We start from the raw sequence: 68,806 nt of genomic DNA, 5'->3' as shown, positions 1-68,806 counted from the left end.
CCTGGGAGAGTCAGAGCTCATCAGCTTCATCCCCCAGGAACCGGGTTGGTGCACCCAGCCGAAAGGGCTCTGTGGATGCTGCCCCGGCCGGGAGCAAGCTGGAGGAGGCCATTGAGTCCCTCCCTCCGAGAACCCCACTACCCTGGAGAGAGGCCTCTCTGTGTGTGTTAGGAGCCCCAGCTGAGGGTCTGGAGTCTGCAGACCCCACGTTCCTTGGGGCATCGTGCCCCCTCCTGGGCATCGCGCTCTTTCCCTCTGTGTTATCCTTGGAGCCTGCCGGCCGTGGGCTCACCGGGGGCTGGGGTGGGCCTCTGCTGGGTACACAAACACGGGTCCGCCATCCAGGGGCTTCTGAACAAGGGGAGCCCTCAGCAGAACTCCATAAGGTTTCCAAAAACAAGACTGCCGCCCCTCCCACTACCCTCCCCAATACAACATTCCTCCCTCCTGCTGGCAGCTGCTAATTTATGCTAATCAGATGTATGCAAACCCCAAGTCCCCAGGGGGCCCAGGGGGGCAGGGAGGGTCCAGATGGCTGGAAGGAGGCTGAGGAGGAGGCTGAGGCTGGTGTGCCCCTGGCTGCCCAGTCCCTGCCCTCACCAGGGCCCCTGGAGCAGCCCCGTTCCCCTGAACCCCTGATGGGCTGGAGGGGCCAGACCTTGTCTTTGGTGCCAGGGACCCTGGGGAAGGTCAAGGGGATGGGGGCCTGGGGGTATGTAAGCTATCTGGCTGGGAAAGGGCCAGGTCCCTGAGAAGCAGTATTTCATTATTTCATTGACTTCTCCCCTGACAGCTCCCCACTACGCCTCAGGGGCCACTGTGGCTGTGAGGAGATGGGAGCCGGGAGGGGTGACAACCTTGGGGTCAGGTGACCTGGGGCTGAACTCCTGGATTGGCCCCTTAATACTGGGCAACCTTGAGCTGGTCGCTAATAATCTTCTGTGCCTCAGTCCTCCCATCTGTAAAGTGGGGATGATACCAGGGCTCCCTTCTGAGTGTCGGGGGTTGAATGCGATGTTGCACGTGGCAGGTGGGAGCTCAGCGGCATTGGCCGTGACCATCAGCAAACCGCGAGTGGAGCTGGGAGCGGCTCCGTCGGTCTGACTCGGAGGCCCCAGGCTCTCTCCTCAGAAGATTCCCAAGGCCAGACCCTTTCGCTCCGAGGCCCAAGTGCAGGGTGCTGGAGGGCGGTGCCGGGGCCCCTGGGGGCCGCTCTTGGCTTCTGCAGCCCCTGGGTGGGCAGTCTCAGGTCATGGAAAGGGCCCACCCCTCGGGGAGGCTCAAGCCCTGGCTTTGCCCCTTTCTTACCGTGTGACCCGAGGGTGGCCTTTTGCTGTGAAACGCGACCTGTGCCTCGAGTGCTCTGTTATCTGCCAGGCGGGTGCTGGGGGACAGCCGTCTCCACCTCTGCCTTTGCCTGCCCTGCTCCTGCCGTGCCCGTACCTTTCTCAGCCTCCCCTCTTTCCTGGGCGCAAACTGCACCTGCGTGGCCCCCTCAAGGCCCGTCTCCGACGACTCATGCTGGGATTCCCTTTCTTTGAACTTTTGCGGCCCCCTCCCTCTACTCACCTATTCAGCATTCACACCCCCCCCCCCCCCCCCCCCCCCCCCCCCCCCCCCGCCCAGCTGCCGTCTTCGGTGTTCATCTGCACTCAGCACAGTGCCTGACCCACACAAGCACTGGACAAGCCTCACCTCTGCTCTTAGGGTTTTAGTTTTCCTACTCTGGCCTCAGTTTCCCCAGCTGTACAAAGCTAGCAGTGGGGCCTCTGGACAGTCTGTGGAGTTGGCGGCTGGGTCGACCATCTCTGGGCGTATCGTGACCTCTGGCTGTGTGAGGGAGCCCAGATACCGGGGGGCTGGCTTCCTCGGGCTTCTGGAACCATCAGAACCACAGCCATCAGGTGATTCTGGGTGGCCCTTCCGGAGGCCCGGACTTGCAGCCAAGAAGAATTAATTTAAATTTTCCATGGGGGCACTGGCTCCCAGCCCTGGCCACGTGAGTTATTTTGGGACACCTGGCCACTGCTCCTTGGGCCTCATCCAAATAAACTGCCCCAACCAGCGAGGCCTGGAAATCCCCCTCCTGCCCTCGTGAACCACTCCGCTCGGCTCCGTGGCTGGTCGGTGGCTGGAATCTGGCGTATGCCCTGGGTTCCCTAAACCCGGGCTGGGTGGAGCCGGCTCAGGATCCTGAAGTGTCCTGATCTGGTCATGCCAGTGTGGTCTCGGGACCAGGCGGGGGCATCCTGAACCGAAGTAAATTAAACATAAAAATAAAATAACATAAACAAACTCAGTGTCACCTGTTGGTGGGGCCTCCACGGTGCGTGACCGGGCATTCGATTGAGCCTGAGACCAGGAAGAAAACCGTTTTCCTGTCCGCTGATGACAAACACACACACAGCCCGTGGGCCGGGGCAAAACGAGTCTGTAATTTTCCCGCTGGAGTGCTTTAGCTCTTTTTTCTTTTGAATTTTTTTTAATGTTTATTTCTTTTTGAGAGACAGAGAGACGGAGCGTGAGCGGGGGAGGGGCAGGGAGAGGGAGACGCCGAATCCGAAGCAGGCTCCAGGCTCTGAGCTGTCGGCACATAGCCTGACATTGGCCTTGAACCCGCGAACCATGAGATCATGATCTGAGCTGAAGTCGGTCGCTTAACCGACTGAGCCACGCGGGCGCCCCATGGAGTGCGTTAGCTCTGAACGAAGTTGGCTAAGTTGAGCGTCCAGGTGTCCAGGGGCCCCTCTCCCTCTTTGCTGCCACTTTGCTCCCCCAGTCAGGGGCTCAGTACGCTGCTGCTAGCTCTCTCTGAGTCCTGCCCAGAGACCGGTGTTCCCAGCTCCCCTGGGCGGGCCTGAGAAGGTGCCACCTGCCTCCCCCGAGCAGGCCTCCGTCCTTATACATCTTGTAGTAAGTAAAGGCTTTCTCAGGGGGGGTCCCTCACACGGGACAGCTTTGATGATTCGCAGGGCTGCGAGATCCCCCAAGCCCGGCTCCGGCAGTGAGACGGGGAAGGGACGAGGCTCGGAGGTGAGGCCGGACCTCCTTGTCTCTCTGTTCGAGCAGTTGCAGCGACAGCAGCCATCATTTCCCTTTACATCTAGTGTGTGCCTGGTGGCACGCAATCTGCATAATCTTCCTGTGCCCACGACCCCCTGTGGGGGAGGTTCTAGTCACGGATGTGCTGGGAAAGAGAGTTTCTGGAAAACAAAACCAGCGGCCACAGCATCACTAACCGCTAGTGTCTGCCAATTTCCTCGGTGTCCGTGTGACCGCCAGGGTGGCAGATCAGGTCGCTGTGAGGGCCGTCGGGAACGCTCGGCCCAGCTGGCCCCGCAGGGGGGCGGAGGCCTGCTCCAACGGGGCCGCTGCTCTGCTCGCTTGCTCACGAACGTGTGCTGGGGAGCACTTGGGATGTGCAAACACAGATGTGTGAGGAGAGCAGCTTTCTTTTTACCTCCTGAGGTCTTCACCCCCCGAGTCATGAAAACGTCATCCTCTAGCCATTCTTGGCCCCCTGGCCCTGTCCCGGGGTTTTGCTTATGGCCGGGGGGTTCGCCGGGGACACTGGTGGGGAGGGACACATTAGACCCCGATGTTGTCGTCTTCTGGCTTCCCTTGCGTTGTCCCTGTTCTTGTCCAGTCTTGCTGAATCCTCCCTCATTCCTGATCACAAAGTCCCTTTCAGAGCCACTGGCTCCCTGGGGCCACGTAGGTGCTGGGCATGTGTGGCCATGGGGACAGGGACGGGCATTGCACAGCACCTGCCCGTCTGAGGGGAGAGCTCTCTGGGCGCCCTCCGAGAGGCGGGGCTCTGGCTGCCGCATCTGCCCCCAGGAAGGGCCACGACCTTGGCTCCTGTGCCAGGCGGCACCTCCACTCTCACCACATCCCGGGGCCTCCCTCTGTCTTGGGTCCAGAGCCATCTGGACAACTCAGACTGCAGAGGAGGGCTCTCGGGGACCCCCGGCCTCCCAGCTCTGTCCACTGCTCCTTGCGTCCTTCCTCTGGAGCTTGGAGATCCACCTGGCCTCAAGGGCAGGAGGACGCCTCCGGCTCATCACGTGGGCTCCCACATTTTCTACACTATGGCAGGGTCTGGACTTTGGAAACTCAGAAGGCAGGGAACTGGAAATATTCCTTATTTTGGCAGCATGGTTGCCCCCAGCTGTGGGGACTGGGGGGTGGGGGGAGGAAGGGAGGGGGGATGGGGGGAGGGGACCCTGGGAGTTCTGGGGAGAGAGGCACTGGTGGGCATTTCGACATGTTATCCTGCCACGTGCTGACACCAAAACAAGCACAGAGAGGTTAAGTGACCTGGCCCAGGTTGTCCAGCGGGTCAGAGGCTGGAGTGGCCGAGCCCAAGTCCCCTCCCAGCTGCAGAGGAAGCCACTAGTGAGAGCATAGGAGGGACTGAGCTTGTCTCTTGGACCAGATGGGGGCTGGAGGGCCAGACACGGGAACAGACTCACTTAAGAGAGTGCGCAGGTCAAGGCGGGTGAGGGCTGGCGCTCAGGGCTCCTGTGTCTGTCTTTCGTCGGCCCCAGGGGACCAGTTGCTGCCCAGAATCCCAGGGGAGGCCTCAGAAAGCCTGAGCAGGGACAGAGAAACGCACAAAGAAGGGAGCCGCTGGTGCCTGGTTGCCCCACTTGCTGTGTGGCCTCAGGCAACGCTGTGCCCTCTCTGGATGTCCATATCTCTCATTTGCTGGAGGAGGTAGGAGGACCTGGCCTCTTTCAAGGCAGTTTGTTTCTCTTCCTGGCCTCTTCTGGGTATCTGGGCTTGAAACAGATTCATGAGTCGCCGCCCTCCCCCCCTGCCACGCCCCCCAAACACAACACTGATAAAATCCCCTGGATATGCTGACCGGGGTCAGCCTGCCCTTCTCCACTGTCATGTTACTCTTCCCCCATTTCATGATGAGAAAGCATTTTGCAGGGAGGGACTTTGAGTCCATGTAAATTGTCCGTTCCTCATCAAACTTTTTTTTTTAAATTAATTTACTTATTTTGAGAGAGAGAGAGAGAGACAGAGAGAGAGAACCAGCGGGTGAAGGGCAGAGAGAGAGGGGGATCGGGATCCAGAGGATCCGAAGCAGGCTCCAGGCCCTGAGCTGTCAGCACAGAGTCCGACGTGGGGCTCGAACCCACAAACCGTGGGATCATGACCTGAACCGAAGTCAGATGCTTAACCGACTGAGCCACCCAGGCGCCCCCCTCATCAAACTTTCAATTCATTTGTTCACTTATTCATATCAGTACCGACTTACAGCTACCTGTTTTGTTCAGGGGATGACAGTGGATTACTGTTATTTTTTATTTTCCTGCCCCAAAGGGGTTGGAGAGGCCTTTCATGCTGCCTCCTGTGTCCCCATCCTTCTTGAATACTTCCTACCTTTCTGGCACCAAAAGACCTTCTGTTCTTTTCTTTCTTTCTTTCTTTTATTTAAAATTTTTTTTAATGCTTATTTATTTTTGAGAGAGAGAGAGAGAGAGAGAGAGAGAGAGTGAGCAAGCGGGGAGGGGCAGAGAGAGAGGGAGACACAGAATCCCAAGCAGGCTCCAGGCTCTGAGCCGTCAGCACAGAGGCTGACGTGGGGCTCGAACCCACAGTCCGTGAGATCATGACCTGAGCCGAAGTTGGACGCCCAACTGACTGAGCCACCCAGGCGCCCCCAAATGACCTTCTTTATCTTGTTCTGTCTCTGGCCCAACACTGGCGTCAGCCGTTTCTTCAAGGAAGGGCCTAACTTTCCCATGTGATTCCCAAACGAGGCAGAATGTGCAGTTATCGTGCCGTGTGCGTGCATGTTAGGTGTGCACTCAGAGTTTATTTATGAAACACAGCATTCAAAAAAACCCAGGTGTTTTATAACGGTATCTGGGCAGTCCTTATTTTTGAAAAACACACTAGAAGCTTTCAAAGCTGGGTGGGTGGGGGTCATGGGATCGTGCCCTGGGCCTCTCAGTGGTTTCTGCTTCGCCTCCTGGCCCATGGGGCACGCGTCCTCCACCCGGCCCCTCCCGCCTCGGCCAGCACAGCCAGAGCCTAGAGGGGCGCGGGCAAGGCTGGGGGTCCCGCCAGAGCAAACACAGCCCCTGCGTGTGGCCAAAGGAAACAGCCCTGGGTCAATATTAGCTCGTGCGGAACGGGCCCAAGGAACGTGTCGTTTGTCCCCTGTGGTCTCTGGGAGGGAGGAGGAGAGGTGGACCCAGTTGCTCCCAGAAGCCCAGGATGTCACTGGTCCAACCTCCTTCTGTGTGGATGGGGAAGCTGAGGCCTGGAGGTGGCAGGGACTTGCCTTGGGTCACAGCGTGAGTTGCGGGACCGGCCAGCAGAAGAACACTCATTTCTCCATTCTTTTCCTTTGGGGGTTTCGGCTTCTTCCCCCGGGGCTTTGGGGAGGGGACAGGAGGTAGGTCAGCGAGCACTGCGGTGGGAGTCAGGAATCCCGAGTTCTAGTCCCCACGCTGCGTGCTCCACGGTGGGGCTCCGGGATGTCCGCTGCCTTCCCTGTGATCTCAGAGCTCCCCTCTCCCAGCACACTGACCTCCAGTGCCTCCACGCTGCTCGTTCAGGTCCTCAAACTCAGGTGTTCAGGGGCCAGGTGCCGAAGGTGAGCGTGCGACGCGAGCAGCTTGCAAGGTGCCGGGCGAGGCGAGGGCTGTGCAGACTGGAGGCGTGTGCTCTGCGAGAAGGCCAAGTGCAGCAGCCACAGGAAGCACGGGGTTGGTAGGCTCCTCCAACTGTTTTCCCCGAGCGGCTGGCATGGGGCAGAAGGACAGACCCCTGCTTTCTGTCCCAGTGGAGATGGCGGCGGCCTGGCTGGGGCTGCGGCATCCCAGGCCCAGGGGAAACCCCGCTGCGGGCTTTGCAAGGCTCAATTGAGATGCGACCCGAGGAGCGAGGAGTGGGCCTAGCCGGGCCCGGGAGCGGCTTGGCCCTGTTCTGGCCTTTGCGTGGGGCCGGCTGTGGGGACATACACAAAGCCCGCCCACCTCCTGCCTTGTCCGTGGGCCTCCTGTCTCCCAGCTCTGGCCACCTCCCCCATCCACGCTCCTGCCACAGGAGAGCCACGGACTGGCAACCACTGTCTGTACCCTGGCCCAGCCGCCCCCACCCCCTGCAACCCTCAAAGAAGCCAAGAACAAGCCAGCATTTGAGCCCCAGCCCTACTGTGTACTGGCCGTAGGATCCTGGGCAAACTAACCTCCCGAAGCTTCATTTTTCTCATCTGTAAAATGGGAATCCAGTGTTGCTGGATCACTGGGTTGTTGTGAGGACTGGCCAAGTAAGGTAAGCCCGTGTGCTACGAAGCAGGGGCTCGGTTGCACACCCTTCCTCTCTCGCTTGGCTCCCAGATTGCCTCCTGCCTCCTCCTGGAGGTCTCTCTTGACTGCCACAGCCCGGGCTCAATTCCAACCTCTAGACTCAAAGGAGGAATAGTTTGGCAGTGGGACAGAGACGGGGGAGCAGGAAAGGAGCTTGGCAAGCGTCTAGAACACCTTCTCCTTCTGAAGCTCAGAGAAGAGGAGGGAGTTGGGTCGGGTGGCACAGTGACCTAGGGGCAGAGACGGTTCTGGAGGTCTCTACTGTTCCTCCTTGTGCAATCTCTCTGCTTTTTCCGTTTAACGTCCTGCCACATATAACCATTGAAGGTCCATGGGGGAAGTTCGTCTTATTTCATGAATGAGCAAACGGAGGCACAGACTAAGTCAGGACAGAAAGCCAGTAAAATAGAAGTGGCCCCCGGCACAGTGCTCTTCCCAGTATAGCGCATGGCCTCCTGTGGTCTGTACTCCTTCCCTTCCAGTAGCCCAGGCAGCCTGTGGACAAGCATTATGGACACCCGCTCTGCACCTTGCCTGGTTCAGCCTCCACTCCAGAGTAATACACAACAGGAAGAAGAGACGGCATCATCAGGGCCTGAAAAATGTTACCAAACCCAGGGCACACAAGTAATTCAAAAGAGGAAATGACACAGAAACAACGGCAAAAAAACCCAAACAAACAAAAAAAACAAACAAAAAAACCCAGGTAGGAATATGTTTATAACCTGACATTTTAACAGATACTGTCACTTACAATATCAACACATTCGAGGCTCCTTTAAAAATGGTGACAAAACTCACCAGCAAGCCAAAAGATAAACTGTGTCAAAATGCTTGCAACGTCTATTACTGACCAGAGATTAACTTCCTGAATACGTAAAGAGTGCCTTCAAATCAATAAGAAACAGACTCCCCGACTAACGGAAGAAAATGGGCTAAGGATCCAGCCAGTTTACAGAAAAGGAAGCGCAAATGGCTCCGAAACACGTGAGAATATTCTTTACCTGTGAAATGAACCACAAAGCAAGCCATGTTTTCATCTCTCACATCGGTAAAGATTAGAAGTTTGATAACTCACTGTGTTAGTGAGGATGTGGGAAACGGGGGCTCTCTTACGTCACGGGTGGGAACATATATTAGTACGGCCTCTGTGAAGACCACTTTGTCCATTTTGATCAAAACTGGCACACTCATACTCTTTAGCCGAGTAATTCGGCTTTTAGGGACTTGTCTCACACATGTATTCGAACAGTGTGAAATTGATGCACATACGAGGATACATATTGCTGTAGTGTTTGTGATTTGCAAAAGATTGGAGACCAGTCTCCCATCCACTGGACGTCCATGAAAGGTTCTCTAGTCGTGAGACAGTCACTCGAAGGAGGACGATGCAGCCATAATCCGGACTGGGAACGCTCTTCGTGTGCTTATATGGAACAAGCTCCAAACGTATTTTTCGGTGAAAAACTCATGGTGCAGAACGTGTTTAAGGAAGATAGGCTGCCATTCTCGGTAATGGTATGTGTGTGGCATAGTAATCTCTGGAAAGAAACATCAGAAACTGGGTAATAATGTTGCCCTGGGGGGGGGGATGAATACTTATTTTTCATTTTATAGTCTTTCGTAGACTTTAAGTGTGGTGCCACGTACCTTTGTTAGCTGTTCAAAATCGATTACAAAACTGAATGGCGAGGGTTTTGCTTTCCCCGTAGGGAGAGGGGTTGACAGGATACTCTCAGGCGTCGTTGGACGGGAAACGAAGAAGAGGAGAAGGTCTCCACCCTGCGTGCATCTCAACATTTCTTTTGAGTCCTGAGCAGCATCGGGTGGTCCCGTGGTGTGGAAAGTATACAGGATTTCAAGCCTGAACGTACTCCTAGCAAACCGATTCACCGCAGGAATCCCCAGTTTCTTAGTCTGTAAAATGGGGAGAAGAACAGCGCCTTCAGGGGGTTCAATGAGACGACGCATGTGAAAAGCCAACCCTCCGGAGGTGCTCTGCCAGGCTGCCCCCTCAGCGCTGCCCTCTGTCATCCCTGGGAACCCCCTCGGGGGCAGACCCCGGCCCCCTCTCCCCCTCTCCCCCGCCTCCCCAGCAGGAGCAGCTTAGCAAAACAGCTGGGGGGGTGGGGTGGAAAATGTCAACATCAGATTAGCCCCATGGGAAATAGCACACTTGTCCAACCACAAACACCCCCACGTTTCCCTCCAGGGTAGTGGGGTTTTAGGCGAATGGGGTGGAGCTGAGGCTGGTGAAGCCGGTGACGTCTCTAGGCCTTGTACCCCTCCCCAGCCCTCTTGGCCCAGGTACCTTTGGGGGGCGGGGACAACATGGTCGGGGCTCTGGGCCTCATAGCTGCCCCACTCTGATGGATCCAGAAGACCTCAGAGAAGGTTTTGGCTTTACTGGGGTGGCGTGGACAGAGCAACGGCCTCTGATTAGCGGCTGCCAGAGAATGGATCCTACGGGCTATGGGGAGCCGCTGAATGTTCTTGAGCCAAACAGGGCTTGTTCCGAATCAGCCTTTAAGAAGTATGGTTGGCAGGGGGGACGGCAATGGATCGGGGGAAGAATAGATGCCCCACTGATGTCCAATCCAACATCCCCATCGTTATCTTGATCTTTATAATAATTCTGCAAGAAAGGCGGACTATTGTTACACCCGTTTTACAGATGGGCAAACTAAGAGAGGTGGTGAGGCTGGCCTCACAGCTTGCTAGGGGCAAAGATGGGGAGTGAACCTGGGTGTGCCCCCTTCCAGGGTCTACGGACTTCCCCTGCACCTGACACCCCTCTCATTGAGGGGACAGCTTTTTTTAGATCACAGGTGCATCTGCATTATGCCTTTGACTAAGAAGTGGTATTGTTACCCGTCCCTGTGCTGCTCTTACTAATGTCATGACTGTGACTGGCCTTTTTCTTCCCCAGTTGGGTTTTGGCTGGAGTCGCTGGGGCTGCTGCCTGTGGCCCCGGCCTGGCCCAGGCTGGAGGAGCCCCGAAGGGGCAGGAGGCCCCCACTCTGACTCTTATGAGGGGCTGAGATCTGGCGGGCAATAGGAGCGCCCTGCAGCCAGCGCCTTTGTGTGGCTCGCTGCTCTGTCCCCAAGGCCTAGCTCAGAGCTTTGCAGATGGTGGGCACGCAATACGGGCTTGTTGAATGGATAAATGAGTGATGCGGTCGCCTGGCAGATTCACACAGCTGCTCTGTTCCCTAGAGGGAGACCTCCAGCAGGCCTGGATTCCCTTGACCTTCAGGCCGGTGTGGGTGCAGCCACAGGATCTGAACAGGTGCCTCTTATTAGGGCAGCCTCACGAGCACAGCGCCGGACTTTTGGCTTCTGGGCAGATTCTGTGGGAGGTGGTGTGGCCTTCGGGACACGCAGGGGTCCTCAGTGGTCTCCTCATTTGTCCAGTGTTTTTAATTGTTGAAGAACACACACACACACACACACACACACACTCACACAAATGCATATATATGTGTATATATCACTCCACATATATGTATATATACATATACACGCAAGGCTGTGTTGGGGGTGGTGAGGCTCAGTAGCTGACCCGGGCAGGTGGCTAGCGGCCACTGGGGGGGGGTGAGCAGAGCAGGGGCGGTGGCCCCTGGGGGAACAGCAGAGTCCAGTGGGGCTGCCTCATCACCGCCCGGCTTGCCCACCTGCCCAGGGCCGTGCCCAGTGTTGGCAGGGAGAAGCCTCGGCCGCAGTTGGCCTCTTCAGCCCGCAGCCGGCTGGGGACCGAGCTTTCAGCAGTTGCTTGAGATTTATTGGCGGCCCTTAAAGGGCTGCAGTCAGGAGGCTTGGGCCCGCCGACCGGGGCCCCCCGGCTCTTTAGTCAGTGCCAAGGAATCTGAGGCCACGCAGTCAGGCTGGAGGGTGTCCAGGCGCCGGGTACAGCTGCTCCGAGTAGATGACCTGCCTGGCCCCGGGGCCTGGCCAAGGGGCGCCAGGCCTCAGACAGTGTGGCGTGGGACGCCTCCTTGGTGTTACGGACGGGGAGTCGGGGTGGATTGAGAGATGACCATTCCAGGTCCCACGGCGAGTCTGTTCTCCAGTTAAGACGGGAAGCCAGGCCGGTGCAGGCCGCAGAGCGAAGTGTTTACTTGCTGAAATGGCCTTGTTTCTTGCTGAAATGGTACTTGCTGAAATGGCCGGTCCTTGTTTGTCCCCGCCCCCCCCCCCCCCAGAACGTTCACCCCGTGAGAGCAGGGACCATGTCTGTCTCGTCCCCTGCTGCGTTCCAGAGCACCTAACACAAGCCTCTTGTTGAATGGATATTCATGGATATCAAATGAAAAAGACCTGGGTAGGGTTTCTGTTTCTCATGTCACAAGGTGCCCAGAGGAAGAGGGCTCCGGGCCGGTGCAGAGACTTTGTGATGCGCTCAGGACTCCGGGCTCTGTCTCTCTCCGCCAGTATCCTTAGGGTATGGCTCTTGTCTTCATGCTTCCAAAATAGCTGCTGCTCCCCCACGCAGGAATGCCTGCATTCCTAGCGGTGATAGGGGAGTTCGGACAAAGGGTAGAAGGGCAGGCATTTGTGGAACCTGTCCCTTTCTGATCAGGGTAACCATAGATTTCCCAGAAGTCCCTTAATAGTACATTGGCCAGAACCTGAAATAGTAGTTCTCTGCCTTTCTTTTTCTTTAAGCCTCTTCCAGGGCCTGTCGCTTTTGTTGTTTGGTTGTTGTTGTTTTTATTTGGTTACGTAAAAATCCCCTATCTGGGGGAAATGCCCCAGTGAGATCATTCTTAACTGTGGTCTCAATGGCAGGTGTGCACGTTAGCACCAACTTTTTAGGGACCTGGATCTAGGAGGTTCTTTCCAAGGGTGTGGTTAACAGCTGCGTGGAGGGAGGTGCTGGTATTCAGCTGGAGGGCACTGGCGTGGCCCTTCATACTGTTTACATCCGGTGCCTTTTCTGACTGTGGTGCCATCACCTTGGGGCCCGCAGCCCAGGGGAGCCCACGGCAGCAATGACAGAGCAGTACAGGTTGTGATTATGCCCCTGGGTGCAGCCAGTGACCTTTGATCTCCTTGGCTGAGAACAGCCTCCTCGACCCAGTGTTGGCCAGACCACCTCAGGGGCTCCGCCTGTCCACGGGACGACGGCCTGGTCACGGGCTTGTGTGCGTTCCTTGCCAGGATGACCCTCTGAGGTCGAGGTCTGGCTCCCTTCTGCAGGGCAGGGGTGTGTTGGGGGGGTACCCCGAGGCTGCGTGTGCAGGCCCCGGGCCCCTGGCCGGCAGGCGGGTTTGGGCGGAAAGAGAGGGGAAAGAGTACTGCGTGTTTTCTCACATTTTCCAGGCCACCGGCCTTGGCCCTGCAGGTCCCAGCTCCAAATCTCAAAAGTGGGAGTGGGGTGGTGAGGGCAGCCAGGGGGGAATTATAGGCTGGTGGTCGGGTAGGAAGCTTGTCCCTTGGCCCCGGGTGAGCTGCAGAGGGCACGCAGGAGCCCTCTGGGGAAGAGAGCCCCGGAACTACCCTGGGCCGCACCACTCATCTCCTAAGCAGCTGTCCCCAGGCAGGGGACACACTCTGGTTTGGCCGCTGACCAGCTGCGTGCACCAGCCACTGCCCCCTCCGGGCCTGCCAGGGGCCGATCGATTGACGCCTCTTTGCCGCCTTCCTCTCCAGGCTGGGGCTGGGGGACGCTCAGCTGAGTGACTCGCTGGGAAAGGGCTTAGCTAATGCCAGGAAGAATCCTGGCGACAATCCTATCAAAGTAGCTCCCGCTGTTGAGTCGTGACTAGGAGCCAGGCCCTCCTGAACACTGCGGGTTAACTGAGAGGGCAAGACTCCCCAGCTCTTTGTTTGAATAAGAAACCTGGAGGAGTCGTGGCGGGTTTTATTTTTACCGCCAGGCCTGTGGGTGAAGAGGGAAGTCCCAGTGATGTTCTGGCCCAACAAAGAAAGCTCACAAGCAACTCTGCCTTTGAGGAAACCGAGAAGTCTGTTGAAATATATACTAAAAGAACATCAGGCGGGACAAGCAGCTGGAGGTACGGATGCTTTGGGGACACAAGGTGACCAGCTAGGAGATGGGAGTCCCCGAAGATCCCTTGTCAGAAGTGACACTCAGGAGGTTGGCGTCGTGGCAGGTGCATCCCCGCCGGGCTGCTGCTATGGAAATCTGGAACACCTTCTTCTCCTTCTCTGGGCTTCGGAAGGTCACAAGTTTGCAAGGTTTCCACCAGTTTACGGTGAGGTTAGGAAGAAGCCTGGAGAAGCCCAAACCTTGTCGTTTGTCATGGAAAAGGGCCGAAGAGGCGTAAGGGGCACATGCCGGGTTGCCGCCCGCCTGGGCATTTCCTTAGGTCGTTTTCACAAACAGCAAGATGGGCGTTATCGTTATAGGACATGTGGCAAAAGGAAATCGAGGCTCAGGGAAGCCCGTGACTTGCCCAAGGTCCACAGCGAGGAGGCCAAGGGCTGCATGTGTGAGGATGGGGACTGTGGCTTCCGTGGAGTGTTGGAGGGGCCCAGGGCCCAGCGTGGACACTACCGAGGGGCAGCATGTCTTTCCTGTCACTGCTGTAACAAATCACAGGGTAAACAACACAAAGTTATTCCCTTACCATATTCTGGAGGACAGAAGTCCAACATGGCTCTCATCGGGCTAAAATCAGAAGAGGGCATCAGCGGTCAGCGGGGTGCATTCCCTTTGGACAGGGAAAAGTCTGTGCCCCTTTCCAGCTTCTAGAAGCAGCCTGTGTTCCTTCGCTGTCGGCTCCTTTCTCCATCTTCGGAGTCAGCACTTCTGCATGTTCCAATCTCTACCTGAAAAAGGTTTATTTATTTATTTTGAGTGAGAGAGAGAGAGAGAGAGAGAGAGAGCGTGCGGGGGGAGGGGCAGAGAGGGAGGGAGAGAGAATCCCCAGCGGGCTCTGCGCTGTTAGAGCAGAGCCCCGTGTGGGGCTCCAACTCGTGAACCGTGAAATCATGAACTGAGAGGAAATCAAGAGTCTGACGCTTAACCGACTGAGCCACCCAGGTGTCCCTTGTGCTTACATTTTTGATGGTGAGCGCGAGACACTTTGATGATTCTGTTTTGCTTACCTGGGGCCTCTCACCTGGATATTCCAAGACAACCTTCCCAGCTCGGGTCTTAGTCACCCCTGCAAAGTCCCTTTCACCGTGGGATTAAATCTCTAAATCCAGGGATTGAGCTCTGGGTATCTTTAGTCTGCTTACCTCAGTGGCCTTGGCCGAGAGGTCTGATATTTTGCAGAACAAGCATCCCTCTCTCAGGAGGTTTGGAGGGGATGGAAATAAAGAGGAATGGGCTTCCACCCCGTGGGGGAGAGACTGAGTCTCCCCCTCCCACCAAGGGCCCGGCAGGTGGTGGGGGCAGCAAGGAGCTCACGATCAATCAGAACTCCATCGGTTTGGGAAGGGAGGTGGTGCCCCGGACCCAGGAGCAGACGGACCAGAATTCGAGTCCCAACCTTGCCTCTTCTCAGCAGCCCTGCGGGTGGGGGCGGGCGTGGGGAGCAGGCATGTCCCGGAAGGGAGGAAACAGACAGACGTGTTTGCACGTGATCTCATTTCGTCTTCTCCAAGGTAGAGCCTCTGCCCTCTGGTTCGCGGACGCGGAAACAACAACTCAGAGAGAGATCAAACGCCTTGTCTGAGATCACACAGCTACCGTGAGATTTCCCTCGGCCCAGAATTCCCAAACCGGGGATGCCCATCCTGCTCCGTGGCTGTTTGCCACATCTGCCTGCCTCCTGGCCAGCGGCGGGCTTGATGGTTTTCTTTAAGCCGACCCACCGCTTTTTTATTTAAAGGCGTCTGTTTTAAAAAGAGGCTTTCTATTACTCTCACAAATGGAAAGTCACAAAACTCATGGGCGAGTTATGTGTATTTTTATAATGCACATTAAAAGGAATTTATCACCGTAAAAATGAAAAGTGTTCATCCGCGTACCGTGCGAAATGGTCTCACACACCGGCGGTGGGTTCTGGCACTCTCTCTGGGAACGGGCTCTACACCTGCCTTAGTTTCATCAAATCATGATGTTATTAATGGCTATCATTTGCTAGGGCATTAAATTTTCAAGTGGTTTCCCAGCACAATGAAATCCTGGCTCCCCAGCTCGGCCTCGGGGCCCTTCTGGCCCTTGCTTTCTTTATCTCCTGCCACTCTGGTCCTGCCGCTCTTGGGCAAAGCAGGACTTTTCTCTCTGTGTTGTCTCTGTGGCCGGCAGGTGCCGGGAATTGAACCCGGGAGCCTCGGAGCCCACGCACGTAACCAAGTACCCCGCACCACCCTTCCGTGACGTCTGATCCAGCAAGGCCGGTGACGCCAGCTAAACAAGCTTGAAAGTAAAGTAGGGGAGGGACTGGCTGGGTCACCCAGGAACCCCAAGCTTGCAGAGCCCCCTTGGTCTGACAGGCAAACAGAGAAAGGTTTGATCAAGTCTACCAGCCAAGTTTTGTGAGTCTTGCCCTGGGGAGCAACTCTTGCCCGGGGGGTAGGAGCAGAGAGACCTTTTATAACCTCTCCCGGGGCGGAAATGATGAGCAGCTGTGGTGGCCAATCCGAACTCCAGGACCTCATGCGAGGGTGGGGCTTCATGGCAGGTGCCCAGGAGCTCTCCAGGGGAACTATGCATTGCAAGTGAGCTCGGCATCAGCACAGAGCAGAATTCTGGCAGGGATTTCCCAAGTGCCTCGTATGCCCTTCCTTTACTGCAATAGGGATCACTTGTCGCCTGAGAAGGGCGTAGAGACGCTACCTTGCCGGCGAAGCTTGCTAATAGTCACGCTTTATTAATTCCAACTCCTCCCAAGAGTGAGGGGGAGAAAAATCCCTGATGGCATGTGAGCCTCGGGGTCCCTGTGGGCCACGGAGAGAGGCTTGACTGAGGGCTTCCCAGATTGCCACGAAGCATAAAGGAGCCAGCTATGGGGAGAGCCCAGCCCAGGGCCAGACGTGTGACTGAGGGCTTTGCTCAGTAATCATTCTGTCCTGGTTCAGACAGAGCTCAGGAAGGACACGTTCTGAGGCTGGACGTAGAGTGAAGAGAACACCAGCTCCAAGGGGCCACCTCTCGGAGCAGCCGGCTCCCCTTCATCCCAGTTCCTCCGTGGGCTGGCCGCGTGACCTTGGACAAGTCGCTCCCCCTCTCTGGGCCCCCGTTTCTTCATCTGTAAACTAGGGCTGGTAATGCGACCTCCCTCAAAGGACAGAGGTGAGCATGAGAGCAACTCATCCAGGAGCACGCTATGCGGTAGCTACGTTTGCAGCCAGGCCGACCTGGGTTTGAATCGCGCCACCAGCACTGACTGCTGTGCGATTTGGGGTGGTTGCCTTGACCTCTCTGGCCCTGTGTTCCTCTGTCTACAAAATGGTAACGCTGCCTTCCACGAGCGATGGGGAGTGTCCAGTAAGCGGGGCATGAGTCTGCTCCAACCCCAGCTCTACCGAACGGTACGTATGGAGGTGCAAGGACCTGCCCTCCCCTGGAGGCCCCTCCCCAGCCCCCCGGGGCTGGCAAAGGGCCAGCTGTGGTGCTGGAGGCAGCCTGTAGCCCTTCCCAGCCGCCCCGCCCCAGTGGTGACGACCCGGCCCCTGCCTGTCTGAGGGGCAGGAAGGAAGTGAAGAGGGTAGCTGGCGGCTTCCTCTTTTCTGCCCTGCTCCAGGCGCTGGGCTCTCTCCCTCAGTGCCTAGGAGCAGGGGACGGCAGCACCATGGCCCCCCGCACGGCTGCCGTCCGCCAGACCTGCTGCTGCTTCAATGTCCGCATTGCCACCACCGCCCTGGCCATCTACCATGTGGTGAGTGGGCGGGTGGGCGCGGGGAGGCTGTGTGTGTGTGTGTGTGTGTGTGCGTGTGCAAGAGAGAGGGCCCCAATCTACTGACCCCCTCGGGTGGGAGGACCGCTGCCCACCACCTCTCCGCGGGAGCCCGGCCAGATCCCTTCCCTGCTTTGGGCCTCAGGTTCCCCTTTTTCAAGCTGGGAAGCAGGGGGGGGGGCCCTGCAGCAGCTGGCAGAGTGGAGCAGTGGTGGGAGGAGGGTCTTCATGCTGAGCGAATGGAACTCACGTTGTCTCTGAGGCTCAGTTTCTGCCTCTGTAAAATGGGACAAAAGAACAGCCTCAAGGTTCAAAGGCAGCAGCAGCCGGCAAAGTGCGTCGGGAGCCAGGCATCTCGGGAGAAATGTGGGCTGGGGCTGTTGCCAGGGGATGGGGTCGGGCCCCAGGCACAGCCTGACTCTTCCTGTGGGGGGTCCTGGGCCGCCGGGGGGATGAAGGTGGGACCCTCTCCTTTGTGCTCCGGGCGGGGAGGGAGGGGGCTGAATCCTCTTGGTTTACAACCCACCAAACCACCAAAGAAGATCTGAGATCTGGTGCTACGGGGTGGGGTGGCTTGCCTGGCCCGCACTGAGGGGGAGCAGCCCAGCAGTTCCCCTTTGGAAGCTGGTGTGCAAACCGCCCCCCCCCCCCCCCCCCCCCCCCGGCGTGGAGCCTTTGTCTTTTCGCTCGGAGCGACTGTGGGCAAGCCACAGCCCCTTGGGGCCAGCGGCTCCCCGCTCTGTCTCGGTGGGTGAAGCTTGGGGTCTCTGTTCACTCCTGCCCGGACCCCGTCTACCCCACCGCACGACTCTGAGCCACACCCAGCTCCCCCAGACCCAGGCGCCTTCCTCCTTAGGGTGACTCAGGGCCTGTGGTTAACAGTTCTCTCATGAGCCTAGAAGGGCTTCCTCAAAATTAGCCTAAATCCGGCATTCTGTTGTGGTGGGCTGCTGGAAACTGCTGAAGTCTGGCTGCATCTGCTTCCTGTCTTGGGCAGGACAGGCAGGGCTGTGGCGAGAGCCCGGCCTTCAGAGGGGCGGGGCTCCTCAGCGGATCAGTGCACAGCTAGCTTCGGGGTCCACTCCTGGGTGCAAATTCTCGCCTCCCCGCTTCCGAGCTGTGCCGCTGGGGACCGCCGACTTAACCTCTCTGGGCCCCGGTTTCCTCATTGAAAACAGTGATACCTCTCTGGCTGTGAGGGTCGGGGTGCCTGGCGCACAGCAGTGTTGTGAGCAGTGCCTCCGACACGGTGTGCTGCCGGGCACTTGGAGTGATGCCGGTTTGGGGCGCTTCTCAGAGGTTGCCTTGCCCAGCTCCCGCCGGCGTGAGAGTGATCCTGGGAGAAGCGAATGGCGCCTTGGTTGTCCCCACGTGAAATCCTTAGGGCCTCTCCAAGCTCGGACTGGGCAGCGTTCTCCGAAGGACGGTGATTGGCCCCCGCGGCGTCCCTGTGGGGGAGAAGGCCCCCGGGTCCGTACCCCAGCTCTGCCACTGACTGGTTGTGTGACCTCGGACGAGTTTCTCTCTCGGGCCTCCGTGTCCCCTTTAGAAAATGAGGGGTGGGGATGTGGACTGGCGCAGAGGTTTCAGACTCCAGCCTCTTGACGGGCCGGACAGGTCGCGTAAGTGAGCGTAGTGGGGCGGGCGGACCTGCGGTGACCTCGGTCTCTGCTTCTGCTGAGTGTTGCCACACAGGAATGCGGGCCCCAGCAGCCGCTCTTCTGACATTCAGAGAAGCAGGAAACACGGCCTTTTATGCCCCATGTTGTGGCGTTCCCATGTTGGCGACCGGCTCGAGGTGAAAAAGAAATCCCTGTGCGGGCGGGACCGCGTCCACATGCAGGCTGCTTGGGCCTGGCCTCTGTCCTGAAGGCCCCAGGCTTCGCGACTCTCGAGAGTTCTTCTTGACCATGCTGCGTGAGGTCCTCACCAGGACGTGGTGAAGCGACATCAGTGCCTGCCCGCAGAGCTGGAGAAAGTGTGGGCGAGTGACCAGGGAAGCCTCCTTGGAGGAGGTGCCATTAGGGGAGGCGTAGCGTATGGGGGGTGGTGAGGCACAGGTGTGCAAAGTGCACAGGCTGAGGGGTGGTGGCTTGTGTAGGGGACACTTACACAGCCCAGGCTGGAGGCTTTGGCTTGGGGTGCAGGTGGTGGTAGGGGCTCCGAGTGACAAGCTGAGGACTCTGGGAGTTCGGGGTAGGGTGCTGTTGATATTTGGGGCTGGAGAATTCTTTGTCGTACGTTGCGGGACGTTTCACGGCATCCTTGGCCTCTATCTACAAGGTGCCGGTAGCCTCCCCCCACCTGCCCAGTTGTGACAACCCAAAATCCCTCCAGACGTTACCAAATGTCTCCCGGGTGCTAACTCACTCCCAGTGTCTGTAATGTGAACCACGGGGAGCCATGGGATGTTCTAGAACATAAAGCATGAGAACAGAGGAGAAGCCAGGAAGCTGTACCGGGCAGTGCTGTCTGGGGTCCTTGGTTGGTTCCAATGGGGGGATCGTCCTCTGCTCCTTCCCAGAAAGGGCAGGGGGGCTGGGGGCTTTCTTGTGACTGAGCAACTGGGGGGACAGGTATACAGTCCTGGCCTCTAACATCTGGATGGAAAAAGGGAAGCTATTGCCCAGATGTGTTGATTGCCCAGATTGTCGTCACCTGGAGCCAGTCATGGGTGACAACATTAAGAGCTATTCATAGACTCGGCCTCTCTGGGGAGGCTTAAATTGGGTCTTTGGCCCCGGCTTGTCTGCAACCCAAAGCCTGTCTTAAATCAATGGTAAGAGGAAAGGATCCCCGGAAGGCCCTTTTGCTCAGAAATCTCTCCCTCCCTGACTTCTCCCCTCCAAGGCACCTGGAATCCCATTAGGAACGCACTGCCCGGACGAAAAAGCTTACGCCCGCTGTGGTTGCAAAACCTTGTAGCACCAGGCCGGGGAGGGAGGGAGGCCGGAGCTGGCTGTCTCTGGGCTGCCAGGGTTGTGAAAGCTCTAATTGTTTCTACACTCCCGTATTTTTCGTGTCCGGTACAATGCACACGTATGACTTTTTAAAGTAAACTTAATTTTAGAACAGTTTTCGATTTACAGAAATGTCACAGACATAGTACAGAGTTCCGTACGCCCTGCACCTGTTTTCCCCTAGTGTTAGCACCTTATGCGATGGCTCGTCTGTCACAGTTGATGGGTCGCCTTCGACGCACTAACGTCCACACTCTATTCAGATTTTCTCAGCTTTTCCCTAACATCTTTTTTTTTTTTTTTTTTCCCCCTGTCTCAGGATCCCATCCAGGATACCGTGTCACATTTAGTCCTTATGTCCCTTAGGTTCCTCTTGGCTGGGACGGTTTCTCAGATGGTCCCTGTGTTTGGTGACCTTGACAGTTTTGAGGCGTGCTGGGCGTACGTTTTGTCAAATATGCATCAAATGGGACTTGTCTGAGGGTTTTCTCTTGGTGAGGCTTGGGTCAGGTGTTTTTGGGAAGAAGACCACAGGGGTAAGGGGCCATCGTCAGCACATCATATCAAAGGTATGGACTCCTGACGTGTCTTAGCACTGTTGACGGTGACCTTGGTCACCTGGCGGCAGTCGTGATCGTCAGGTTTCTCCCCACTGCCCCCACTCCTCCCCCCTGCCCCGCCTTTCATACTCTCCTTTGGGGGAGAAAGTCACTTAAAGAATGGGAAGTTATTTCTTGAGGGCGTTTGGAATTTCTCATGGGAGATTCGTCTGTTTTCCTCATGTGTTAATAATACGAAACGGTTTACTTATTTATAGCAGTAGAAACTCACGGATATTTATTTTGTACTTTGGGTTATCATCCAATGCTACTGTATTTATTTGGTTGCTCAAGTATATTGCTTTTTAAATTGGCAAAAAAGGGGCGCCTGGGTGGCTCAGTCGGTTGAGCGGCCGACTTCAGCTCAGGTCACGATCTCGCGGTCCGTGAGTTCGAGCCCCGCGTCGGGCTCTGGGCTGATGGCTCGGAGCCTGGAGCCTGCTTCCGATTCTGTGTCTCCCTCTCTCTCTGCCCCTCCCCCATTCATGCTCTGTCTCTCTCTGTCTCAAAAATAAATAAAAAAAACGAAAACAAACAAACAAAAAAACCCGATAAATTGGCAAAAAAAAGTAAAGCCATCTTACTATTTGAAGGAGCCTGTCCTTAATGAAGATACGTTCTCCAACATGCCTTCTTTTTATGTGCCGAGCTCCAGACCAGGGTCTGGACCTCTAGGGGCTCCAGGCCCAAGGACGACTGTGACAATGCCTTTGCTGGATGACGGTGCTGACTGTTCTGGGGGCACAGATGAGGGGCCTTATCCCAGTCCCGGAACAGATGGGGGAGGGGAGATTCAGGGGTGGCTTCTTGGAGGAGGCTGGCGTGCTAGGGATGAGCAGGCCCGAGCTTGGGGGTGCTGGGGAGAAGAGTGCAGACCAGGTCGAGAGAGCAGCTTGAGCAAAGCCTTGGGGGTGGGAGAGACCATGTGATGTCTGGAACACGGGGAAGCTCGTGAAGCTGGGGTTTAGGGAGGGATGGCTGTGAGGTGTGGTGGGGGGAGGCTGGGCCGAGTTCCTCTTTTCTTGCAGGCTTCATAGCCAAAAGGAGGGATCTCTGCTTGGTCCAGTCCTCTCCTTTTATAGATGAGAAAAGCAGAGGTCCAGGAAGGTTCCTGGTTTGTTCCAGGTCACAGGAAGGGAGCCAGTCTCCTCACCCAGTCTTCTCCTCTTACCCATTTCTTCTTTATGGTCCAGCTCACGGGAAGCTTCCTCCGCCAGGAAGCCCTCCTGACTTGTCTTTCTCAGATCCCCCAGGGGCTCTCCTTTCCGCTCCGTTTTGGGATTGAAAATCATAGAGCCGTCTCCTAACTTACGGGGTGACCTGGCGCAGGCAGGCACTTCGCCGTCTGGGGCCTCAGTTTCCTCATCTCCTAAATGGGGTCAGTAGCCCCGGCCTCAAGGGCGACTGCTTTGGGGCATTGAGCTGATGCGGCCCCATTTGAGGGAGGGGCTGCCGGCTGGTGCCCAGAGTGGGCTGGGGGAGCAGACTGCATCTTTGAAAGCTCGTCTGTCTGGGGCCTAAAAATAGGCCCCAACTGCCAGGTGGGGAAAGTCCCTGATGAAAGTCTGTTAGAACCTCCGCCTTCACGCCTGGTGCCCCCATGTGGGGCAGAAAGGCCTTGGTCTGTGCCCTGCAGCTCTGTGCCCTTCCTAGAGGTGTGAAGAGGCCGGTGGGGGTGGGGCGGGGGTGGCCCAGGGGCCCCGTTGGAACTGAGCTCTGTTCCTCATCTCGGGGATGTGCACCCCACCTGCTAACTTATAAAATGCTGGAGGCCCACACAGCTGCTCGAGGGGGCCGTCAGACCCACTGGACCCATGGGGGGCTGCACGCAGGGCGCCCCCTGGGAGGCAAAGTTAAGCGTTTCCTGTGTCACCAGACCTGGAGGGCTGGGCGATGGAACTTTTTTACCCCGTGAGGGGGGCGAAGACAGGCCAGACCCCAGGCTGGGCTTTGTCCTCTTCCCTACTTCTTGGTTCTCAGGCCCCAGGGAAGGGCAGGAAGGGGCTTCTGGGCATGGGGTGTGGGTGGTGGTCCCAGTCTTCAGGAATCACCTGGATTGGAAGGACCCACTGCTGTCAGAGGGCCGCAGCCAAGGGAGGCACCAGCTGGGAGGAGGGCGTCCACCCCACTCGGACTGGGCCCCATGACTGGAGGGCCGGGTCTGGGTGGGGTGACATCTTCTCAGTCACCCAGGAGGTGAGGCTTCTATTTTGAGGTCCTGGGACCAGAGCCTCGCTCTGTGCTCACTGCAAAGCTTGTGCTGGTCTCCTGTGAGGAAGGGGCCCACGGAACGCCCAATGAGGCCGAAGGCTGAGCGAGAGGCTGCATAGGCGAAGGTTCTGGCTCCCTGCCCTGCCAGTCCTCGGCCCTACTACGGACCAGACCCTCCCTCCTCTCCCCCAGCCTCAGATTCCCCCCCTGTCAAGTGGGGGCCGGTGGCCCAGAAGTGTGGGGTCATTCCGGGACTCACAGGAAACCAGGTGGAGACATGCTTAGCCCCTGACGAGCGCCCCACAAATGGCAGCTAACGCTGGAGCCCCCGTTGGGCAGGAGAGGAAACAGGCTTGGAGGGGCCAGTCGACTTTGCAGCCTGTGGCAGATGAAGGACGAGAGCCCGGGGGTCCTGCTCACGGCCCAGACTGTGGTGGTGGGGGGGCCGGCTTCTTGGTAGTGACAGGGGAGGGGTCAACTGTAAGATCTGGGGGGGGGCTCGTTCGTAGAAACTCAGAGCCCACGTGTAAAGACACAGTCTCGATTTTCCCTGCAAAATGGGGAGAAAATGAGAAAAACAGAACTTGCCTCACAAGGCTGAAGTGAGGATAAGGGGCAGGTCTGGAAGGGCCGAGGGCAGAGGGCAGAGGGCAAAGGGAAGGTCTTGCTGGGCTGTTACATGTGGAGGGCAGGGGGTCCCTGAGGATAGAACGCTGGCCCTCCCAGAAAGCCCGGGCCGGAGCAAGACGCTCCCCACGGAGCGCTCCCATCTTGGCGATCCTTATGCTACAATGTGATAAACCGAGGCACGTGCTGTCCGAATCATGTTCTGTGAGCTCCCCGCCTTTGGACAAGCTGTCCTTTCTGCCTGGAGTGGTCTTTCTCGGGCTTCTGCCAGTCCCAAAGTCACGGCCCCTGGAAAATCACCTGTTCCCTCATGTCTCCGACACCCCCCACACCAGCCTAGCCGCACGGCAGCTACCGTTTCCTGGGGGCTTACTGGGTGCCTGGCACGGATGGCCCCCAAGTTACGATCCCCAAGAGAACTTCTTAGTTTCCTGAATGGGGCTCACCCACTTTTGGTCTTGTCCTTCCCTCTGCCTGGAACACCCTTCCCACTGCCCTTTGGGAGAAAATGTCTTTAAGACGTACTGCTTCTCAGAAGCCTTCCTGGAGCCCCCAGTCCCGGACCCTGAACCCCCAATAGTCATCCCCATCCCAGGGTGGCTCCTCACCCCCAGCTCCTGGGCCCCGTGGCTCCTGTCTTCGGGCCTGGGGGCCCGGAAGCCTGATTTATCTTTGTAATCCTCAGAGCATGACACATAGTAGGTACCAGCTAATCGCTCTTTGATTTGGCTTTTGCCAACCTTTTATTGGTGTATAACTTACATAACTATCACAAGTGCACATCTTGAACTTGTACGAGGTGAACACTCCCGTGTCACCTCCACCCACATTACAAAATAGGACAAGGCCAGCACCTAGAGGCCCCTGGTGACATCTCCTCATCACCGCCCTTGCCCCACTGGCTTCTTCCCACATATGTTCTAGAACTAACTAGGGATGAGATTTCACAGCAGGTGCCTTTTTGTGTCTGGTTTCTTTGCCTCAACACTGGGTTTGTGATCTTCCTCTGTGTGTGGCCAGCAGCAGCCCTGCCGTGTAATATTTCACTGAACGGATACATCACCAGGTATTTGCCTGTCCTCCTGCGGGAGGGTCGTTTCTAGTTTGGGGCTATTACAAATAGGGTGGCCGTGGCCATGGGGACTGGTGGTTTGGTGTCCACACACAGGCACTTCTGCTGGTCAGCGAACAGTGGAGGGGGCAGGGGTGGCAGGGAGGACGGCAGAGTGGCAGCCTCGGGGCGGGGAAGCTGGCTCTGGGGCACAGGAGGGCAGCCGAGCCCTGGCTCCGGGGGCCCCGGCAGATGATCTCTGGGCCGGCTGGGGAGGTGACTGGGACGGTAGTGCTGTGGGGGAATGGCCCCCGCCCAGTGGCCCCGATAAGCCTCGGCAGGAAGTATGGGGTGGCAGAGGAGGGGGTGGGGGAGGAGAGCTTCCTCTTGACGCTGATACATCTGGCTGTCTTCTCCCTTCCTCCTCCCAGATACGCGGGGAGGGGGGGGCGGGCAGGGGAAACAGAGTGGGCAGGTGAGTTTCAGTGATGGCGCGACGATGATGAAAGTGATGATGATGATGATGATGGTCCAAGCATGCAGGAGCCCTTGGGTCCCTAGGCCACCAGAGCCGGAGGACACAGGGTCTGGCTGGAGCAGCCCTGAAAAGGGAGAAGGGGCGGGAAGGGGTGTGCACTTGGGACTCATCTCCCATTTTGCAAGCTGCGCTACGTGTGGAGGGAGGGTCGAGGACCAGCCCGGGCCTGACTCCTTGTGCAAACTCAGCCAACTCACACCCAGGCCCCTGCTCTCCTCGGACGTAGGTGGGGCGGCGGGGGCGGGGGGGACAGTCTGACCTCGTGGATTTGTGAAGCGTCGATAAAGTGAAAGGCCGGGAAAGTGTCCCGCTCCAGCTGGCACGTAGTAGGTGCTCACCGAGGGGCGGGTCTCTGTAAGTGGCGCCCCCCGCCCCTGGAATCTCAGAGGCCGGGGCCCTGCCTGCCTGCTTCTGAGGGGGTGCGTCCTGAGCCCCGGGAGGTCAGGCCCACCTTCCTGGTCAGGGAAGTGGTGTCTGAGCCCCAGAGTCGGGGAATGTCACATGTCACCACCACCCTCCCCGTGACTGCCATCAGCACAACCGAATCGAGATGTCACCACGTCATCAACATCAGCAACGATGTCCGTGACTACTTCCCAGCAGGTCCGCTGGAGTTGCCTCTGTCACCCCCCACCCTTGCCACAGCCGTGGTCACACACGTCATCGTAACTGTCTCCACCACGCCAAACCCAGCCACGTGACAGCCAGTCCTCACCCCCCAGCAAGGTCGCCAGGGTCACCGCCACTATGGCCACGGCCATATTCCGTAGCGACCCCGTTCCTCTCGCGCCCACCCCCCGGCTTTGCCGCTCACCCTACGAGCCCTGCTGCCTCTATTTCAGCTCTAGCTGTCGGTTGCTTCTCAGAATCACTAGGAAAACAGAAAATCTCCCAGCTTCCAGGCCTGCTCAGCTTAGGGAGGTTGTGTTTATTGAGAAAGAAGGGACAGGGTAGGGCTGGGCATGGGGACCGAGCCCAGGGAGGAGCAGAGGGAAGGGGTGAGAGGGGGGAATGGAGAGCAGGGGTGGTGGCGGGGCGGGGGGGCTGAGCACGGTCAGGACTAATGTGGTCTTGCCGCCTGAGCCCTGGCTCGGTGTCTGGAAGGAGGCTTATCCCGGCTCTGCGACAGGCTTGCTGTGTGGACTTGGGCTGGTCATTGTGTCTCTCTGGGTCTCACTTGCCCACTGGTAACATCCCCTCCTTCAGGGAGAGGCATTCCCACCCACGAATTTCCCTGGATCTGCACTGCCAGCCTCTGGGCCTCTGCATTGTGATGCTCCCTCTTCCTGGAATGCTTTGTTCTCTTCTCTGTTGGGAAACTCCTACTTAACCCTCAAAACCCTACTCCAACTTTTCCCATTTGTGAAACCCTCCGTGAGGCTTCTAGACAGTGGCGATCACTCCCTCATCAGGGACCCTCAGCCCTCTGCAGGCCCTTTGTCGTGACTCTGAACACACTGGTCACCCATGGTTTCCCCTGGGGACTGTGACCCCAGCGGGCCAGGCCAGGGTGAGTGGCTTACCTAGACAGGGCCTGGGGCCATTGTGTGCTCAGAGAGCATTTCTTGGATGAACAAACAGAGGGAGTGAATGAGCGCCTACACAGGTTAACGAACACAGCCCAACCGTGTTGGTTTATGGAGCACTTGCTGGGACGCCTGGCCCCGTGCTGGGATGTCATTTGGCTTGACCGCAACCCTGTGGGGCAGGTCTGGTTGATATCCCCAGGAGGCAGGCTCAGAGAGGTCAGTGGCTTGCTCGAAGGCACAGAGCTCGGGTTGGACCCAGGACCACCTGACCTAGGCACCCTAGCTCTTCCCTGCGTGATCTCACCGCGGAAGAGAAAAGGCAGTGAGAAAGGCGCCGCCCTGGGGGAGCAGGTGAGCGAGTGGGCTTGTGGGAGGAGAGGAGCCCTGTCCTGTCCCTGGGGGTCGTGGGCCAGGGCCCAGCCAGACCCTCAAAGCTCCGGGAGAAGGCAGCTCTCTGTCCAGGTGGGTAGCAGCAGGGGTGTGGCGGGGGCGAGGGGGAAGGTGGCGGCCAGGGGCCTGGAACCTCGGGGCTCCTGAGGTCTCCGGGCCTCTCCCAGCATACACTGTAGGAACACCAGTTACTTTCCGGGAACCGCCAAGGCTCCTGGGTAGGGGCTTGGGTGGAACAGTGAGGGCCTGCGGATGAACAGAGCACAGCTTCAGGGGGCCACCCTGGGTGGCCTCGGTGTCACATGCCATAGTTTGCCATAGTTTGCAAGGAGTTCGATCATCCCAGTGGTGCAAATGGGGGTGACCCTCCTCAATGACCAGAGGGGGTAAACTGAAGGCAGGGAGGAGTCCGGAACTGGGCAGGGTTACACAGCAGTGAGGCAGTGGGGGAGGCCTCTGGTGCCCCACCCGCCGGCTCTGGAGTCGGAGGTGTCCAGAGCTGCCGGGGGGAGGGTGGGCAGAAGGTTGGTAAGACCAGGGGCTGGGCCCACTCGGCCCTGGGTGGAGCCCTGGACCCTGGGAGCCCAGGTAACAGGGTTCAGATCCCCGGCGGCCATGTGAGTTCTCTTCTCGGAGCCTCCATTTTCTCATCTGTAAAATGGGGAAAATGTGGCTTCTGTCGCAGGGTTTTGGGAGACTGCGATGGAGGCCTGTGTGTGCAGGTCTGGGCACACAGTAGGTACTCAATAAGTGTCAGTTCCTCCCCCTCCCATCTCCTAGGGAGCGGAGGCTCCTGTCTTTCTCCTGGACTGGGGCTGGTGTCTTCTGCTGAAGGCTAGGGGCCGGCAGAGCGTCTGAGTCAGATTCTGAGTTTGCCGGGCTCTGAGCTGGTTCCTGCCTTCTCTGGGCCTCGGGGCTCTCACTTGGGGGACAGAATTACCTCCCTCGCCTTATAGGGCTGCTGAGAAGGTGGAATGGAGGGAAGGCTGAGCCCGTAAGAAGGTGATTCTTACGCAAGGAAGACCACTTCCGGCACCTGCTGACCTCGCAGGAACTGCGGGGAGAGAGGGGGTTGGGGCCCCTCTGACTCTGCCCCCGGCGCAGGCATGGGAGTGGCGAAGCGGGCCAGGCTTCAGGCAGAGGCGGGAGGTTCGGAGGTGCTGGAAGGACAGTGGAAGAAGGAATCCAATCTCGGGCCCGTTGGCCTGGGTTTGAATCCTGGCCCTACAGATTACCAGCTGGAGGCCACAGACAAGTCACTGGACCTCTCTGAGCCTCGCTTTCCTCATCTGTGAAGTGGGGGGTGGGAGTATTCAGAATAGTCCCTTTGCTGCGTTTGGGAGGATCGTCGGGAAGGTGTGGGTGGCACGGATAGCATGCGGTCAGGGTACACAAAGGTCCCTGCCCTTCTCTCCTCTTCTCGGGGTCATTGGATAGGGTGGAGGTGGGGAGGGAGGGGGTGACTGTGATGCTAATGGCAGGATGGCAGGCAAGATGGGGGGGCCGTGAGAGATGTTTAGGACCAGAACTGAGGGGTTGGGGACGACTGTGGGTTAGCATTGGTCTCCAAAGTGCGGTGATACCCGAGGTGACCGCTGAGACCTCAGGAGGACAGTATTAGAATTTCCAAACTTTTCCGCTATATCCTTTATTAACTTCTGGGTGTGTGTGTGTGTGTGTGTGTGTGTGTGTGTGTGTTTTACGATGTTCGTGGTAACCAGAACAGTGGCACGTGCATTCGGTTTTGAAATGAAGAAATAGGGGCGCCTGGGTGGCTCAGTCGGTTAAGCGTCCGACTTCACCTCAGGTCACGATCTTGCGGTCCGTGAGTTCGAGCCCCGCGTCGGGCTCTGGGCTGATGGCTCGGAGCCTGGAGCCTGCTTCCGATTCTGTGTCTCCCCCTCTCTCTGCCCCTCCCCCGTTCATGCTCTGTCTCTCTCTCTCTGTCTCAAAAATAAATAAACGTTTAAAAAAAAAATTGAAATGAAGAAATACAGAGGAGTGTGTTCAAAGGGTTTTACTGACACAGGTGCATGGTCAAAATATCTGCACCCCCTGGGGTACTGGCTAGCAGGGGTGCTGAGGTGTTTTGGGGAGTGGGGTGTGCGCGAAAGAATCAGGAGAGCACTGGGAGACTTGGACTCCAGTCTCCACTCTGTCCCCAACTTGCTGTATGTCCTTGGGCAAGCCACCTAACCTCTCCGAGCTTCCAAAACAAGCAGAAGGGAGCTTATAAAATGAATGGGCAGAGGCTCTTTCGAGCAACTGGAGGTTGGGATTGTCTGGTTCTGAGCTTCGTTCGGGACTTCCAGAGTCTTCTCTTGCCACACCTGGTAGATACCCATGTGCCCTTCTAAGCCCAGCTGCGTCTTATCTGTGCTCTGCTCGCACACCCCCAGGGACGGGGAGCTCACCACCTCGCAGGGTGCTCTGTTCCGTCCCGGATGGAGCTGTCATCTACCTCGCTTCCTCCTTCCCTCCTTAAAGGTGAACTTGAGGGGTGGGGGGTGCGAGGGGCTGGAACCCCAGCTTTTAGGGGCTGAGGAAGCAGCTCTTTTCTCTTGGGGTCGTTTCCTGTGGGTGCCAGCCGCAGCTCTCACAGCATCTGCCTTCCGCTCGGGGCTGCTCTCAACCTTTCTGGTGAAACAGAGCCTTTTTTTTGGCTCAGCTCGCACCAGGTAGAAGGGCAGCTACAGCAAGCTTGCTGTCCACCCCCTGGCACCCTGGTCTTGGTACCGCTGCAGCACCTCATGTAAGCTCCCCTCAGCCAAAAGCAGATGGTGTTTGATGAGCCCCCACTGCAGGTTCCAGGCTCAGTGCTTTGCAAATACAGTACTATTCCTCACTGAATCCAGGGGTTGCCAGTTTCCAGACGAGAAGGCTCAGAGCGGTGAAATGACTTGCCCAAGGCCACGTATTGAGCTGGATTGAAATCCACCTCCGTCTGACCTGGAGCTCAGCAATTCATCACTCTTCTGTGCTGTCCCTTTGTGCCCCCCCTTGAACAGAATGTAACATGGCAGGAAGACAAGTTGAGACCTGTGTCTGAGCTAAAGCAAAACAAAACAAAACAAAAACAAAAAACAAAGAAACCCAAACCCACATAATTGGCAGGGGGGAAACAGGTGGTGGGTGTTTGGTTGCCTGTCAGCTGAGCATGAGTTACTTAGTGCAGGGCCACCCAGAAAGCCTGTGTAAACTCACGCCATATTACTAGAGGTAGGGCAACCACTACAAGGAAGGAGATAGTCTTGTGATTCTCAATGTGGGCCGACGGTGCCTGGAGACTTGTGTGTAGAGGTGGGGAAGAACAGAAGGCTGCTGCAAGAACACGGACGTACAGAAGACTGAGTTCCCTTGGCTGGAAGTATTTAAATAGAGGCCGCATGGCACAGGACTCCCACATTGGATGGCGGAGGGCACAGGCAAGGTGACATCCAAGGTCCTTTCAAACTGCAGTTTTGTGGCTGGACTTCAACTGTCACCAGGGCCACAACACTCAGGCCCATAAGATTTGGATGGGGTTTGTTCATTCGTCTGTCTGTCCATCTGTCTGTCCATCCATCTATCCACCATCCATCTATCCATCATCCATCCATCCATCCATCATCCATCTATCCATCCAACATCCATCCATCATCCATCCATCTATCCATCCACCCATCCATCCATCATCCATCAATCTATCCATCCATCCATCCATCATCCATCCATCATCCATCCATCATCCATCCATCTATCCATCATCCATCCATCTATCCATCCATCCATCCATCTATCCATCTATCCATCCATCATCCATCCATCTATCCATCATCCATCCATCCATCCATCTATCCATCATCCATCCATCCATCCATCCATCTATCCATCATCCATCCATCCATCCATCCATCTATCCATCATCCATCATCCATCCATCCATCCATCCATCTATCCATCCATCCATCATCCATCCATCCATCCATCTATCCATCCATCATCCATCCATCTATCCATCATCCATCCATCTATCCATCATTCATCCATCCATCCATCTATCCATCCATCCATCCATTTTTCCATCATCCATCCATCCATCATCCATCCATCCATCTATCCATCCATCCATCATCCATCCATCCGTCCATCATCCATCCATCATCCATCCATCTATCCATCCATCCATCGATCATCTATCCATTATCCGTCCATCTATCCATCATCCATCTATCCATCCATGTATCCCTCCATCCATCCATCATCCATCCATCATCCATCTATCCATCCATCATCCATCCATCCCTCCATCCATCCATCATCCATCTATCATCCATCCATCCATCCATCTATCCATCCATCCATCCATCTATCCATCTATCCATCCATCTAACCATCCATCATCCATCCATCATCCATCCATCATCCATCCATCTATCCATCAGCCATCTATCCATCATCCATCCATCATCCATCCATCTATCCATCCATCTATCCATCATCATCCATCCATCCATCTATCCATCCATCCATCATCCATCCGTCTGTCCATCATCCATCCATCATCCATCCATCTATCCATCCATCGATCATCTATCCATTATCCATCCATCTATCGATCATCTATCCATTATCCATCCATCTATCGATCATCTATCCATTATCCATCCATCTATCCATCATCCATCTATCCATCCATCCATCCATCATCCATCCATCCATCCATCCATCATCCATCCATCATCCATCCATCATCCATCCATCCATCCATCCATCTATCCATCCATCCATCATCCATCCATCTATCCATCATCCATCCATCCATCCACCCATCATCCATCTATCCATCCATCATCCATCCATCCACCCATCCACCCATCATCCATCCATCCATCCATCCATCCATCCAATACAATAGCTAGAACAGTGAGCAAGAGAGACACAAGCCTTCCCTGCCTGGAACCTTCAGTCCAGTGGGAATAATAGCAATAATAATAGCAAGCATAGGTGCTTCAAGTGAATTATTCCATCTGGCTCCACTACAACTGTATGAAGCAGGCATTATTATCCCCAGTTTGCAGATGGAGAAATTGAGGGCACCTGGGGATTGGTATTGACAGGGCTCCCCAGGGATTCATGGATCAGGTGCTCCCAGGCCTGTGTTGAGAATTCCAAGAGCTTGAAGCTTTATGATGCTCAGATGCCATGACTAAGATCCCATAAGGCCCAGAGCCTGTTATAAAAGAAGGTGCAGAAGAGGGGCCAGTCACTGGCGGGAGCCCTCAGAGCCTCCCCCCCCCGCCCCTGCCACCAACCTTGACCTTCAATAGTCATAGTTATTGTTTTATCAAGAACCAGGCATGGTTCTAAGTGCTCTCCTGGGATGCTCTGACTTATTCCTCATGATAACCTTAGGTAGCTACTAGTGCTATCCTTATTTTACAGATGGGAAATTGAGGCACAGAGAGGCTGTGTAACTAGCCCAAGCTCACACAGCTGGGAAAAGGAAGGAGGAAGACTATGGGCTTGAGCCGTCTTATCTGTTTAGGCCACACTTTCATCCGGGATGCTCCACGGACCTGGCCTTCCGTCTCCTCCAGGAGCCTCCTCCCAGGCCCCTGACTGCCTGCCACCAGGGTGGGCGGGAGCAGGGGTGGGGGTGTGCGGGCCTCACTGATGGTCGCTCTGTCTGCCCGCAGATCATGAGTGTTTTGCTGTTCATCGAGCACTCCGTGGAGGTGGCCCACGGCAAGGCCTCCTGCAGGGTCTGGCAGAATGGCTACCTCAGGCTCGGTAGGTCCAGGGGACCCGGGAGGGGGAGGGGCCCTGGCGGCAGGTAGACGGGCTGGGGTTTGAGGCCCTGCCCCTTCCCTTCTGAGCCTCAGATCTCTCATCGGCAAAGGGAGATCTGTCCCCACCCAAGTCTCTAGGTGGGAGAGCAGAGAGGCTGGTGCTTCGCGAACCTAACCAGCTCAGGGAGGTGATGGCAGGACTCTCCTGCCTCCCTCTGTCAATGGCTGCCCACGACCCTGGAATAAACTAGAACCCCCCCTTGGTGGGATCCAGCCCCGGCGAACCTCTCCGGCTACACCTTGCAGCGTCCCTTTGCTCCCTGCTCTGGTGGTGCTGGCCACACCGAGCTCAGCCCCGTCTCAGCTCCTTGGACTCCTGGTCACTCCACTCACAAGCCACCTTCTCAGAAAGCTTCCCTGACCTCGCCCTGGGCCCAAGGGTGGCAGACTCGGGCCACCCTCCCACCCTGCATCCTGTGTTACCCGAAATGTTCTGTTTGCTGCCTTAGTAGTCCCCAAGACTGAGAACTGCAGGAGGCCAGGGCCTGGGCTTGCTCCTTCACTGTCATAGCCACCACACCAGTGGCTCCCGAAATGTGGTCCCTGAAACCTGCATGGGGTTCCTGGGGGCACCTCTGGGCTGCTCACTGCTTTCCCTTGCCTTTCAGCCAACCTGATCTCCAGCTTCCTGCTCATCACCATGCTCTTTGTCATCAGCTTGAGTCTGCTGATCGGAGTGGTCAAGGTGAGGGCTTGGTGGGGGGAGGGGACGGGGGTCGGGACCTGGGGCCTGGCAAGGAACCCCAGATGCCCTCCTGCCCCCCTTCCTGTTCACACCCACTGAGTGGGCAGCACTGGCTGCCAACAGGGTGGGAGGTGGGTATTTTGGGAGACTCCCCCCCTCCCCGCCCCTGCACCCTAGAGATCGCCATGCTTCCTGGCCGTTTGGAAAGTCTCGTTTCTGTACCAGACTCGTCAGGATGGAGGCCTTGGTTCCCCGTTAAAATGCACGCTCCATGGGTGGGGGCTTGCACACGGATGCTTTGGTTGTACTAGCTGGTGACCCACATGCTCGTAAGCTGCCAATGCAAGCAGGGAGTTTTGACAGGGGAAAGAGAAGGGTCATTTTGAGGCCTGGGGACAGAGGAGAAAGCAGTGGGTTTTGTCATCAGTGAGAGGAACCAGAACAGAGGCGGGGTGGGGTGGGGTGTAGACGCCTCTGGCTCTGTTTCACCCAGCTAGCAGGAGAGAGAGAGAGAGAGAGAGGGAGAGAGAGAGACTGGGCCTCAGCCTCCTGTGAAGAGGAACCAGTCTGTCCCTCGGCCCCCAGGGGGCAGGAAGCCAGGGCCTCACTACACAGGCACCAGAGCAGAACCCAGCAAGGGTGTCCTGGGGAGCCGGTGGCCCGGGACTCACAGGCCAGCAGCGGTGGGGCAGTGGATGGTTTGGGGCTGCTTTGGAACGCCTCCACTTTGCCTGAACTGCCACCATTCACTCCCTGAGCCAATGCCGCTCTTTCGGAAGCCCGGTACCCCAGGGAGTGATTTTATCCTCGGCAGGGCAGGTCGCGGGGCGCAAGTGGTCCAGCTAGAAAACTGGATCGGGGCGTCTGGAAGGTTCTGAGATGGAGTCTGGGTTGTTTTGGTGGCCTCCTGAGTGATCTTAGACAGCCACCCGAGAAACCACAAAACCACCCCTTCTGCGATTTTGTCCCCAACAGCGGGTTCGAATGCACTCATACTGGCCCCCTCAGTTTGAAGGAGAGGGACTTTGGCCTCAGCCTCCCAGGGCCTCTGACCGTGACTGGACCCCCTGGGAGTGGTCACCTAGGGAAGGGTCCCACCATTTAAGCCAGTGCAGACTTTTCCCCACCACCGGACCTTTGTTCGGCCCTTCTGCCTCCTGTCTCCTCCCATCCCCCTTGTGGTTCTTTCCAGATCTAGCCTCAGTGTCCCCACCTCTAGGAAGTCCTCTCTGATCCCTTCTCATCTGTGAAATGGGCACAAAGCCCTTCCTTGCTGGGTTCTTGAGAACACATTGAGTCAGACCCTGCCCCCGAAGGCCCTGGGGCGCTTATCTCTGTAGGTGGGGACTGTTCCCTGTGTCTCCTGGGACATCGAGACGCCTTGCATTCAGGGCCTGGGTCTTACCTTCTCCCCATCCCCAGAATCTCACTCCGGGGTGTGAGGAACGACCTCAGCTGAGCCAGGAGGGGATGATTTGGGAGAGGGCCATACTCCCTGGGGGAGGGAGCTGCCGGTGAGGGCGGGGGGTCCCTGGGGGTGTCGGGCAGCACAGGACACCCTGACCGTGCCGGGCCTGTCTTCCAGAACCGGGAGAAGTACCTGCTGCCCTTCCTGTCCCTGCAAATCATGGACTTCCTCCTGTGCTTGCTCACTCTGCTGGGCTCCTACATCGAGCTGCCCTCCTACCTCAAGTTTGCCTCCCGGAGCAGCAGGGTTGTGAGTACCCAACCCTGACCCATGTCCCACAACCACCCCCCTTGCCTGGGGGAGGTGGTAGGGGCTCCGGCTGGCGAGGGTGGGAGTCCCCGGGGCCCCTCCCTGGGTGATGAGCCCGAGCCCCGTCGGATCACCCCAAGCCTCCTCCTCTGGAAAATGCATGATGGCACATCATGAACAGAGTTATGGGCATTCAGGGAGGGAGGTGTATCCGGGGCGCTCAGCGCCTTGCGGGCAATCAAATGCCAGCCACACGTGATGCTATACCACAGGGAAGGGCGCATGGCCATTTCAGTCCCCAGCCCCTGCTCTGTCCCTCCTTCGTGACCTAGCGGAAGGAAGGAGGTTAAAGACGATTCACGCCAACGATGAGGGCCAATGCCTGTGACAGAGGGTGCCGGTCCCTGACTCAGCGCCCCAAAAGTCACCTTCAGACTTTCCCTAACTGTTGTCCTGGAAGAGACTGAGTTGCTGGACCCGGGCTGGGCCGCGGGAGCCCCCCCGGGGCCTGCCACCAGCCCTTGGCGGGAATGTCTGAGAAACGGGCGTCCGTTTCTTTCTGGGTGCTGTGGGCTGGACAGTCGTCAGCATCCTTGGCTGAGTGTCTCTCGGGCTGAGGGAGCACCGTGTGCCCCACAGCCCCGGGACCTCTGGGTTAGGGCCTCACTGCCGGTTTGCTTCCTTCCTCCCGCCCTTGCCCTCCCAAGGGCGCCCCCAAGGTCCCCCTTATGACCCTGCAGTTGCTGGATTTCTGCCTGAGCGTCCTGACACTCTGCAGCTCCTACATGGAAGTCCCCACCTATCTCAACTTCAAGGCCATGAACCACATGGTGAGTCTGGGCTAGGGGGCGGCGCCCATCACCGGCTCTGCAAGCTGCTTCCCCTCTCTGTGCCTCGGTGCTCAGGCTGGGCCCCCTTCCTAAGCGGGGCCTGGGAGGAGGACTCTTGGTGGGGGTGATTTCTCGAAGGAGAGCTCTCAGGACGTCGCTTGAAAAGGAGTCAGAGAAGCCGGGGAGGCAAAGGGAGAAGCCGGGAGGACGCGCGACTTGAGGGGCGGCCCCGCTCGATCCCAGGGGGAGCCCTGCTGTGTGAATTGCACCGCAGAAATAATACCCGTTGTCTCTAGCGGTCTGACAAATTATCCCCAAAGCTAGTGACGCGGAATGGCTAACCGTTGCTGTCTCACGCTGGGTCCGAGGGCCGGGAATTTGGGAGCGGCTCAGCTGGGTCGTTCACACTCAGGGTCTCTCGTGAGGTTACACCTGAGGTGGGGAGGGGGCCGCGGACGCCAAGGGCTTGACTAGATCTGGAGGACCCACTCCCGACACGGCTTACTGGTGTGGCTGGGACGTACCTCCCAGAGCCCTCGTCCGGGAGCCCGTCCTCTGGAGAAGGGCATCGGCGTGGCCCCACCGCAGCTGGGGGCCGGGTGCTCCAGCCAGGAAAGAGCCAAGTGGGCGGGCTTGCTGAGCTCGCCTGTCGCCTGGGGCTGATGGTAGGTCGCACCCCTGGCAGGGGTCGGGCAGGATGATGGCTGTGCCACGCCTGTGTCATTCCTCCACGTGTGGAAGAGTCCCTTGCGGGCAGAGGCGCTGACGTGGCCCCCAAATCTCTTGCAGAACTATCTCCCCAGCCAGGAGAATATGGCTCACAGCCAGTTCATCAAGATGATGATCATTTTCTCCATCGCCTTCATCACTGTCCTCATCCTGAAGGTGAGAGGCCCTGCCCCCCCGGCTCTGGGAAGCGTGGGGAGCCGCTGCTGTCCTCCCTGCTCTTGGCTCCTTACTCCAGCCCTCCCACACCAGCTCCTTGGACCCCACTTAGGATCCCCAGGGACATCCCATTGAGAGGGAGGGGATCTGTGAAGACCCCCCCCCCCCCCCCCGTGTTCAGGTGTCAAGGACTTAACCTGTAACCTGGAGAGACCCTGATCCAGGGAAGGAGGAGTTGTTCGGTCTGGAATCAGATTCAGAAAGTCTTGGATGTGAGTCCCAGCTCTCCCCTTGCTAGCTGTGTAGCTGGTGTTCGAGCCACTTCTCTCTGGGCCTTGGGTCTCATCTGTGAAAGGGACGTAGTTAATATTGCTTCGCCCCGTCACAGTTTTCTGTGATTCAAGCACCAAAATGTAGGTGGGTCCTGAGGTCATGTTACTAGAGGTTGGGTGATGACAGGGAGGGAGGGGAGTGGTTTTATTCTTCTCGGAGGTGGTCCGGTCCAGAGGATAGAGTCCCGTGTCGGGTCCCTTAGACCTTAGAGTTCTTAGAGAGATAAGAACTCTAGAGACTTCCTAGAGAGACAGGACAGACTGGAGTGTGTCCATAGCAGCATGACCAGGAGGGTGGGGAGGTAAGAAAACTCTGCCATCTGAGGGAGTCAGGGAGACCAGGGCAATTCAGCTGAGAAGAGAGATGAGTCAAGGGGGACATGATCCCTGTCTTCAAATACCTGAAGGACCCTCATGGGGATTCCAGAGGCCAGCGCTGGAACCCGTGTCCCAAAGCCGCGGGGAGGCTGATGTCGACTCGGCAGAAGACGGGGCTTTAAAGAGGGTTCTTTTCTGACTGTGACAAGATGAGCAGAAAGGAGGCAGTCAACTCACCACCCACCACCGCCCAGGGACCACGTCCGGATATCTGGGTGTATTTCCTTCCCGTCTTTCCATGTGGGTGGCTGTCACCAGACGTCACTGCCTCCCTCAGTTGGAAGCCCTGAGCAATCTCTGTTGTCACCTAATGCCAGCCTGGAAATGGAACTTCACTCCTTCGAACCTTCCCTCTAAGGGCGAACCCAGTGCAAGGGCTTTAGTGAGGTGCAGCGAGAACCTTCCGGAAGGCTTGGGGGAACCAGCGTGGGGGTTGACGTGATACATCAAGGCCACCACACTGCCCTGTACCCCCCTCCCCCCATCTCCCCTCCTCTTCTTTACCCCCTTGGGTGGGAGCTCTCTCTGCGTCCCACACGCTGCCTCACTGGCCACCCTCCACCTGCTTGGTTTCCCCAGGCCCCTCCTACTTCATTCTTTTAGAATTCATTTTATTTATTCCTGCGACCTCTAAGTCCTCATCGTGGGGTTCCGTAAAACAAGAGAGCTTCCTGAGACGGGACCCACTCTCCTTCCTTGGGGGTGGTTTAGGGGTAGAGAGAGACCTACTGGCTATTGTTTCTTGAACAGGCCCTTGGGGGCTTCACTCCCCACCTTGGAAAATCCGCCCCCCCCCTTCTTACATCAACTGCTAAGAGAAAACAGTTGCTGACGTCATCTGCCAGATGTATACATCTGTAGATATAGTTTTTTCTGCCCTTATAAACGCAGGATGCTGTTGCATACACGGTTTTGTAATCTGCTTTAACGAATGACATATCCTAAGCACTTTGGGAGAAAAGGTTTCCCACCACGGGCTCTGTCTCAAGAAGGACGGGGTCGTCTCAGGAGGTGGGGAGTTTCCCAGCTCGGGGGGTGGAGAAGACTGATTTGTGGGACCATTGCCAGGGAGACTGGAGGGGGACCCAGAAGCCCCCAGAAGCCCCCTTCTGCGCTAGGTCTGTGGGGGCAGTGAAAAGGACAGTGTGTGGAACGCTTGGGGCTGGCCGGGGAGGCACCCCTCAACCGGAACCAGGGCATGAGCAGCAGTGGCCGGTTGCTGCCTTCTGGGCTGAGCTGGGGCTCCCCGGGGAGGGCCCAGCATCTGTCCCAGGCGTGCTGGGTCAGCGAGAAGAAGGGCCGGCAAAGCGTAGCCTGACCCGGGCCTGTTTCCAGGTCTACATGTTCAAGTGTGTGTGGAGATGCTACAACTTCATGAAGTACATGAACTCAGCCGAGGAGAGGAGCGGCTCCAAGACGCTCCAGAAGGTGAGCCTGGTGGTGGTGGTGGGGGGGGGGGGGTCAGGTCCCAGCCCTGCCATACGTTGTGTCATTTGGGGCAAGCCTCTCTCCCTCTCCGGGGTTCAGTTTCTCCACTGTGAGATGATTGGACCAGAAGAAATGGGAAGATCTCTTTTGGCCCTGATAGTCTAGGAAGTTACTCATTCATGCATGCATTCAATATTTTCTGCCTCTGACTCTTTGGTGGCCTTATATCCAACCCTGGGGGTGCAGAGAGGACTTAAGACGCCACCCTGTGCTGGGGGAGTGCATAGCCCAGAGTGAATCCAGATTCAGAGATCTGATTGCAACTCGGGGCGTAGCGTTGGGGGGGGAATGGGAGCATAGAGGAGGTACCTGGTCTCCTCTGGGGTATCAGGGAAGACTTCCTGGAAGAGGTGACACTTGACCAAGTCTTGGACTGTCACTTGATGCAAGTTAGCTGGGAAAGGGGAAGGGGCCTTCTGGGCAGAGGGTTGAGGCGGTCTTAGAAGCGGCTGATTGGAGATGTGATGGGCAAAGTGCAGCTGGTCTAAACGTCTGGGGCCACTTTCCTCCTCTGTAAAATGGGGGTTGTATTAGCCAAGAGTCTGTTGGTCGCCAATGGCAGAAATCAACTCGGTCTGACTCAAGTGATAACAGGGAATTTATTGGCTCCCAGGACTTGAGCGTCCAGCGTAAGTCTGGCTCAGGCTGGCTGAGTTGTGACATCTGGTGAGATCTCATTCTCTCCGTCTCTGGACTGTCCTCTCCTCAGTGTTGGCTACGTTTTCAGGTAGCCCTTTCCTTGTGGTGGCAAAATGGCTGCCAAAATCCCTAGGTTGACATCCCACCCTCTCAGCAACCCCAGCAGAAAGTCCCAGGAGCACGCCTGATGGACCAGCTTGGGTCGCAAGCCTATCCCCAAACCAATGATGCTAGCCAGGGGGGAGGAGATTCTACTTTGCGTGGCTGCACCCAGGGCGCATGTCCTTGGATCTGAGGGGTGGGGCCAATTCTTCTGAAAGCATGTGGACCGAGAGCGTTTTCCCAGGGAAAATGGTGCGTGGTTATCAAAACAAGGGGGTTTGAAGCTGAACAGGCAGAGGCCAGTCTGTCCCCTACAGGGATAGACACTGCCCCTGTCTCGTGCATGCAGTGTCAAGCATAGTAAGTACCCAAGGTCCTGGGTGGACAAGGTGCTGGTCACCGTCATCCATTTTGCCAGAGGTGGGGGTTGGAGCCTCTTGACTCCAGGTTGGCATTCTGGTTCCTTCCAGCCAATCATCAACCCTTATCTCTCTGTCGCTCCCAGGCGGTCCTGCCATCCTATGAGGAAGCCGTGTCTCTGCCATACAAGACCCCGGACGGGGACCCGGCACCACCCCCCTACTCGGAGGTGTGACGCCCGCCAGGCCCAGCCCTGGTGCTGGGAGGGGCGGAGCTGTCTCGCAAGCCGCTTCTTCGCTTTGGTGGCCCCTGCGGCCCCGGGGTGAGCCGCCCGGCTGACTTCAGGACAAACCGGCTTGTGTCCCCCTCGCTGGCCTGCTTTTCCCGTGGGGCCTGGGAGATGCTCACGACTGGGTCAACGCTGTCGGCGGAGTGGGTCCCGGAGTCCCTCAGAAATTCGGTCCAATGAACCTCGGCTCGTTTCCATCTCCAGCACCTGTCTCACCTGTTCGTCATTCTAAGTTCGGGGGGGTTTGGTTAAACAACTTGCAACTTGACCGCTTTCGCCACGTGGCTGTCAAATCAAAATACGCTTCCCCGTGCAGGGAGGTGGTTTGTCCAGACAGCAACAGCCGTCGCGTTGGCTTTCAGGCCGTTGTCCGTTCACACAACAAACAATGCCGCTCAGTCATCGCCTCTTGGTCCCCCCCCTCCACCTACACCAAGCACAGCGTTCCGATTTCTTCAGACGGCTTGTTTCAACAATTACGGTCCGCCGCCCATCAGTCAGTTTTAAACTAGGGACAGCATTCAATAATAACAATGCTAAAAATCAAATTAGCCCCCAAACTATGCCATGCAATCGCCCCCGGCAACTGGTCGCCCACGCTGGTCCCTTGGGCGCCTCCGGGCGGCTGAGCGACTGTTAGTGCAGATGAACATTCAGGCACTTGCCAGATGTCACCCAGCAGCTACTTCCAGGAAATAACGGTTGTCTCGTCACGGAACCGTCCCGACACACGATGGTTTTGCCGAAGAGTTGTCGTCACCAGCAGCTGGCCGCACGTGGTCACTATAGTCACGCAGCGACTGCCAGTCCGTTCCGCAGGCTGGCCCGTCCGTCACCAGTCCCGGCACAGGGGACTCCGTCCTGCCCAGTGCTTGTGCTTAAGCAGAAATTTAGCCCTGACGCCAGGCGGGTCCGTTGGCTGGACTGAATCCGCAGGTTAGGCAGGCAGACTCTTTGTGGGCCCAGACCCTGCCACGGGCGCTCGTGTTGGTGATGGCAGAAGGGAAGGTTTTGGTCCCAACACCCCCTCTTTTTCCTGTTTCCGGGGTTCTGAGGACGCTGACCCCAAGGCGGAGACAGGGCCATGGAGGCACGTTCTCTGGGGTCTGAGAGGGGGATACAGAGGCAGAGGGCTGTGCAAGAGGTTCCCTGCCAGCACCCCCTTGGGTAATTGCTTTGTGTGTGACGGGGAAGAAATTTCAATAAAGCAGCATCACGCTTCTCTTTGGCTGACCTGATTCTTTTTTTTTTTTTTTATGTTTATTTATTTTTGAGAGAGAGAGAGGGAGAGCGAGAGAGCACAAGCGGGGGAGGGAGAGAGAGAGAGAGAGAGACAGACGGGGGATCCGAAGCAGGCTCCGTGCTGATAGCAGCGAGCCCTGCGTGGGGCTCGAACTCATGAACCGCGAGATCATGACCTGAGCCGAGGTCCGACGCTCAACCGACTGAGCCACCCAGGTCCCCCTGATGTGATTCGTTAAAATGTGGTATAGGCAAGGGCTGGGAGTTCTTGACCCTGCACTGTTTCTGATCACAAGTCATGGACCGCATAAGTACCCTGATGTCTCCCCAGGTAAGGTGTGAACTCCACTCACCTAGAGAGTGCCTACTTGGAGTCAGATCCTGTGCTGAGAACCGGGGGTGACCGCAATGGGTCGGACTTGCCTCCAGTGACCCACAGTCTGGGGTGGGGGAAGACAGATCCATGATGATTATAATAGCCCACGGCCAACACCACGATGGGGGGAGTCCCAGAGACCCCTACAGTCAGCGAAGGCTTCTTGGAGGACCTCTCGCCCAGCGGGATTGGAAAGGCGGGCAGGCAGCAGTAAACAAAGAGGGGAAGGATGTGGAGGGCCCCCGCAGAGGTGGGGAGGGGAGGGGTGGGTGGGCTGGCGTGGCTGCACGTGGGGATGGGGAGCCTGGCCAGGTCGTGGGCCTGGATCGTGAAGACCCTCGGCAGTCGTTAGGGTCCTTTGGCCGCAAGCCCACCCTGGCTCACTTTAGCCAAGAAGGGTATTTGCAGGAAGGAGATGGTCGCAAGGAACAGAAACCTTAGCGAACCGACTTAAGAAAAAAAAAGAAAAAAAGGTGGTTGTGATATTTCTTGGCTCACATAAACGACAAGTGCAGCGATTTCTGGCTTCGGGCATGGTCGGACCTAGGAATCAAATTTTTCAATGATCTCTCTCTGTCTCTCTCTCTCTCTCTACCTCTGGCCTTTATCCTCTGAGGCTGAGCTGCGGAGGGCCTGCCTGAGAGTGAAGTCAATAGAGAGCCTGGGGCAGCCTGAGTTGGGCTTGGTCACCGGTGCTGATCGAGCCCTGAATGTTGCACAAGGAGCGGGGGCTGATACTGGGACGAGGGAGTCCCTGGAGGGTTTGGACAGGGGTGTTGCGGGGTCGGGTTTGGGCTCTAGGAAGGATGAGAGCAGGTGCAGGGAGCCACAAGAAGGCTGATGAAGGAGGTGTCAGCTTTTCTCAGGACACTTCTTCGTTTTTTAAATATTATTATTATTATTATTATTATTTGTGGGTTTTTTTTGAGAGAGAGAGTGCATTGGTGCAAGCAGGGGAGGGGCAGAGGGAGGCAGAGAGAGAGAGGGAGAATCTGAAGCAGGCTCCACGTATACTGTGGAGCCCGAAGCAGGGCTCGATCTCACGACTGTGCGATCATGCCCTGGGCCCAAATCAAGCGTCAGACGCTCAACCGACTGAGCCACGCGGGCGCCCCTCTTCGTGGTGTTTCCTGCTCTTTGTCGGATCCCCAAGGAACTGACAACGCAGGCTCCGACAGATGGGTAGCAAGCTCCCGTTCGCACACGAAGGAATGGAGGTCCAGAGACATCCGGTGGCTTTCTCGAGGCCACAAAGCAGCCAAAGATTGGACCACGTGCCTTTGTTCTCTACTACGCTGGGGGCTATTAAGAAGGTCTGAGGCCCCAGCATGTGTGAGCTCTTGCTTCTCGAGACGATCCCTGTAAAGGAGCTTCCCAGAAGCCCCCATCAAATGAGCCCTGGGGACAGAGTTCTCAGGGGGAAGGGGATTGGTCTTGTCTCCAGCCTTGTATCCTCACCAAGAGGACACCAAAGGGGGCCGTGGCCGTGTGTCCGGAGGACCGGCTGAAGCGACACCCTCCTGCCTCCCATCCCTCCTGGCCTGAAGCCAAGAAGCAGGCTGAGCTGTATGGTGGGATTGTGCCCTGTGGCCAGGCGGCCGAGAGGAGGCTGGCCCGAGAAACAGGAAATAGCTGGGTTTGGGGAAGTCGAGTGGCCTGGCCAAGCCAAGCCAGTGCACCATCCACTGGGCAGCGCTCACTACGGCCCTATCAATGGCCCGTTTGAGGCTCACACAGGGGTCCTTTGACAGGGCTGAGTTGGGACCCACTGCGGGGGCCTGTTTGAGCTGGATGCCCGGAAGGGAGCCAGCCCCAGGAAAGAGCGGGCTGCGTGCAGGCTGGGCAGGTGAGGACCGCCTGCACAGGCTGTCTCTCAGAGGGAAGGAGAGTCGGCAAAATCAGATCCGGGTCCCCGAGCAGGAACTTCGGTGTCTCAGGACTGCGTGGGTAGCAGGCACGTTCCCCTGTAATTGAGAGGAGTTCAGGGTCGTATCTGCGACTCTCCCACGGGCCCCGGGCGGCAGGTGTCGTGTGATGATTAGTCCTGAGGCTCGGAGCAGGCAGATCACTTGCCCAAAGTCACGATCGGGTGGAGGGCAGAGCTGGGGTTGGACTCCGACGGGCCTGGCCGGAGTCTGAGGTCGTCTCTCTTGTCTTATCTAGCTTGTCTTGTCTGCCCGACAAGGTGAGAGGATCAGGGGCATGATTTTAGAGGCTGGGACAGGCCCTTGAAGGTAGGGGGTTGACATACAATCACTGTTGTGCACCTGGCACTCGGGACAGGCCTGGCTCAGGGCGCCGCTTGTGGTGGGGGATGGGAGTCCACTGTGGGCGCAGGGCCCAGACCCAGGCTGACTCAGCCGTGGTCCAGGGGAGGCAGGCTTTGGGCATGCACTCAGGTGGTGGCCACGGGGCTGGGTAGATTCAAGACGCATTTTGGGAAGCAGGACCCCCAGGGCTTGGATGCAGAGGAAGAGGGAAGGTCAAGGTTGGTGCCCATGTCTGGAGAGCATTTGAGATGGTGGGGCCCAGCTTTGAGCTGAGGACACAGGATGGGGAGCAGAAGAAGGTGCTTTGAACTCTGTTTGCATTTAGGGTCCCTTGGGGACACAGTGGGGGACATAATGCTGACCTGTGGCCACGCTGGATGTGCCCTCAGATAGAAGCTTCCCACCCTGTCTGCCTGCTTGTAGGGCGTGTGACCAAGGCAGCATGTGCAAAGCCTGATGGGCACACGAGAGGCCTCACCTGCGGGGGTGTGTCCCAAAGGGGCCACGGCCAGGACGGGCACCAGCTGCGCCCCATCGGCCCCGGGGCGTCGGGGTGATCATACCCACTTTGCAGACAAGGAAACCTCGCCCTGTGCTGACAGGGCAAGTTCTCCACTTTGAGGGGTCCCTTCAGACTTTCGGGGAGCTCAGATTCATGGCCACTCAGGCACCCTGGGAATGCCCCTACGTTGCCATGAAAAGCGTCAGGAAAAGCAGCTGCCAGGTTAAAGGAAGGGGATGACCCACCCGTGGGCCCGCCTTGGGTGCTTCTGGGTGGCACCCACGGCCCCGTGGGGGTAAGGAGCAGCTACTCTGGATGTGTGCCCGCTACCTGCTGGATGGGCTCTCTGGGAGCCCGAGCTCACACTCTAGTCTCCTGGCACGCCGGGAGGAAGCCTGCCTAATTAGCCACCAAGAGCGTTCTGATAGGCAGCCGGCTTGGCAAAGAACAGCCGGCACAAGGGAGCCAGGGCCCTAAATAAACAGAGTCCATCTGGTCAACCTCAGTGGCCCAGCTGGGCAGGCAGGATGCTGGCCTTGCAGCTTCGTCTGCTGTACGTGCCGGGGGGCCGACCCAGGCAGGGGGACAGCCTGGGCAAAGACCCGGAGATGGGACCACATGTCCGTGTGGCCATGTGGCTCCAGCCCAGGAGTCTCACCTGCAATGCCTCACAACTTACAACGGCATGATTACGTTCAGCCTTGACCTTGACCAAGTTGCTGATTTTTTTGGGGGGTGGGGTGGGAAGGGGCAGAGAGAGAGAGAGAGAGAGAGAGACAGAGAGAGAGAATCTCAAGCAGGCTCCCCGGTCAGTGAGGAACCCAACCCAGGGCTTGATCCGACGACCCTGGCATCATAACCTGAGCTAAAATCAAGAGTCGGATGCTCAACCGACTGAGCCACCCAGTCGCCCCTAAGTGGTTGAAATTTTATAGTTGGTGGAGCTGAGTTCCTAACAGAGGGCTTTGGGAAAAGCCAAAGGTTTTCTAAAACATTTCGAATGGGGTGATGGGAGGAAAAAAAAACAAAAACAAAACACATCAGGAATCTTACTGGTCACCTTCCCGGCTCTTCTGTCCTGGGGAGGTGATGTCAGGTGTCTCCGGGGAGGGCAGAGAGGGAAGATTTAAATGTTTCCGGCATTGGGCATCCTTGGGAAGGCTGTAGGCGGACCACCTTGACCCTCAAATACTCCTCGTTGCCCGTAGCCACTGTGCGAGTAAGAACAGAACCAGATCTTCCATGAAGCTCCATGGTTGGGGGGGGGGGTGCTTTTCCCACCATCCTTCATCGTGGAAGGCACCACGGAGGGAAGGGCCTGGAGACAAAAATTACGAGACTAACCTCTGCGCTGTAGCTTGGGTACGTTAGTTAGCACCTAGCCCCTCCCACACTGACCCTGGAACAACTTTCCCCAGGCTGAAGATGCTGTGTTTCCTTGTCAATCTCTTGCCCTCCTCCCTCGTTCCCGCCCTCCCTCATTCCACGCACACATATACCACCTGAGGTAGGCAGAATTCTGAGATGGCCTCCGCTGACCTATGACCCTGGGGAGCTCTGTCTCCTTGAGCGCGGGCGGAGCCTGCAAGACGGATGGGATAGTCACCCCTGTGAGTAGATTATGTTTCGTGGCACAGGAGACGCGAAGAAAGGGAGATTGGGTGAGCCTGCCCTAATCAGGTGACCTCTTAAAGGAGACTCAGCATGGGAGGGATTTGAAGCCTGCGTGGGCCTTGGAGGAGACCCCATGACAAGCTGCTGAGCGTGGCCGCTGGTTAACAGCCAGCCAGAGGGTGGGGGTCAGGGAGGGGGGTCGGTCTGACAGCCGCAAGGAACCGACTTCTGCCAACCACTGTGCAAGTTTGAAAGAGGGGCCTGAGCTCCCGAAGAACGAGGCCCAGCCAACATCCTGATTTCAGCCGTGTGAGGGGACACCCGGTGTCGTGGTGCCCAGACTTCTGACCTTGACCTGCAGGAGCTGGGAGGTAATACATTTGCAGTCTTTTAAGCCACCACGCTTGCCCTACCTTGGTACACAGCAAGAGAAAAATGAAGGTATCGCTCTTTCCCAACCTGGAGGACGTTTTACTTTTCCTCCTTCAACTTCGAAGTGGCAACAGAGCCAACCAACAGTCTTGAAGGGCTGAGGTCGCGGTCAGTGTAGACCCAGGGTTTTGACACGGAAGGATGGAACAGGGGAGCTGACCGCTGTTGGGACATCTTTTGTGGTCTTCTGGGGCCTCCCGAGGCTCTGTTTGGAGGCTGAGGGGCACAGGGCAGGGGCTGCGGGCAGCTTGAACAGAGGTGAGGGACTCTGGAAAATGGAGGAGGAAATACACGCTGCTCTGCCAGCTGGAGGGTTATCTGAAATTCAGAGCTCAAATCTCTAGGAGGGAGAGAGACAAATCGAAAAGCCGCACGAGCTGGCACCAGGCTGGGTTTTCGCAAAGCCGTGTGTCGTGAAGGACGGTCGTAGGGAATGAGGTTGTTCTCATCAGGGAGCAATCGACGCAGCGGGGCCCTGACCGCGATCTTCAGGTCACTGAACTTGGTACACGGGAGACCTGCTTACTCCCGGAGCTGGATGGAACACTTCTGGAAGAAAGCAAACTCCCTGTCCGACAGGTGTTCTACCAGGGGCTGGACAGCAGCTTTCCGAGACAGGGAGAGAATTCACATTTCCTACGGGAGGTTGGATGAGACCGCGGTTTAGTTACATCGAAACTAGAGATACGGATTCACCAGGTCTGGGGTGGACCCTGGGAATCTGTAGTTTTCTTTTGAAAAATCTTAACCAAACGCTGTAGAGGCCTGTTCTCCCCCTCACCCCCAGGAGGGCCCCCCGAACACATCCTCGTCTCGGTCTTCCACACCCGGGAAGGCTTTGCATTGGCTTTGTTTTCAAGTTCTCCCCAAAGCAGCTCCTGAGACAAGGACTTGGGTGGGTGCAGGTAGTTTACTTGGGGGGGGAGTGCCCCCAGGAAGCACGATGAGAGGGGAGGGGAGACCAGGAGGGGGTGAAAGCCAGTAAAAAGTGCACTGGTACACGGGCCACTTCTGCGGGCAGTTGGGGCGCAATCCTGCTGGAGACCCTCGGAGGATCCGCCAGAAGCACGTGTCAGAACCTTCCAGCAGGGAGTGGGGAAGCCATTTATCCGCAGCTCCTGTCCCTCACTGGTTGAGGGCCGCCCTGTACCTTGGAAGCATAAAACCCGACACGGCCCCTGCTGCAAGGAGGGAAAAAAGTATGCTTAGAGAACACGGAGGAGGGAGTGACTCACTCTGGGACAGAGAAGAGAGGGGACGGAGCAGGGGAGGGAGGGAGACTGGAAAGGCCTGGAAAAGATGGCAAAAACCAGATCATGAAGAGGCTTGACTACTCCCTTAAGCGTGACTTTTCCTTTAGAAGTGATAGAGGGTCAACGGAAGCCTTTTTTGCCCCTGGGGAGGGTGACCGAGTGTCACTGCCCATTAAACCCACGTCCTGCCCCTGGGCGTCTAGGCAGAGGCCGGTGATGTGCACTCCTTATCTGACACTCGCCGTCTGGCCCTCATTCCTGTGGCCAGAGACAGAGGACTTGGAAACGGTGGGATCGTCACGTGAAGGCGGCTTTGGGAGGAGTCTGGGCAGGGGGGACACCTGTCTAGCGCCGGACCGTGTCACAAGAGAGAAACACACCCTTGTGTTAAGCCACTGCCATTTGAGGCTTCATTTGTCAGTCTGCTTACCCTAGCTAATACGAGAAGGCAACACGAAAACGAAAAAGTAAAAAATAAACTCGGATGCGGTGTTCACACATGCCGTTCCCAACCACCCTGTGACGTCGGCGCGGAGGTCCCAGCTTTGCAGACGTGACACGGAAGAGCGGAAAAGCGAAGGGATTCACCTGAAGTCAGCGCAGCTGGTGGGTGAAGGAACCGGGGCTCACACCCGGCTGGGTGTGATTCTGGTGTTTTGCACTTCGAGGGCCGGCGGAACCCAAGGTAACTTCTGGCCACGCGCGGATGCGGGGGCTGAATTTAATTAGCTTCGAATTTATTTGAAGGCGTACGGGAACACCTTCGCAAGCTGGGCCTCGAGCCGGGGATTTCACGGCTGTGATGTGTTCGGAGGGGGAGAACATTGCTCACAAAGTGAGTTGGCTGGTTTGGAGTTCAGGAGGCAGAGTAAATAAACAACAGTAAAGCTACGCGTGGACCCGGCCAAACTGTGATGTTTGGGATGGTTGTGGGGGGGGGGGGTGGTGGTGGTGAAGGACCAGGATTTGCTCTTTAGGAAAAGAACGGAGTCTTGGGTCCTGGGAAGGGGAGTCCTGTGCCCTTTGTACACAGCCGCGCCTGCCGGGGGCCTCTCGCTTGATCGCAAACGCTTCCTTGGACAAAACACTAGAGGCTTTAAGTTTCTGGAAACCCGAGGTATGTGAAAACAAGGAGAGGGAACAGTGAGAGCCCTTCACGGCTGCCTGTCTGACTCGCGAGCATTTTTTTCCCCTCTGGCTCGTACCGGACACGCTGTTCCCGATTTTCATTCCTGGGGGACAAAAGGCTTCACATCCCGAAAACACAAATATTTATCTTCTTTCCTCGGCGTATATGCTGAACTTCCTCCCCCAAAGCCCTTGCTCCCGCCGTGGCATGTGAAAGCCGCCCCCTTTTGGGGGGACCCTATCTCTGCTCCTGGAGACTTACCTGTGGCGCGTTTCTGTGGCCCTGCTAATGAGCGGAGGGGTGACACAGAAAAGGTGCCTGTGTTCCTCCGAGGGGTCCACAGAACGGCCATTCAGACGTGCAGCTGAAAGAGCTGTTTCATGGGCCCAGCTGCCGCCCCGGCCAAGAGAGCTGTGTACCCTGAAGTCTGGCCACAGCCCCGTGCATCGGGGAGGGGACCCCGAGCCAGGAGGCTGCCGCTCACGTTTCCCTCGTGCACCTCCAGCAAGGTCACGGGCAGCACCCTGCGCCCCCCTCTCCCCCGCCCCACGGTCACCACCGCGGACCCCACTCCGACCCTCGTCGGTTCACAGGGAAATGGAGCCCGTTCGTCATCTGGTTCTTCTTTTAATTCATTTCTTCATTTGCTCACGGGATCCCTTGTTCCGGACTCGTGCCGGGTCTTGCGGTTCAGCAGTGACTGTTACGTGCAAGGCCCCCCCCCCCCCCCCCCCCCCGCCCCGGCTCCAGTCGGAGGGCACTGGCGGCCAGCGGGGGAGCCGGCTGAGACCCAAATTGGGGAGGCGAGAAGCAGAGCGGTCGCGATGCCCTGCAGTGTCTTTGCAGAAAAGGATCACACGTAAAAGTGGGAGAGGGGAAAGGAACCGGCAGCCTCAGTTGGTGTTTGGGGCTGGGGAGGGCTATGAATGTCAGGAATAAATGAAATGTCAATGGGAAACGGCAAAGGGAAATGGTTTTGGCTTCCTTGTTCTCTAAAACTGGGGCAAAGAGGCAAGAGGCCTGAGTTCCAGGCTGGGCTCCGTCCCTAAACCGGCTGAGTGGCTTCGGGCAAGTCACGGGCTCCTCCGGGCCTCAGTTGCCTCGTCTGACAAATGGGCTGATGCTCTTGGAGATGCTGACCTCACGGGTCTGTCTGGAGAACAAGGAGACGCATAACAGAGTGTGACCGCCGTGACTGGTCAAGATTGTGCGAACATTGAGTGGGGCACTTTTATTTTTTAGTTGTTTAAAGTTTTTATTTATTTTGAGAGAGACGGAGAAAGTGCGAGCAGGGGAGGGGCCGAAAGAGAGAAAGGGGGAGAGAGAGAGAATCCCAAACGGGCAGAGCCCGACGTGGGGCTTGAACTCACGAACCCGTGAGATCATGACCTGAGCTGAAATCAAGAGTCAGATGCTCAACCCACTGGGCCACCCAGGCGCCCTGGTTGTGTCCCCTAAAAAAAAAAAAAGTCTTTACATTTCTTTCTGAGGTGTAACTTACGAAGAGCGAGGCACACGGGTCTGAAATATTGATGATCCCATCCTCTGGAAAGATGAGACGCCTTTGACCCTCGTCTCTACTGCTTCTCACTGCTTCCTCATGTGGTCCCAGTGAGGCAGGCAAGCCAAGAACTACCATTCCCATTGCATAACAAGCTGAGGCTCAGAGAGGTTAAGTTACCAGCTCTAGGTCACACAGCTGTTCAGTAACAGAATGTCAGTTGGCCAAGCCTATGCTCTTCCTACTCTAACCCGTCAACCACTCTCTGTGCCTGCCTCCTAGGGTGGCACCGCGAGTGGGACCTCTCTCTGCAGCGCCAGGGGCCATGCCTGGTTATATTCCTTTCTGTACGAGCCTTTATTTTTGCCTTCTCAGCGCAGATCCCGGGCGGGGCCCGGATGCAGAGATGAATGAACCAATCAGACTCTCACCAGCTCGTGGGTGAGACACACAGTGTAGGGAAGCACGGGGAGGGGGTCCTAACCCTCGAGGAGTCCGGGGGAGGTGATGCCTCTGCCAGGCTACACCCAAGCAAGCGGGGGGTGGGGGTGGGGAGGGGGGCGGCGCTGAGAGCGCCGGCCTGGGGCCCTATTCTGGTGATGATACCCCTCAGCGGTGCGACTTGAGACGAGTCACTTCGTCTCTCTGCTTCTGGCTCTTCTGCAAAATCGGTGTCAGGGTAGGGTTGTCGAGCGAATCCCGTGAGACACTTCCTCTGACCCCGCTCCCCTCATCCACCCTAGGAGGCAGGCACAGAGAGGGGAAGCAACCTGCCCACGGTCACACGGGTGGCAAGCCCCGGGGGCATCTGGCTTCAGGTCTGCGCTCGTAACCGTTCCCTCTCCCGGCCTTGCACACGCGTGTCGGTTTGAGCTACGATCTGGAAAGACTCTGTTAGGCAGAGAGGGGATGGGAGGGAAGGGCGTTCCGGGGGGATGACCCTGCCGGAGAGGCCCGGAGCGGAGCTCTGAGAAGCCAGTTGTCCCTGCGGAGCAGGGAGTGGGCGGAGAGGCAGGGGACAGCCGAGGCAGTGCAGGGGAAGCGTGCTGGAAGCGGGGCAGGTGAGAGGACGGGGGAGGGGGCTGAGGGTGCAGGGCAGGGCCCGGGCCTCAGGCTTCCCCAGGCTCGGAGGGGCGGCTTTGGGTCTGTGCAGGCTCCGGCCCCGTGGCGGAACCGCCCTCCGCCCACCCGAGATTTCCTGAGTTCCAGCTGCCGTTCTAGTTCCTTCGGCAGGCAAAGGAGCCCTTGTGGTCGGAGGGGCCTCTTGAGCCCAGGCCAGGCGTCTCCCTCCCTCTCTGGGCACACACACCTCCATTCAGCCCCGGCCCCGCCCCCCAAAGGGGCTAGGGGCCCGGGCAGCCACCCCCACGCCAGTGGGGGGCCGCCTGGCTGGGAGGCTGGGCAGAGAGGTTGATAAGACCTGGACCCCAGCGGCCCCCACCACTGTGCCGGCTGCTGCCCTCGCTGCCAGAACCATGAGGGCCGTCTCGGGCACCAGCCTCGTGCTGTGTGGCCTCCTGCTGTGGCTCCAGGCCCCGTGCACGCTGGGCCTCGCCCCCCAGTCCAGAGGTGAGGGGGGTCCCTGTGAGCTGGGCCACACTGGCCGACAGCCTGGGGGGGGGGGCGGCTGGGCACTGAGATGAGCAGAGGTTAAACGGGATCCAGGGTGCGCTGGGGTCGGGGGGCAGGGAGGCAGGGGTAGCCGGAGGCTGGCACAGGAGCAGACAGCAATGGTGACATTCACAAGGGTCAGGACAGCGGTGACCCTCAGTCTGCTCTGTTGGGGGATGCGAGCGGGACCTCTCTCTGCGGCCTGAGAGCCTTCGTTGGGGCGTCTCAGCTCCCAGGCCGCCCTCAGGGACCATGCATGGTGCAAAGGCCAGTCTCCCTGAGGACAGAGGCTACACCGAGAGCCAGCTGACGTCTGGAGCCGCACCGAGCCTGGGGCCGCGCCCACGGCTCTGCTGAGTGCCACTCTGGGGTGGCCAGGGCTCCATGCTCCCTTCTCCAGCCATGTCTCGGGGTGGGGTCCTACCTGCTGTTCCATTCCCAGAGCTTTAGCCCTGGGCACTGAATCCTGGAACGCCTAACTCGTCCTGCACAGGTGGGGAAACTGAGGCCGGAGAAGGGAGGACCTGTCTGAGACCACAAAGTGAGATAGCCCCAGAGCCTCCTGGCACCTGATCCTCTACTCTGGGGTGTGGCTAATTCCCTCACCCTCTCTGGGCCTCAGTTTACCCATCTGTAGCCTTAACTAGTGGGGACCAGGAAGAGTCTGCAAGGTCATTTCTAAGGTACCTCAAGGAACTCTGATACCTAGGGCATTGTGGCTGGGGGGCTGGAACAGCCCAGCAGACCTTTCCTTTCTCGATCCTTCCTGCACCCTCACCGGGGAGAAGCTCTGCTTAGTTCAGGGGCGCAGAGGGAAGGGCCTTTGTACCGAGCCTTGCCCAGCTGCAGGCCCAGGCCTGTGACAGCATTAAACAGCGAGCCTTATTCTCCCCCCACCGCCCCCCAGACAAGGCCCGTAAAGGTGTAGTGAGCTGCTCAGGGCTGCAGAACGGCTAAGCCGGGATTCGAACCCTGATCTGCCTCGTTCCAGCCATGCTGCTGCCTCCTGGGGTGTCTGGGAAGACCTGCCTCTCTGGGGATAGGTCTCAGGAACCCACCTGGTCAGGCTGCCAAGATGGCCATGAGGAAACCCTGCTCTATCCCCTGCCCAGGGACACCAGCCAGAAGTTTCCGGGGCTGAGGGAAGCTGGGTCCACTTAGGTGACTGACTTTGATGCTGAGATGAAAGAGGCCAAGCTCATGGGCACTGCGCTGCCCATCCCCCCCCCTCCTCCCCGGGGCTGTGCCCTCCCCCCTCCCCCACCCCCCACTCCCTCCCCGGGAGAAATGCTGCCCTTGCTATGGCAGCCACTTTGGGCTGAAACCTGAGAAGCATGATTTAAAGTCTGTCTTCTTGGGGCGCCTGGGTGGCTCCGGCGGTCGAACATCTGACTTCGGCTCAGGTCATGATCTCACAGTTCGTGGGTTCGAGCCCTGCATCCAGCTCTGTGCTGGCAGTTCGGAGCCTGGAGCCTGCTTCGGATTCTGTGTCTCCCTCTCTCTCCGCTCCTCCCCCACTTGTGCACGGTTTCTCTCTCTCTCTCTCTCTCAAATATAAATAAACATTAAAAAATTTTGAAACAATTTAAAGGCTGCTTTCTCCTTCGCTCCCCGCTGGACACCTGCTTCGTGCCCTACACGCACTCCTGCTTGGGCCCCCGAAGGATCCGGTAAAGAGGGGATTGTCAGCTCATTGTACAGACTCATTGTACAGAGGAAACTGAGCTCAGGCAGGGGAAGTGAGTTCCCGGGGGCCGAGATCTGAGCCTCTGTCTTTCCCACGGGGCTGAGCGGTGGGGCCTTTGGCAAATGGCCTGCCGGGCCGTCCACACACTGACAGAAGGCTGGCCCAGGTTCAATCTACACTGCCTAGGGCCTCGAGTCTCGGTCGAAGTAGCCCCTGACCTCGGCCCCCTGCCCTCTGCCTCCCCCCTCCTGCCCCCTCGCAGGGCACCTCTGCCGGACCCGGCCCGCCGACCTGGTGTTTGTGGTGGACAGCTCGCGCAGCGTGAGGCCCGTGGAGTTCGAGAAGGTGAAGGTGTTCTTGTCCCAGGTCATCGAGTCACTGGATGTGGGGCCCAACGCCACCCGGGTGGGTGTGGTCAACTACGCCAGCGCCGTGAAGCAGGAGTTTCCCCTGCGGGCCCACGGCTCCAAGGCCGCGCTGCTGCGGGCCGTTCGCGGCATCCGGCCGCTGTCCACGGGGACCATGACCGGTCTGGCCATCCAGTTCGCCATCACCAAAGCCTTCAGTGACGCCGAGGGGGGCCGTGCCAGGTCCCCCGACATCAGCAAGGTACGTGCCCGCCCCTCCCCGCCGGCGTCTTGTGTGCTGAGAACGTCACCTGCGTGATTCTCAGAGCACCTGACGGGCTGGCCTTCTTACGGTTGTGGATTAGACCCGCCTAAGCTAAGTGGCGGAGCTGAGATTTGAACCCACTCTATCCACCCTCTGACCCCAGGACCCCGATCTGGCGAGCACTTGATTATCGCAGTTTCGCTGACCTTGGCTCCCCAAGGCAGAATGAGGCAGTCCGGATGCTTCCGTGGTGGACCCTTTTTGGATTGAAGCCCCCACTCCGCCACACTGGCCGTGCCACCCTGAGCAATCTATACCTCAGTGTCCCTTACCTATGAAAGAGGAGTAACATAACTCCTCCCCAAGGGGCCGTCGGGAGGCCTCTGGGTTCATAGCCCAAAGCGCTCAGAATAGCACCTGGCAGCAACAGGCCCCGTGTCCGTGTTAGCTCATTCTTAAAAATGATTTATTTATTTATTTTTCAGAGACAGAGAGAGAGAGAGAGAGGGCAGGGGCAGAGAGAGACAGAGAATCCCAAGCAGGCTCTGAACTATCAGCACAGAGCCCAACATGGGGCTCGATCCCGCGAACTATGAGTTCATGACCGGAGCCGAGATCAAGAGTCAGATGCTTAACCGACTGAGCCACCCAGGCACCCCAGCTTATTTTTTTATTTAAAGCCTTCGAGGGCAGGGGTTCAGAAAAATGACACGACGTGCCACAAGCTGACGTCAGGAAGGGCTCTGAGCAGGGTGTGTGGAGGGGCTGCACAGACCTGGTGCCCACGGTGTAATTTTCCAGGGCTCCGTCCGGGGCCTGTGAGGCCGGTCAGGTGTTCTCTCCTCCCACAGGCTCCCGCGCCTCCCTTTCAGAGCCCTCGATGGCCCCCAGGAGTCACCGCTTATCTGCCCAGGCCCCCAGCCCCAGGGGATGTACTTCTTATCCCCATGGAGCACACGCCTGACATATGAGTGCCGAGTGAATGCAGTCCTGCTTGGGGGCGGGGTCCTCATTTTTACAGATGAGGACACTGAGGCACGGGGTTGGGGTGGGGGGGGCTTAAGCATCCTGCCCAGTTAATAAGAGGTAGGAATGTTTACAGACAACAGCGTGTAATCCCGGCCATGACAGGCCTCAAAGAGCTGGTCTATGAGGCGGCCTGTTGGTCGTACCTCGTGAGGGCCATTTACAAACTCCGACAGGAAGTTGACGGTCACGATCACAGGGAGGATGTGGTGGCCTGGGGTGATCCTGATGGAGAGACGTGGTGAAGGGGATGGTGGTGACATCTGTGGCTGTCACACCTCTAGTGAACGGTGTCAGCCCAGGGTGGACAAGCGGGGGGGAGAGAGATCCATCGGGTCTGGGTGAGTGGGTAGCCAGCCTGGAATTCACCTGTGGGAAGCCCCGACAAGGTGGGTTCACGGTCGCAAGGCTGGACTGATGGGGGGCGGGGGGAATGGGACAGGCTGGGGCAGCGGACGGTCATAGCTAGGTCAGTCTAGGCCTCTGGGGGAAGGGATGGTTCGAGACCACTCCCAGGGGTTCCACGGGAGGGATACGGAAAATAATAGTTCCCCTTCCTGGCTTCTTACCATGAATCATCTCACCGGGAAGGTGAGCTGCATTTCCAGCCCAGGCCTGCCTTAAGCACCACACTACAGGCCAGGGGTTCGGGCCCCGGGGCCAAGGGTGGGGACCCGGAAATCAGAAGCAGGCCCAGGTCAGAAGCAGAGAAGCAGCCAGCAGGGCTAGATTCCGGGCCCCAGACTCGAGCAGAGCTGGGGGTGGCCAGGGCTGGGACCGGCCCCGGGGTCCCCTCTGTCTCCCTTCCCAGGGTACAAACAGAGGAGCGTTGTGGGAGGGGAGCAGTGTTTTCCCCCACGGAAAGGGCAGGTAGCATCCTGGGGAACGGAGGGAGGTTTAAAGGCCCCTTCCCAGGGCCTAGAGGGGAAAGGTGGCCAGACTGCAGGCCGAGCCGCCGTTCGCTAGCCTCGCTCGCCCTCTGGTGGCCAACGGGCAGAACTGCATGGTGTCGGGCACACTTCAACTGCAGGGTTCTCAAGAGGTCCCAGTCTGAGGAGGGAGGCAGGGTCCTGCCCTCAGATGATCACAGAGGTGTCTGCCTGAAGGGGGAGAGATCCAGAGGCCCCAGTCAGAGGGGAGAACACTTCAGCCGGGTCTTTCAGTCGGAGGAAACCTCTCTCCTCTTCTGCTAGCCAGGTCCTCCTCCCTGGGGCAAGACCGTGGCGGGGAGTCAGACCCACCTGCAGTTGACTAGCTGTGTGACCTGGGCAAGGCTGGGCAGGCCTCTGGGGCCTCTGTGTCCTCCTCTGCTAGTGATCTCGGGGGCTTACTGGAGGGCCCAGCCCAGCCCAGGGCGGGAGGAAGACCTCTCACGCGCCCTGCGTGTCGCAGGTGGTCATCGTGGTGACGGACGGGAGGCCCCAGGACAGCGTGCGGGACGTGTCTGCACGGGCCCGGGCCAGAGGCATTGAGCTGTTCGCCATCGGCGTGGGCCGCGTGGACAAGGCCACGCTGCGGCAGATCGCCAGCGAGCCGCAGGACGAGCACGTCGACTACGTGGAGAGCTACAGCGTCATCGAAAAGCTGTCCAAGAAGTTCCAGGAGGCCTTCTGCGGTGCGCGGGGCTGGGAGGGGCTGGACGGGGCTGGACGAGGATAGGGGGCTTCCGGGGAAGCAAGGGGCGGGGCAGGGATGGGGGTGTGGAGGCGGGGCCATAACGGAGGCGTGGCTGGGTGGGGCATGGGCGTGGCTAAGAGCATCGGGGAGGGGCTGGACAGCGGGATTGAGTCCAGGTGGGGGGGGGGGGGGCGGGTCAGGGCGGGGTCGGACGGGGATGGACAGAGCCAAGGCTGAGCGGCGGGGCAGCCAGGGCAGGGGGCGGGGCGGTGTGGGGGCGTGGCTGGAGAGTCAATACGGGAGGGGCTGGACCAGACGGGGATCAGAGAGTCCGCATAGGGGTGGCCAGTGGTTCGGGTCCTGGACGGAGGGCCTGGGGCTTGGACCTCACCTAGTTGGGGGGCCTCAGTTTCTCTGGGTGTGTGAAGGGCCATCCTGGCCGAGATGTCCAAGGCCCTGTGACTATGAGATTCTGAGTCTCCTCCTGTCCCCACAGTGGTGTCAGACCTGTGTGTCACAGGAGACCACGACTGTGAGCAGGTGTGCCTCAGCTCCCCGGGCTCCTACACCTGCGCCTGTCGGGAGGGCTTCACCTTGAACAGTGATGGCAAGACCTGCAACGGTCAGTGGGCTGGAGGCAGGCAAGCCCCGGGGGAGGGTGGGGAGGGCAGGGGCTGGGGCTTGGCCACCCTCTCAGTAGCCCTTCGGAGCCTCCTCTCTGCCCTTTGTTCCTGGACCAATCTGCGAAGGCGAGCGATGCCTTCCAGAACTTGGGGTCTGCAGAAAGTTATCTTCTGACTGTGGCCCTCTTTCTGTCGCGGTGGGTGGCGGGTTTAGTAATGGTGGAAGGAGTTACAGAGTCTTGAGTTCAAATCTTGGTGCCGCGACTTTTGGAGCTGCAGTTTGCAATGCTACGTGAGACAAGGCCAGGAGCCTTGGCTTTCTAGAGGGAGTTCTGAGGACGCGATGGGACGGGATAATGCCCGGGACAGAGCTTGGTGCGTGAGGGGTACCCGACCCAGCGGTCGGGAGGAACAAGCGGTCCCTAAGCTTCGCCTCCTCTCCTTTCTGCCCTTCCCAGTATGCAACGGCCGTGGTGGCAGTTCGGCCACTGACTTGGTCTTCCTCATCGATGGATCCAAAAGCGTGCGGCCGGAGAACTTTGAGCTGGTGAAGAAGTTCATCAATCAGATCGTGGACACGCTGGACGTGTCGGACAAACTGGCCCAAGTGGGGCTGGTGCAGTACTCCAGCTCCGTCCGCCAGGAGTTCCCGCTGGGCCGTTTCCACACGAAGAAGGACATTAAGGCGGCTGTGCGGAACATGTCTTACATGGAGAAGGGCACCATGACCGGGGCTGCCCTCAAGTACCTCATTGACAATTCCTTCACCGTGTCCAGCGGGGCGAGGCCCGGTGCCCAGAAGGTGGGCATCGTCTTCACTGACGGCCGGAGCCAGGACTACATTAATGATGCTGCCAAGAAGGCCAAGGACCTTGGTAGGTGCTGCCTGGGCCCTGAACACCACTGATGGCCAGGAGGACAAATATGGAACAGCTCGACTGTAGTTTGTCTGTTCTGCTCGCTGCCCTCAACCCAGGTTCAACGTGAACGAGCGGGGATCGGTTTGCTCAACTCTTTCTTTCTTTCTTTCTTTCTTTCTTTCTTTCTTTCTTTCTTTCTTTCTTTCTCTTTCTTTCTTTCTTTCTTTCTTTCTTTCTTTCTTTTAATGTTTATTCATTTTTGAGAGACAGAGAGAGAGAGAGAGAGAGAGAGCGTGAGCGGGGGTGGGGCAGAGAGAGAGGGAGACAGAATCCGAGCTGTCAGCACAGAGCCTGACGTGGGGCTCGAACTCACAAACCGCGAGGTCATGACCCGAGCCGAAGTCGGACGCTTAACCCACTGAGCCACCCAGGCGCCCCTACCTCTTTCTTATACTGATGAGAAAACGGAGGTCCCAGAAAAGCAAGCAGCTTGTTCTGATGGTCCTTATGTAGGTGGGGCTGGGAAATTTTCCAGCTGAATGTTCCCAAGGACACACCAACTGTTGGAAGGTAGCCCCACTTTGGGACAAGCCTGAGTCTCAGTTTTATCGCCGATTTAATGAGAGTGATAATAGCCACCAGGTGGACACTTGTGGGGCGTATGCACTTATAAAGCTCCCAGTACAGGGAATCAGTGCAGGTCTGACAGGTAGCAGAATCTCAACGGATGTTGTCTTTGTCCCGCAATTCCTACCGGCCTCTGTGCCTGCAATTCCAGAAGCTGCCACCAGGAGGTGTCTGTGTTGATTGCGCGGGCATTCCCCAGCAGGCTCAGCCGTGGCTGCTCCGTCCCCCAAGGCCACTGCCACTCATCCTGTTCCTCTCGGCAGGCTTTAAGATGTTTGCTGTGGGTGTGGGCAATGCCGTGGAGGACGAGCTGAGGGAAATCGCCTCAGAGCCCGTGGCCGAACACTACTTCTACACGGCTGACTTCAAGACCATCAACCAGATCGGCAAGAAGTTGCAGAAGAAGATCTGTGTGGGTTAGTGAGGCCAGAGATGGCACTGATGGGCGGGGCGGGGGGCGGGGCGCCCAGGGGGAGATCGTGGAGCCATCCTGGAACCAGCTACGCGTGGCGACCGTCAGCAGGGGCCGGGGGGGCGGGGCACCAAGAATTGGCAGGACCACGAGGAAGGCTGGTCGGTCTCACTTCGGCAACCAGCAGACATATTTTGATCCTACTTGGTAGGATATGATCATCCCCATTTGACGGACAGGAAAGCCAAGCCCGGGGGCGGGGGGGGGGGGGTGGGGTGGGGTGGGGTGGGGGGTGGGGGGGGGCAATCGTGAATAACCGGAAGAGCTAGGAGTTGAACCCAGCTACCTCCTCTGATCCTCCCATGGTAGAGGATATGGTTTCCAGAGTCATGTTTGCTCTGACTCTAGCTAGCTGTTGGGCCATGGACAAGTTGTTTCACTTCCCGGGCTCTTCGTTTGTGAAATGGGACTCATGCTTTCAAACCTCAAGTGTTGGGCGAAGTCGCCAAGGGGATATAGAGGCTCCCAGGGGCAGTGTCCTGCACATAGTAGGTGACCAGCGTGGAGGTGTTATTGGTGGAGGTTTTCCTCAGGGCTCTGAGGGACTGGGGAGACGTTCAGGGTCACTCCTGGGAGTTCGGCCTCAGAACCCTACACGCCTCTCTGTCTTCTCAGATCTCTCGGAGCCCACACTCCCCCAAGACTCCCTTGTCCTGGCCCTGGGTCGTGTCTGCCCTGCGCCCCCCTGCCTCGCCACCACTCACCACCACCCCCCCTTCTCTCCCCCTACTTCCCGTCCACTCCAGAGGAAGACCCGTGTGCCTGCGAGTCCCTTGTGAAATTCCAGACCACGGTGGAGGGGTTGCTGCAGGCTCTGACCAGGAAACATATCCTTTCCCAGAGGCCACTGCAGGGGGCAGGGGGGTGGGGCAGGGCACTGCCGGGAGGGGAGAGGGGGCCTCACCCCTGTGTAAGGGGTGGTGGCGATGGCTCCGCCTAGCCTGCCTCCTTCTGGAGCCGGGCTGGACTCTGGCCAGATGGGCTGGCACCAGCTTTGGGACGGCTCCTGTCAGAAGCAGAGGCTCCTAGAAGGTCAACAGAGAAACTGAGGCAGAAACCAAGCTCTGGAGACTAGACATGCATACAGAGTCCTAGCCTTCCTCGGGAAAGCATGGTACTTGGGGACTCCCCATTTCTCAGGTTTTCTGTGACACAACTACCACCGGTCTTGGCTCAGATAGGGCCAGGCCGGGAACAGCTCCCCCTGCTCGGTCAGGGTGAAGTGGGATCCCGGATGGGGGGCCCAGTAGGCCTAAAGCTACAGGAAGCGAGGTCCCGAGTGTAGACACCACAGCCGTCACTGCCCCGCGCTGGTCAGCCTGTGTCTCTCCTTAACCCCGAGTCCACTGGAAGCTGTGAGTAAGCGGCTGGCCGTCCTGGAGAACAGAGTCGTCTAAGGCTGCCTGTCCCCGCCACGGCCTCTGTGTCTGCCCCCCCGCCCACCCCAAGCACAGCCCGCGGAGTCCTGCGTGTGTCCCTAGAGCCCGGGTTTAGTTTAGCTTTGCTGTTTCAGTGAGGGGGGGTTTGGGAGGGACAGGCCTTGAGGGCACCGGGCCTCCCCCTCCTCCACCAGCCCTGCTGGGTGTGTGTGTGTGTATGTGTGTGTGTGTGTGTGTGTGTGTGTCTGTGGACCTGAGGGCGGGTGCGTATCTGGAGCAGGGATGCGTGTGTGTTATGAGCGAGAACACAGGGGTGAGTGTGAGAGGGACTGGGTTTGCATTTTTTGTTTTTCCAATCCAAAGCTTAATATATTCCTATTTTTTTTAGTTAACCCTTTCTTGACTGCGAGTGCTGTGAATCTCTTTTCTGAGTTTTCGACTCCCTCCTGAAGAACAATTAAATATGACTTAAGTTAAGCCCTGAACGAGGCCAGGGGCGGCGTGGTCATTTGGGGAGCGGGACAAAGGAGTGGCGAGGGTGGCCGGGTGAGGGGGGCCCGTTGCGGGGTGGCCACAGTGGCGGTAACAGTGGTGGAGGCGGCCGTGTTCGTCCTGCCTACACAGGGTCTCGCTTCGTCCTCCAGCAGCCATGCCCGGAACGGACTTGAGTCACTCCCATGGCACAGATGGGAAAGCTGTGTCACTGGGAGACCGTCAGCCGAGCGTCAGTTGGAGGGATAGGACTTGAATCTAGGACTGCAAGACCTCAAAGAGAAAGAAGAACGATGGCACCAGATGGGTTCATTCATTCATTCATTCATTCATTCATGCAGACTGCAAACACAGAGCACATGCCCATGTCAGGCAGTGGGGAGATGGGGGCCTGGGAGACAGACACAGTCCCTGCCCCTCAGGGACTTACAGTTGAGTAGAGCGCCCTGTCACCCTCAGGGCGCTGGAGAAAGAGTGGGTTTAGGTTGTACCAGGAGCCCATGGGCTGAGTGTGTGTGTGTGTGTGTGTGTGTGTGTGTGTGTGTGTGAGTTAGAGATGGCGGGAGGGTCCCAGCTGCGCCGGGGTGGCCCTGGGTGCCCCCTGTCCCCCCACACCCATGTTGGAGTCCTCTTTGGGGTCTCCTTGTACTTCAACAGCTTTGCCTCTGTCCCCAGCATGGGCAGTGACACCCCCCGCCTCAGGGACAGCACAGGAGAAAGACTCCCTTCTTCCACGTGCCCCTACAGCTCTGCCCGGATCTGTCGGCCTCTCCCAGGTCCCTCTGGAGCCATGCTCCATCCCCCACCCCATGCAATCTCAACCCCTTGTCTCCCAGAGGGGGAGCTCGGGTGACTTTCGGGACCCATTCCTGTGTAATGGCCCAATTTTGGTGTTACTGCTCGATTCACACTTGAGAGCACGTAAAAGGCTCTTATGAGACTCAGGCCATCCTGAGCGGTCTTCCTGAGAGGCGGTTCAAGCAGGCAGAACTACACCACCACACCCCCAACACTTAGTGGCTTACGACCACCTGCTATTGGTGTGGTCCTGTGGGTTGGCTGGGCTCAGCTGGGTGGTTCTCCTGCTCCCCCTGGTGGTGACTGGGGCCACCCTCCTTTGGGTCTCGACCAGGCTGCGGCCTCCAGCACGGCCCGCTCACCTGTGCCGGGCCCACTCTGGTGACCGCTGCCCGGGGAGGCCCGGCTGCGAGGCTGGGCCTCTCTCTCGGTCTCTCTCCACGTAGTCTCAGGGCCTTGCCTTTGCCCACAGTCTGTCCAGCAGGAGAACGCAGCTTCTTACGTGGCAGCTCAGGGCTTCCAAAAGCTTTTTAGGTTTATGGCCCCACTTTGGCACTGTGTGACTTTGGAGGCACTTTTTTTTTTTTAATGTTTATTTATTTTTGAGAGAGAGAGAGAGAGACAGAGCGTGAGCACAGGAGGGGCGGAGTGGGAGACACAGAATCCGAAGCAGGCTCCAGGCTCCGAGCTGTCAGCACAGAGCCCGATGCGGGGTTTGAACTCACAAACTGTGAGATCATGACCTGAGCCGAAGTCAGACGCTCAACTGACTGAGCCACCAGCACTTTTTTGATTGAAGCAGTTTCAGGCCAGCCCAAATGCAGGGGGACAGGGGGAGGCACATGTCATTTCTCCATGGGGAGAGAGCAGGGAAGAATTTGTGGCCACCTGCAATCCATAGCAGGGTCACATTCTCTGGCGCCCTCCTCGGGCTCCATTCCCTGCCTTGGCCATTCACAGGACACCCAGGAAACCCTCTCATCAACGTTAGACACGGCTGAGCCCGTTTCTGTTCCATGCAATGCGAGAGAGCCCTGACTCAGCTGATCATTCACCTCTGTCTCCTACCCACGGGGTGGTCTTGTGTCCTGGGCTCACTCTTCAGTTCCAGGACCACCCTGGGCTCCGGGCCTGCGCCTCAGCTGCCTGGCAACTTGGCAGGGCCCTTCGCCCCTCTGGGTCCCCCGTCCACATCCAAGGAGAAGGAAGCCGGTGTCGCCTCGCGGGCGCTGCAAGGTGGAAATGAGAAGATGCATGGAGAGCACCCAGAACAGTGCCCACTCACCCCTTGCATCCAGAGTGCCTCCAGGGGGTGGTTCCCTGGCCTCAGGGACACATCCAAACCTGCCAGGTCCTGAGCACCTGCCTTGTTCCCATCTGGCACCCATGTTCCTCAAAACACTGCAGCCACTTGGCCTCCAGTGGCGGTGCCACCTGGGACACCCGTTCCCTGCTGGGAGACGGCCCCAGAGCGCACACGATGGCTCCGGCCCAGCTGTGTCACATTAATGGGTACCCATCCTCCAGCTCCGCCAGGGGGCAAAGACAAGGACAGCCTTGCCTCTGGCCTGAGTGCTCCAGGGCTCAGGGAGGTGAGGTGTGGAGGGTGGGGTGAGCGTGCAAGGCCCTGGGGACAGCCAGCCAGCTCCCTCCTTTAGTTCTGCAGCAAGCGATTGCCCAGCCCCCACACCAGGCCCTCTTCCAGGCCCCAGGGGTAGAACGGAGCCCAGAAACAGACACCAGTCCCTGCGCTCCTGGGCCCTGGGCCGACATTCCAGCCTCACGGTATTTCTCCCTCTATGAGCCTGGACAAGCCATCCCATCTCCCCGTGAGCCTTAGCTCCTCATCTGTTACACGGAGAGATGATCCAGAAACCAAGAGTAAACCAGGAGACTCTCCAAAGGGACGAATGAATGGTATCACTCAAGGACCAAAAGCTGTCAACACTTCCTTGATGAAGTCAGACAAGACAGAGGAGCGCCCCGGCACCTGTCTGGCCTGGCAGAGACCAAGCATCAGTCTCAGAGCCTCCAGGAACCGCCCCATGGGGAAGCGACAGCGGAGGGCTCAGTGGCTCCGTCTTTGGGGTCAACGGTCCTGGTGTGAGTCCCCAAGTCTCCTTGCCTGGAACAGACTCCTTCATTTTCTGACCTCAGCTTCCTCACCAGTAAACAGGGCAACGGCACCTTCCTCACAAGTGGTCGTGCTGAGGGCTCTCAGACGGAGGGCTTGGTGTGGTGGTGGCCAGCCTTGTGGGGCTCCCCGGGAGAGGTGGCTTTGCAGGGATCTGTGGGCTGTGCCTGCAGGGGAAATCCGGAAGTGAGGGGCGTGTGGAGGGCAGTGGTGCTGAAAAGGGGCCTATGACTCCGGGAGGGAGGCGCAGGGACGGTGAAGTCAGGCTGCGGGGCCCTAAGGGCAGTTCCGGTCTTAGCTTGCCCTCCTCCCTCTTTCCTTCCTCCCCTCCTTCCCTCCTCATTTACTGAGCATCGCCAAAGGACAGAGCATGGACCAGGCACTCAGGATAAAATAGAAAATGCCCGATGATCTCTGGTCTTGTGGGCTCCCAGTCTAGAGAGGCAGGCAGACACTGGACAGAAAGCCTCCCGGGGAATCCGGCTGTGGTAGCCGGCTGAGGACTTAGTGTGCCTTATCAAGGGGCCTTTCTTGAGAGCAAGGTGAACTTAGCTTTGCTGCCCGGGACAGGGAATGTTAAGCCCTGGGCACATAGTAGGTGCTCAGCAGATCCCAGTGGCCAATATCTTCCCCGGTCATCCTCTCAGTGGTCAGCAGGCCACAGCTCGGCAGAAGGTGGGCCTGGCCCCAGAGGAGCCTGGCCCCAGGGGGCCCAAGGGAAAGAGGGGCAGGTTTGGACCCCCATAGAGGGGCTGGTGGGAGCCAGGCACGGGGTGAGTGCCCCGCCAACCCGGCTGGGGGTTGAAGAAGGTGTTGGCACAGGGAGACTGATCAGAACCCAGAGGCTAGAACTGACGGGCCCGAGGCTATGGTTGGCCTTGTGCCGGGTCAGGCCTGGCTCAGGCTCCCGTCCAGGCTGAGCCGAGGTGGGCTGGGGGAGATTTGGGGCCTCTGGGGCTGAGCCTTAGGATTTTCCAAGAGGCACATACCCGGAGGGGGCTATGTGCCCAGAACTCACCCATTTTGGAGTGGGAGAGGGTTGCTTTCTGCTTCCAACAGTCCTGCTCAAGGCATCCCACGGCAGAAGGGAGAGTCCCAGGGTGGCTGGCGGGAGAAGCAGGTCTGGTCAACCCCCCAGAGACTGGACCACAGGCACCGTGGGTCCGAATGGGCTGAGTTAGGGCTCTGGGTTGCAAGTGACAGAAACACGACACCAACCAGCTTTAGCGCAAGAAGGGAGTTGATGGGACCCAGTTACGGAAGGTGCTGGCGGAGGGGCTGGGCTCCGCGATGTCCTCAGGCCGCTGGCTCTCTATACCCTTGACTCCGGTCTCCACCCCAGCGGCCTCATGTCCAGCCAGGCCCTGCTCTCAAGATGCCCCCACAGCCCAGACTCATACCTGGCCAGCTCTGAGTTCAGACTTCAGGCTCACATTGAGTCCTGTGCCCTCCCTCGAACCACCACTGTGGCCACGATTGAACAATCACCGTGGCCAGAACAATCTGAATGGGGGAGCCAGCTCTCACGGGACCATGCCGCTGGGCAGGGGCTGGGATCTTGGGGTCTTCCCGCCCCAAACTCCTGCCAGACTCCTCTCAATTCTCCCCACATCCGCTTCAAGGCCCCACGCCACCCACGCTCTCCATGTAATCCCCACATCTTTCCCTGTTCTCAGTTTGATTAACAGAAGGTTATAAACAAGTCCCAGAAAGAAAGAAAACCAGGGTCTCCCCAGGGCACCCACAGTCTATTGGCAGATGGCAAGTTACTTTGTAACCGATATTTTTGTTGTTTTGATTTCTGTATAGATAAACAGGACCACCTAATTAGGATTTTTTTTTTTTAAATTCCTGTCTTTCCCCAGGTCTTGGATTACAATGGGAGTCCCTTGGCCCCACAGTGAATTGGTTACCAGATTTCAATAAGGGGTCTGTCTTTGCAATTACAGTTCATTAACGGATTTACAAGGGAGGGAAGACGGCACAGTCCGCTAAGGGGATTGTTTTACATTTCTTCTCTTTTAATTACATGATTTTCTCCTGGATCAATGCTCTGTGAAAAATGGTGGTGGTGGGGGTGGGGGGGAGTCCCAGCACCCCATGTGTTCCAGCTGCAAATGCAATTAATATGAGAGGAGATAGGAGCTGCCCGGAGGCTGCCTGCTGCCTGGGTGTGGGCCCCCCTCCTCCGGAGCTGGGCAGCTGGGTCACGGTCACGGGAGCTCCGTTCGCAGGACGGTTTGTTGATGTGGGAGGGGCCATCTCTGCTCCTGGGGTCAGAATCAGATGTAGGTCCCCCACTGAGTTACCTTTTTTCCATCGTCCACTAGGTGCGAGCTGTTATACACACAATTTTGAATTCAAACTTCCCAGTGATCTCTTGAATAAATTTGTTTTACAAACGGAGAAACCACGGCTGCCAGAGGTAAAGTGCCACACAGCCAGTAAGCAGCAGGGCTGGGGTTTGAACCCTGAAATCTCTGGCTCCAAAGGCAGGACTCTTTCCGAGGTTCAAACTCACTATGATGAAAGGGGTAGTTCTAGCCCTTTCTGTACTGGTTGGGACCGTGGCAGGTTAACTGGTTTCCCTGCCTTGTTCTTTAGTCCATTCTGCACACAGACACCGGAGTGATGGTCCTGCAGTGCACATCTGATCAGGTCACACGCCTGCTCAAGAACCTTCTCTTGCTCCCTATTGTCCCCAAGATGAATTTCAAACTTAGTTGGACACACTAGAACCTAGATGGTTTGGCTGTTGCCAAGGCCCGTTGGAATCCAAATTTCCTGCTGTCTTCACTCTCCCTTTGCTGCTGCTACCTGGGTGATCCAGTTTCTCCATCTGTGAAATGGACCCCTGGCACTGGGTAAACTGATCTCAAGAACTGCCTTGGATCTTAGAGTTGAGGGATCTTAGTGGCCTGGGGCTGCTATGGAGGAATCTGGCCACAGGATGGCAGCATGAGCCCAGGAATGGGATGGCCGGCCTGGCGGCGGGGGCGGGGATGGGGTTCAGCAGCAGTCACAGCGAGCTGGGCTAGTTCCTGTCACTTGTGGCACTCAGTAGCCCACGATCAACCCCTCTAAACCGCCCCACCCTCCACTCACAGAGACACCCCCAAGGAAGCAGCAACCGGTCCCCTGGGGCCGAGCATGGGTAGGGGGTTTCTTGGAGACGGTGGTTCTCTCCCCACTGCAGCCTGCCGTGCTCAGCTATCCCTTGCCCTGAGATGCCCTATGAAGGGCCTGGGCTGGATGCATCTCTCCCGGGGCTCGTCCGGGCTCTCCTGGGGGAGGGGTGGCCGCTCACACCCGAATGTGGGGGACGGGGTGGGGGACTAGGTAGGCACCCCAGGGGCATCTTCCTGCTCCCCTCCCCTCTCTTGTTCCTATGGGCAATGGCCAAGCCTTTTGTCCCTAAGTCAGGGTATCAGAGTCTTTAAGCAAAGATAACTGCAGCCTGAGTGGGGGAGGGGGTATTAGAGACCCCGAAGCAGGCATGACTGAGGGGCCCTAAAAAGGCTTCTCGGGCACCCTGGATAGAACATGAAGTCTACAGTCAAAAGGGCTGGGGGAGAGTCTCGGGGCCCTCCCTGACGTGCTGTGGGACTTGGGGCACCTGACTGCCCCTCTGGGTCTCAGTTTGCTCACCTAGGAAATGGGGACAACGTTTCCCACCTCTCTGGGGCGTGCAGCCTGAAACGAGGCACCTGGGGCAGGACGAGTTGTCGTCGGGGCTCAGGACGGAACCCCATCTTTGCCGGGGTTTGGGCCCAGGTGACCCCCCCGGCCACAGGTCTCCCACCGGGGCTTCGAGGAGGAGACAGCACCTCCTCCAGATCAAGAGCTGTCCTCTCCTCCCTCGTGGCAAACCTCCCAACAGGTCAGAACGTGTCCTCTGCCGTGGCCCCCTCAGGTCCTCAGGGCCTGAAGTGGCTCCTTCCTGTCTGTCCCCTCCTGCA

General features: G+C 57.9%; 2 protein-coding genes across 2 annotated transcripts; both read left to right on the top strand.

Moving 5' to 3' along the window:
* The first annotated feature begins 16,960 nt into the window (after positions 1–16,960).
* LAPTM5 (lysosomal protein transmembrane 5) lies at positions 16,961–41,812 on the top strand. The gene is made up of 8 exons (XM_042950968.1): positions 16,961–17,131; positions 32,733–32,826; positions 33,494–33,570; positions 35,156–35,287; positions 35,995–36,117; positions 36,907–37,002; positions 39,048–39,140; positions 40,447–41,812. Exons 1-8 carry the CDS (start codon positions 17,045–17,047, stop codon positions 40,534–40,536), a joined length of 792 nt encoding a protein of 263 aa, XP_042806902.1. The 5' UTR covers positions 16,961–17,044; the 3' UTR covers positions 40,537–41,812.
* A 10,552-nt stretch (positions 41,813–52,364) lies between these two features.
* MATN1 (matrilin 1) lies at positions 52,365–61,900 on the top strand. Its single transcript, XM_042951648.1, has 8 exons — positions 52,365–52,478; positions 54,470–54,816; positions 57,238–57,460; positions 57,959–58,084; positions 58,544–58,960; positions 59,836–59,988; positions 60,791–60,871; positions 61,392–61,900. The coding sequence occupies exons 1-8, from the start codon at positions 52,385–52,387 to the stop codon at positions 61,439–61,441; spliced, it is 1,491 nt and encodes a 496-aa protein (XP_042807582.1). The 5' UTR covers positions 52,365–52,384; the 3' UTR covers positions 61,442–61,900.
* The last annotated feature ends 6,906 nt before the right edge of the window (positions 61,901–68,806 follow it).

Source organism: Panthera leo, chromosome C1, assembly GCF_018350215.1.
Source record: "Panthera leo isolate Ple1 chromosome C1, P.leo_Ple1_pat1.1, whole genome shotgun sequence".
In the NCBI taxonomy this organism is placed as follows: Eukaryota; Metazoa; Chordata; class Mammalia; order Carnivora; family Felidae; genus Panthera; species Panthera leo.
Note: the sequence above shows the minus strand (reverse complement) of the source record. Positions and strands in the feature narration are given on the sequence as shown.

What these genes read in the sequence shown, in the direction of transcription:
- LAPTM5 (XM_042950968.1), top strand. Translation starts at nt 17,045, where the DNA reads ATGGCCCCCCGCACGGCTGCCGTCCGCCAGACCTGCTGCTGCTTCAAT. An exon ending in TCAAGGCCATGAACCACATG is followed by an intron (nt 36,118 to 36,906) that starts GTGAGTCTGGGC and finishes AATCTCTTGCAG; the next exon opens with AACTATCTCCCCAGCCAGGA. An exon ending in GCTCCAAGACGCTCCAGAAG is followed by an intron (nt 39,141 to 40,446) that starts GTGAGCCTGGTG and finishes TGTCGCTCCCAG; the next exon opens with GCGGTCCTGCCATCCTATGA.
- MATN1 (XM_042951648.1), top strand. Translation starts at nt 52,385, where the DNA reads ATGAGGGCCGTCTCGGGCACCAGCCTCGTGCTGTGTGGCCTCCTGCTG. An exon ending in CCTCGCCCCCCAGTCCAGAG is followed by an intron (nt 52,479 to 54,469) that starts GTGAGGGGGGTC and finishes GCCCCCTCGCAG; the next exon opens with GGCACCTCTGCCGGACCCGG. An exon ending in GTTCCAGGAGGCCTTCTGCG is followed by an intron (nt 57,461 to 57,958) that starts GTGCGCGGGGCT and finishes CTGTCCCCACAG; the next exon opens with TGGTGTCAGACCTGTGTGTC.